Source organism: Pan paniscus, chromosome 14 (genome assembly GCF_029289425.2).
Source record: "Pan paniscus chromosome 14, NHGRI_mPanPan1-v2.0_pri, whole genome shotgun sequence".
NCBI classification, from domain to species: Eukaryota; Metazoa; Chordata; class Mammalia; order Primates; family Hominidae; genus Pan; species Pan paniscus.
Window position 1 is genome coordinate 80,360,844 of NC_073263.2, and position 72,089 is coordinate 80,432,932.

At 36.6% G+C, this 72,089-nt stretch overlaps 1 long non-coding RNA gene and 1 pseudogene across 1 annotated transcript; one reads left to right on the plus strand and one right to left on the minus strand.

Annotated features, from left to right (window-relative positions):
• Nucleotides 1-3,466: 3,466 nt before the first annotated feature.
• Nucleotides 3,467-55,454, minus strand: LOC130540722 (uncharacterized). Its single transcript, XR_008954714.2, has 5 exons — nt 54,138-55,454; nt 38,948-39,060; nt 9,706-9,847; nt 7,073-7,140; nt 3,467-5,043 (listed from the first exon to the last, which is right to left on the minus strand). It is a non-coding gene; the product is annotated as an uncharacterized LOC130540722 (long non-coding RNA).
• A 7,901-nt stretch (nt 55,455-63,355) lies between these two features.
• Nucleotides 63,356-65,056, plus strand: LOC100993412 (60 kDa heat shock protein, mitochondrial-like; annotated as a pseudogene).
• The last annotated feature ends 7,033 nt before the right edge of the window (nt 65,057-72,089 follow it).

A 72,089-nucleotide genomic window follows, 5' to 3' on the forward strand; every position in this document is an offset into this window, starting at 1 on the left:
GATAGAAAGGTAATTTAAATATTTATCTGGAGCAGGTAAGTAGCTGATGTGTGATCATTTCTCACTCTTTTGTGCATGCCCAGACACAGTGTTAACACCTAGAGTTCCAAGGAAATCAAAATACATTTGGAAAACAATAATTCTGAACATTATTTTCATTTTCTAGTTTGTTATAATCAAATTACTATCTTCTGTTAATATCTATACTTGATAAATAACATAGAATTAAACTCAAAATAAATTTTACCAATTTTACATCAAAACTCTTCAAATGTGAAAAACTTATTATTTATTGATTATATTAGGAAAATATGTGCTATAGGCTTTTTTTTTTTTTAAATCCTTCCCTAAATCTTCTGAGTCTTTCCGAGTTTCGATGATTTCACCTATGTTTCTTGATTTTCATCTCTTCTTGGGCAGGACGTTTATTCACTCATTCACTGAACAAACTTTTATTGAGCCAGGTGGGGAGTGGGGAAAGTGGGGGCTTGGTTTGGAATGACATGAGAAGCTGAGTACCCCCAAGGACTTTAATGGGGGCTACACAGTCTTGATAAAACCTGAAGTAGGCAGTGTTTTTATAAACTTATGAGTTCTAATTTGGGGGGAAAGTATAAATGAAGCCACTTACAACCATCTTACCATATCTCAATTTGTTTAATCCAGTTCATAGTCACACAACTTTATGCAATTTTTCCAAACAAATGTAAGGAAACATGACATGAATGGAAAGGAATAGTCTGTTGTGGTGTTCTAGGATACACATGTATTTTCATAGAAATGAAATTAGGAAGAAAATCTCAAGCACAGGCAAGATATGTTACTGTGGAAACCCAATCCATGAGTTTTCAAAATGATCAACATTATAATCAGTGATATAATTTTATCTTGTCAAGAGTTTTAGATTGCTTATTTTGGTAGTGTAGATAATGGTATCAAATTCCTCCTTGTCTCTGTCTTCTTGAGTTCTTGTCACATAACATCAAAAAACAAGAAAAACAATGCAATTTAGAATCTTATATATTGTTATATTTGCTACATGGTATCTGATTGCCCTGTAGTTATCTGAAAAATAAATTTTTTAAAGTAAGAATTATTTTGGGTGGAGAAGCAGAGTGAGGAAGTATGTATAAGACTTGGGGATGTATAGCAAAAACACATATTACCATTGATTAACATGCCCTGTCCTGAAATAGCTTGTTAAAACCTGACTATCAACCAGTGTAGCTTGGTTTTCATTTTATGAAATTAACTTTACCTCTATTTTAATTAGCAAGTTTGAATAACAACAACACTACCAAAATGTAAAATTAAAAAGAAAACACATGCACATAAAAATCTGGAAATTGGAATCAATAAAGAAATATTTTAAATTTAAAAAATTTGTTATAAAAAGTATTTCTATGGTAGTAGCAATATTTTTTCCCCCAACACATGTGTTTCTATCTGTGACATGTATTCCATATGCATTTTCCTTGCTTTTAAAATTGGCATTACTACTTCCTTTGTACTTTTTCTTGTTTATACTTTTTTTCAGTGTGTGTGTTTTCACAAAGCAGTGCTTCCTCATTAGCCTGCTTTAGGAACTTATAATGGACAAGTTTTCATACTTACCTGATTGTTAAGCACCTGATGTGAAAATCATCAGTCTGTTTGAAGGCAAGAAGCCCTGCTGAAATGCTTTCCCAAGATTTCTAACAAGGCACAGCTATATTATAGACCTGTAACTGTATACGGTGGTAGTTGGTATGAAGTAACAAAGCATGGCTCAGGGTAAAAAGACACGTGCAATTTAAGCAACCATTTCTAATAGCTTTATAATAAAATCTCTTCATATTGAGAGATTTTATTAGGTTTGAAATATAATTTTCACAAAGTTGCCACAGAATCAGAGTAAAGTACATTCTAAACCCTTTACATTCTGTTCCCCGTGCTTCTCAGTATTGTTTCAGAATAGAAGGTGAAACCGTATTCCTTGGTGTGCAGTTTAAAGTCAAAAGCAGCAATATTTAGCACATGCTTGGGCAACCTTGTTTGAAATCCATGCCGCCCCTCTCTGGTGTTCTGATGTGCCTTTAGGGGATGCTTGCCTGTTTGTAGTTTGTTTTCTTTTGTTTAAGGTTTCAGCTACTGCATTGACTAATGATTATATAGCAGTAAACTCTCATCCCTGCTAAATTCAGTAGTGATGCCTCAAAAGCATTTTTCCCTTGTGAGACATAAAACAATAAAAGAACTAGACAAGCCCCTTTTGAGGAAGAATAATCCTTTGTTTAAAGAAAAGAAAGAAAAGGCATTTCCTTGACGCCAGAGGGTGGAGAATTCAAATCAAAGGCTTAGCTAATTGATAAAAAATAAAACAAGTGTTAATCTGACAATTTTTTTGTACTCAGTTACTATTTGTGGAAAACTGTTAATATAATAATTTATCTATCCACACCTCTTTAATGATACCAACTACACAATATATATTTAATACATAATTACTTGATTGACACCTGCACTTGGATATAATATCTAAATAATACATCTGTTTCTTCAGAATGCTGTTACCAGCATAATTTATCAGCAGAATTTTGGTCAGACAGTTATATTTTACATTGATGATAAGTATATCATTTTCCCCTGCATTTGTTCTTTAATACAAATTAAAATAGTTTATTTTAAAATATAACATACATTACAAATTTGACTTAAAAAAGCAACCAATAGATTTACATAATGCATATGCTTAGCCTTTAGATTTACCAATGCCAAGTCCAAAGAATTTGAACATGCCATTTAATTGTTCTCCCTGCAATTTTCTTAATGAGACTTGTGGCCATGATTCCAAGTGATAAATTCTTCTTGATTTGCCTCCAGTTGTCACTGGCCAAACCTTAGGGAATGAAAGATTAGTTACGGTTTCAAAAGACTTATTATTTTAAACTGGAGAATTTTTAATGTTCTTAACCCAATTAAACAGAAAGTGAAGAATCTATCAATATTGTTGTCAGTTTATTAGAGGAAAAAAATCACCCAAATTTTAATTTAGCTGTAAACAATGTTCAATTTCTGCCTTTAAATTAGAATAGAATAAGATTGTATTAAATTTGAGTTGACTCTGGTGCCTAAATGTCGCATCCCTAACAGGAAAATTGCCTTGTGATTTAAACAAAGATTTCAATCGATGAGCAGGGTTTCAGGGCTCATCCAATTTTTAATGGCATTTGTCTTTTATCACTCAAGTCCTTGAATAATGTAAGTAAGCTGTACAACACTTTGCATATGCTTGGTCCTGTAATGAGACTAATATGTGTATCCGTAACTTAATTTTTTTAACCTCCAATTTTAAAACTCCAAGGGGAAAAAAAAGTTTTCTTGTTAAGTTTAAGTAATGAATCTAAGAGACCACTTTCAGGCCACAAAATAGTCCAAGTTGGCCCCAGACACAGGTGCTCCCAGTTTGAACATTGTGCCTGGCTTTTCTGCAGAGAAACTAAATGAAAGAGCAACTTCAAACACAGGTGCAAAATCCCGCATCTGTGAGGGACAGCCCGAAACCATGGCTTTCCCCTGACCGTTTTCGGCTTGTAAACCTCATCCTCCATGGAGCACCTGTGTCAGAACCAATCAGGGCTGTGTATAAATGTTATCAACACCTACACATCATTACTTATTCATCAACATCAGCACCAAATATTGATGCAAACATGGAAGGGTGTTTTTTTGGTTTTGTTTTTTCCTATGGAGCTGCTCTTGTCTGGAGCTTCAGTCCTTTTGCCTGATGGCTGACGGGAAGAAGTAAAATACACAGATAAGAACATTCAGAATATTTCAGGCTCTAAGTCTGACGATCGTTTGTGTTTGTATCACTTTTTAATCTTTGCATCTAGTTCCTTCGGTGGGAAAAAATGGAGAGCACACAAAAGGTTCAGACACATTGATTGCCGAAAGGCCTAATTGCAGTAATTCCATACTTTGTGGCGTACTTTCGTGCAGCCACCTCCTCCGTGGTCATCTGTTGCCTTCTTGCTGTTTGATTAGCACTCAAAGAACCTACATTTGAAGCTGTATAAGATTTTATTTTTCAACAGCAGTAACAAGCAGCAGAAGCAGCAGGATCTGGCTTTCTGGCAAACTCCACAGGCATTTGGGTTGGTGGCTTTGTATTTGCCTCTGGGCCTTTCCTGCACAGGGCTGAGGAGGGGCTACCAGGCTGTTAGAAGCTTTGGAAACCATTTCTTCTTTGACAATTTAAATTTATGTGGTTTTTAATTGTCTGTAAACAAAGCCTTTTACATCTAGCACTAAATCTCCATCCGAGGTCAGCTGGCATCCAAAGGGATGGTTGCTGATTTAGGTTGTCTTGTCTGCTTTTCTGTCCTAAAAAAAAAAAAAAACCCTCTCAATCAGTTTATTGTTCTCCAATAGAGATACACAAAACACACAAATCACTTGGCCCCTCCCCCCCACTTTGAATGAACAGATAAAAATCCATCTGTTTTTTTATCTGCATGTTTCAAGGGCCAAATCTGTGTCCTTTGTAAAAAATGACCTCAGCAATACAATGTCCTAGCAAGCAGCTAGGAAAATTGACCAATACTTGGGTCAGCGATGGTTGTAGTTGGGAAACTTCCAGTATAGTTTTGGTTCTAAATGGTCATTAGATCTAGATTATTTAGGCTGTGAATAATTAAGAGATAAAAATGTGTACAATACATATGTATTGGTTATTCTGGTTCACAGTTAAACTATTAATTACATGAGTTTCTAAATAAAAATATTTAAAAATTGGGAAAAAGAGTAGAGTCATGCAAATGTTTGGTTTCCTATAGATTGTCACACAACTGACTACAGTCTTTCAAAAACATAATGTAAGACACATACAGATAAACGTCTGGCTGTCGGTCCCTGGCTCCTGTGAGCTCCAGAAAACCTTGGACACACTTCCTGTTTGCGCATGTTGAGCTCTGGCTGGGGCGCTCCTCTCCTGCCTGCCTCCTACGTGCAGAGTCAGTGCGGTAGTTCTCCCATTTCTCTAAGAGCCTGCTCTCTCTGTCTCTGGCATAAGTGAGAGGAAAAAAAAAAATGGACCATTACAAATGAGGAGAGACATAGAGCTCTTAGGAAAAAGGGAATATAGAACCCACAGAGTTTAAATAAAAGCTGTCACTGCTGAGTGAACTGAAGGCTCCAACTCTGGCACGGGATCGCTTTTTAAAGAAGCCCTGGCTCAGTGAGGGAGAAATAAGAGCTTTCGAATACTTATTTGTTTCCTACAAGCCCTCTATTTCTGCTTTGAAAAAGAACCAGAAAGCCAAAAAGAAATACTTTGGGTTTCTTTTTCTAAATATCTGTCTATATGAGTTATCGCATATGGAAGATTGATTTTATTTTTTCCAAGTCTATTTCCAATTCACAGTGATGCTAGGTAAAACAGAACCTGCCTATGTTTTTAGAAGACAGTGAATTGGTTCCCTACTTTGCCAGTTATAAAGCCTTGGACAAATTATTTAATGTTTAGGTCCCTTTTTCTCATTTGCAAAATGGGAATAATCATGTCTACCATGAGGGGATGAAATATAAACTAATTTGAAAAACATTTTTTTACATTCCCTAACACATAGTTACACCAAAAATATTGTTGGCCAAGGAACAATTCAAAAACAAAACAGTAGGAAGGAAAAAAAAGGAAAAAGAAATTAAAACGCTCAAGTAAATAAGAATATTCTGAGAGGGAGCCTCAAAAATATAAAATTATGGGAATCAAGTTAAGATTAGAAAAAGTCAGGGACTAAAATAAAAACTGCATGTCATGCCATTGCAGGTTTAGATAAAGTGAATGAAATCTGGTGTTTTAAAAATAGTTTCTGGTCAGAGGCAGTGGCTCACACCTGTAACCCCAGCATTTTGAGAGGCCAAAGTGAAAAGATTGCTTGAGGCCAGGAGTTTGAGAACAGCCTGGGCAACAAAGGGACACCCCTGTCTCTACAAAAATTGAGAAAGTGAAAAAAAATATTAGCCAAACATGGTGGTGCATGGCATGCACCTGTAGTCCCAGCTACTCAGGAGGCTAAGGCAGGAGGATCACATGAGCCTAGGAATTTGAAGCTGCTGTGAGCTATGATTGTGCTATTGCACTCCAGCCTGGGTGACAGAGTGAGACACCCCATCTCTAAATGAATAAATAAAGCTCATTATGGAGAACAGATGCTTGAAACGAAATAGAGAAATTGCCCTCCTGATGAAGGGATGAAGAAGTTTGAAGCATGAAAATTGTAGTAAACACAAGCTAAAAGGTTGAGCAGCTCTGGTCATCCTGAAGACAGGGGGCTGCAGTTTCTACCAGTGTGGCTGTCACAGTGTCTTTGGGGAGGGCCTATGTCTCCTCCACAGATTCTTGCCATCTGTCAGTCATCCTTGTTGGTTCTTGAAAAGCTCCATTTTGTGAGTTTAGATCCAAATCAAGCAAGTCAGGGGCTCAGCTAACTTTGAGTTCATGGACTTTAGTTGAACTGATCAGCAGCAAATTCATTCTAGCTAAAATTTCAAGTTCATTCAGAATGAAAATACTGGGAAACAGTTTCCTACCTCTTTATCTTAGGATCTCAGTACAAGTTTGTTTATTAATTCATTTGTTTATTCAGTCAATTATTATTGGGTGTCGACTGAGTGACAGACTCTGTGCTAGATTCTGGGAATGAAACAACTAACTACAGAAGAATGTTCCCTGTCTTCTAAAGGGTACAGTTATTTTAGGTAGTCTCACCCAACCCTCCCAGCATCCCTACACAGTTGTTTTGGGGGCCCTTCCCTACTGATCAACATGCTCCCAGCTGCCTTTGCACAAGGCTGCAGCATACTAAAGTCACCCAGGGATTTTCTTAGAATGCTTACTAAGTTTAAATATATACACTATGTCAAGATCCTCTGAGCAACTATTAATAGCTGTATCAGGTCCAATGGGGTTAATCTGAGATCTAACATCAAATGGGGGAATAACATATCAAAACTAAGGTTCAAACTATAGATAATAAAGATGAAATAAGTTAGTGGATGGATTGAATGGCAAGTGGAACATGAAACATACATTTTGGATTCTTGATCACTCTCTTCTTTGATTATGACTCTTCCTTTCTGGCTTCACCTCATTCTAGTCTGTTAGGGATAATAAACAGCTAATATTTAATGGTGGTTTTTTATGTGCCAGACACTATGCTAAATTTATCTCATATAATTCTCACCTCAAAGAGATGGATATTATCACTATTTTTTTCCGATAAGAAAACTGAGGCACAGAGAGGTTAAGCAAATCCTCTAAGAGCATTTAACAGTGGAAAAATTGTGGGGCTACAATTCATATGCATGAGTTTTTTCAGAGCTGACATTCTCAACTCTATATTTTGTCTCCTTCAACCATCCTGCCTCTCTTTCTTTGACTAGATTTAATAGGCAAATTGATTTTTATCTTTTGTGTTCTCTATCTGGGATTCTTTCTGTCTTTTGGTTTTTCTTCAGAAAATTCCAAGCAAACAAAAGTAAAAGAATGGTATAACAAACCCTGTATATGCATCAATCTTAAATTCTCTTTACTTTCACCTGATCAATCATAGTTACCTTACAGATGAACCCTACATTTCTATCTGCCTGCTGATCTGATTATTTGATTGTGGCATTCTTGATATTTTTAATGTACTCCAACAACCACTGTGGTTCAGAAGGACTGATCTAAGGATTTTTCTATGATGCTTTACCTCTAAGCCCTAAATTATCAATCATATAATTCTAGGGCTTCCCATCTGCTTAAATCTGTAGTGCAATATACAGACAGATCAGCATGTTAATTGCAAAAGGCAGACTCTTAATGAATGCTTTTTAATGAATTAATTAAACAGTGTGAAGTACTTAAAAATTGTGACATAGAATAAAGGAGACATAGGCATGCTCTTAATTTTTGTAGTGAGGATAAAAGAGTTTGCACTTTTTCTTTCATGCACCAGGGGATTTTCTAAAGAATTTTTCTCATCTTAGGGAAAGATAAAGTTGTCCATAACCTGTTCCTATAGAATAAGACTCCCAAGAAGAGGATTTTTCATGGCAGCATTTGTTAAAGTGTTGATAAGGAAGGATTGGGAAGGGTTCTACTAGACTTAGATTTAGGAGGGATAAAATACTGATGGGAAATAGCATGAGTAAAATTATACAGCAGGCATGAACTTGCAAAAGCATTTCCTTTGAAGCAGCCATCTCTTTCATGTTGTGTTGGTTGCTGTCTGAAGTTTGATCCATCCTTCCTTCCTTCCTTCCTTCCTTCCTTCCTTCCTTCCTTCCTTCCTTCCTCTGAAGAGAATTTTCAGTTCTCTTCAGACTCTATACATTAACCTTGGAAATCCCACTCACTCTGATGGACTAAATTAACCAATATATGAGACGATTCTTAAATGTCTAATTCCAGCCCTACCTTTTTCTTATCTCCAGACACATTAATTCAGCTGCCTTTTGGAAATTGCCACTTAGATGTCCTCACAGTTTCCTCAAACCTAGGATGTCTGAAATAGAATTCATCATCTTCCCATTAACCACTCCTCCTTCCATTTTTCCTACCATACAAGATGACATGCCCCAATTGCCTAAGCCAAAAACCTGGACTCCTCATTGTCTTTTCCTCTCCGTTTGCCATTAATCACCGTGTCCTATTGAATCAGCTTTCTAAATATATCTCCAATCTGTCACCTCTCTTTATCCTCACTACCACATACCAGGCCTCTGTCATCACTGGACTAGAGTACTGTCAGAATTTTCTAATGACATCTTTCTCTAGTCTTGCTTCCCTCCACTTCTTCTTCCTCCTTCCCACCAAAGTGTTACTCTAAAATGCAAAACTGCCTGTATATGGCCAGCTTAAAACTCTTCAAAGAGTCCACATTAACAAACTCTAAACTTTTCAGCTTAGCAAACCACTCTAAGACCTTCTTCCTGTATGTTTCCTTGCATCCTGGATTTCAGACATATTGATCTGTTTGTAGCTCCCAGCACACATAGATGGTTCCTCAGCTTTGTGCTTTTGCTCTTAATCTTCCTTCTAAAATGAAGCCTTTAGCTTTTCTCCTTCTTCATACCCCTATCAATGACAGCCTACTTACCCTTCAAGATGTTCCAGGCTCAGCTCAAGGGGTCCTTCCTCTGTAAAGCCTTTCCTGAACCACTCTAGTAATTTCTACCGTGAAATTTGGTCATTTCAAGGGTAGAATTGAACATGTGCTCTACTGTGTTCATTAGAACCTAAAACACATATAACTTTTATTTTGCTGACATTTTAATATATCCATAGCTATTTATGAAGAGTGTTTTGTTTCTTCCACACCCAGCACCATTTCTGGCATAGAGTATACTAAAAATATTTTGGTTGCTTGCTTGATTGACAGATTGAATAAATGTGTACTCCTGAATAATTTTCTGTTATTATCATGAATATGTTCTTACATTTTGTTTCCTTTTCATTATTAGAAGTCTTTCCTATGTCTTTACTGCTAAATGCTGTTATGGAATTAACAATTTATATAGAATAATTATCTTGTTTTAGGTTGCTTCCTATTCTTTCTAATCACTGCTCCCCCACCCAAGATTTATTTACTTCAATTTGTTTACATAGATAACACCTTAAAAAGTTAGAATTTAAGTCTTTAAAACAATTTCTACAATACCTTTTAAAGTAATACTTACAGTTTTTGTTATTATCATCTTTAAAATATCTTCTTTCATCTTATTTAGACACCATTACCTCTTGCTAATTACAATAAATTTCTGGAGAGAGTCAACCTCTTATCACTTCTAATTTGGTAATTTCACTTGGTTCCTTTGGGCACTGTTATTAGAAACTGATATGAGATGAGATTTGGTAGATTTGATTGCTTACTTCAAGATGGAATCTTCTTTACTCTTTACGTTGGAAATTTTATTCAGAATGTATTGAGAGCTGAAGGTTTTCTGGGCTCTTAGTAGGCAGGAGTACGAGATGAGTAAGCAGAGCTGCTTACCTGAAGGAGTTTATAATACTGAAGGAAGAGAAGACAGTTATACAGAGAGCTGTAACACTGAGATGGGATAAATGCTAGGAGAAAAAGATGAAGTGCTGTGGGAGGAGAGAACAGAGACTTATTTCCAGTAAGGAGATTGAAGGAAAGCTTCATAGAAGAAGGGAGCTTTGAAAATTGACTAGGATTTCAACAGGTGATGATTGGGAGAGGACATTACACACTGGAAAATAAGGGTGTTTGGTTGAGGTGGAGAAAATATATAAGGTATGGAGAACAAGGGTACAGAGCACCCAGAGGGTGGGGTGGCAGTCCTACAGGATGGTGAAAACTGGAATGATGGCCATATTAAGGAAGCCCTTGAATGCCTCACCATCAACCGAGGCCCACTGGGGGCTTTTGAATAGGGCAGTGAAACTTCTTTCCTTTTGCTATTATCTACCTACAGCAGCTTATCGTGTTCCCCTTATCTTTCATGCTCTGCATTTGCAAAGAAATTGCCAGGCTATCGCTTCTCTTTAAAGACCTTCTTCTCTAACCACACTAAGTTATGCTATTTTTTTTCCTTACTCAATCTTTTGACACAATGTTTTGCTATTCAAACTTCAGCCACACTTCGTTGTTGTTGTTGCTTTTGGGACACTGTTACTAGGAACTAGCTGATTTGGAGTAAAGATTGTTCTGCAAGTATATTCACTGTAAGAAAGGATTCTTATCAAAACTTTCTAGCTTGCTACATGTCATTTAATTTAAATATTATAATCTCTACTTAATATCTGTTGTGTCATATGAATGATGCACACCAAGAAATGTTCTCTTAGGAATGTCATCTTGCTTCTTTTATCTTACTCTTCTTAAATTCAAAGATTTAGATTTCATTCACTTTTGGGGTGGTGCAGTACAAGTCCTGTCAGACATATATATCACAACTCTTTCCTCCCAGTTTTTGTCTTGCTGTTTCACTTATCTTGAAGGAGGTATTTTCTAAGCTGCTTTATTCAGATATGATCTATATACCATAACTTCATCCATTTCGATTGTCCAATTTAGTAGACTTTAGTATACTTTCAGAGTTGTATAACTATCATAATATAATTTTGGAATATTTACATTTCTCTAAAAAAGACATCTTGTACCTAATTACAGTTATTTCCTGTTTTTTCCTCCCAGTCCTAGGCAACCACTAATCTACTTAGTTTCTCTTATTATTTGCTTTTTTGGACACTTTATATAAGGAATTATACAATATGTGTTCTTCTGTGTGTGTGTTTCAGTTAGTATAATGTTTTTGAGGGTTATCCAGCTGTAATATCTGTCAGTACTTTCCTTTTTTATTGCTGATAAAATTCATTATATGGATATAACACATTTTGTTTATCTATTTGTCAGCTGATGGACATTTGGGTCATTTCCATTTTTTGGCTATTGTGAATAATACGGCTATCAATACTTGCGTACGAGGTTTTGTGTGGACATATTTTCATTTATTTTGAGTAGATTCCTAAGAGTGAGATTGTTAGGTGGTATGATAAATTTATATTTGACCCTTTAAGAATGTGCCAAAATGTTCTCCAAAGTAGCTGCACCATCTTAGATTCCTGAGATAAGTATTTGAGGGCTCTAGTTTCTCTGCATTCTTGTCAATACTTGTTATTGTCTGTCCTTTTGATTATAGCCATTTTAATTAGTGTGATGCTATCTTATTGTGATTTTGATTTGTATTTCCCTAATGATTAATGATGTGGAGAATTTTTTCATATGCTTTTGGTCATTTGTATATTCTCTGAATAAATGCTAATTCGGATGCTTTGGCCATTTTTAATTGACTTATGTGTCCTTTTGAGATGGAAGAGTTTTATGTACATTCTAGATACGAATCCTTTATCAGATATGTGCTTTGCAAACATTCTCCCACATTCTGTGGGTTATTTTTTCACTCTCTTGATAGTGTCTTTTGAAATACAAATTTTAAAAATTTTGACAAAAGTTAACCTGTTCATTTTTTTCTTTTATTGCCGTACTTTCAGAGTTCACCCACTTTTTCTGAGGTGTGGGTCAGATTAACTTACGAAAACTCTATTTCCTATGTTTATGATTATATAACAAATGGAGGCCTCTATCACCTTAATTGCAAGGTGATTGGGCCTGCTTACCCTGAAGCATCAGTTGATCTACTGTGGATATCCTGAAATCACAACAGTGAATTAGAAATTACTTTCAGCTTTGGGGATTCACCGCCTTCACAAACTTCTACTTCTTCCTCTTGCTATCCTGCTCTTATCCTTGAAGTAGTAAGCACTCTGTCCTGAGAGATTCAGAACATAACATCTGCTTGCCTCCTGAGGGATCTAGGCCAGATAATCATTTGTTAAAACGTGTCCTGTGCTTTGTAGGATGTTTGGCAACATCTCTGGTCTCTACCAATGCATGTATTAGTGTTCTCCTGGCTGTAACAACCTAAAATATATCAGTCAGTGCAAATATTCAGGGAAGTGGGGCTGCAGGCGGAGAGAAAGCAGGGAGGGAGGAAATCACCCCCTACTGAGAACTACTGCTTTTGTCATACACAGTATGTTCAAAGATAATCCATGAGCCTGGTATTGTTGCAAACAGACTATTCCAAACCTGCTCTCCTTGACTTTGTCCAGGTCTCCAGAACTCAAAGCAGCAGAATTAAGTTACAAAAGAGTTTGGACTGGGAGCCAGAAGACCTGGATTCTACTCTTGAATCTGCATCTTACTTGCTTGCTTTGACCAAATTACTTAATCTTACTGTAATTTAACTTTCTCATTGAGAAAATGAAGTTTTGGATGTCAACTATTTCTCCTTTAAAGCAATGGTTCTCAGTAGGGGATGATTTCCTCCCTCCCCACTTTCTCTCCCCCTCCACCCGCACTTCCCTGAACATTTGCACTATCTGATATATTTTAGGTTGTTATAGCAAAGAGAACACCAATACATGTAGTGGTAGAGACCAGCGATGTTACTAAATATCCTACAAAACACAGGACAGGTTTTAACAACAAATGATTATCTGGCCCCAGTTGTTAAAAGTGTTGAGCTTGAGAAATCCTATTTTAGAGTATAATTTTTATTACCGTTTTGTTAGAAAATTTTCCTATCTTGTTTTATCCAAGTACTTCCTTTCTTTCAAAGTTCAGCTGTACAGTGGGGCCTTCTTTGTCCTTCCTAATTCATAATAGTTATTTTTTAAATTTTCTGAATTCCTATGGCACTTATTATTATCCTATTAATAAGTATAGTGTAATATATATTACACTATGTAATGCAGTATAGTAAAAAAACTATAAAAATGTTTTAAACCATAAAAAGTATATATTTATAGGCTAATCAATTAAATATCATAATTTATAAGATTTTCACTTGTGTCATCAAAGTAATTGTGGGCATTATGAACTTTCTTTATCTCAGTTGGTCTCTTGAGGTACCTGCATCCCTGCTACTCATAGCTAACAATAAGGTAGAGGCTAAAGATTTTGCCAACTTACATGTAAGGATTATCTGAGGATCTTTCCCTGGCCCAGTCCACTCCATGCTCTTCACTAGAGGGTCAATCCCTCAAGAAAAGTCTGATGGTTCCACTCAGGAGAATAGAAAACCTGCCCAGGCTCTCCTAGAAACAAGTCAGCTAAACAAATGAGGGCAAGGCCTGGGTAAAGATTTTGTGCAGGACCACTGCATTGTATGTGCAGGGAATCTGTTTTCTAAAATAAATTTCCTTACACTTTCCCTCTGTATAGCAATCTGTTTAAGCATCTCTGTTTCTCCACCATATCATGTGGGTTATGAATTATTATTTTTTACCAGAATATGAGCCAGCTTTAGAAACACAATCTAAAGGCCATCATTGGAGTCATTTGTGAAAACATTAAACAGCACCAGGTGCAGGGCTGACCCCTTGAGGACCACTACTCAATATGCCCCCAAGGCTGAAATTTAACCATTGATGACTTCTCAGTAGGGCCCTCTGACCAATATTACATCAATCAATAGTGTTCTTCCAACCCTACATCCCCAGAATCCCACTTGCTCTCTTTGGATCTGACTCCACTTATTAGTTATTTTACTCAGATAGGATAGCTAAAATGTTAAGGTATCTGCACAAATGATTTATAAGAATGAGTACATACTTATGTATGACTTTGTGTCAATGACTTACAAAGAGTACAGATTCAATTGCATGAAAGGCATCAGTTGGCTAGTGATATGGTTTGGATGTTTTTCCCCACCCAAATCCCCAGTGTTGGAGGTGGGGCCTGGTGGGGGTGTTTGGGTCATGGGGATGGAACCCTCATGAATGGCTTTGTGCCATCCTCATGGTAATGAGGCAGTTCTCGCTGTATGGGCTCAGACTGCCTTTGTTTTTTTCTTTGTTTGGTTTTTGTTTTTTGACACAGGGTCTGGCTCTTGCTCAGGCTGGAGTGCAGTCGCACAATCTCAGCTGGTTCACTGTAACCTCTGCATGCCTGGCCCAAGCCATCCTCCTACCTCAGCCTTCTGAGTAGTTGAGAAGTGTGCACCTTCAATGCCAGGCTAATTTTTGTATTTATTTATTTTTCTTGGTAGAGACATGGTTTCCCTATGTTGCTCAGGCTGGTTTCAAACTCCTGGGCTCCAGTGATCCACTCCTCTCAGCCTTCCAAAGTGCTAGGATTACATAACAATATACATTTAAGATTCCTTCTTCTCTTTGTGGTGCAAAATAATATTCCATCTATGGTGCATAGATACCACAGTTTGCTTATTCATTCAGGTGTTGAAGGATGTCTTAGTTGCTGCCAGTTTGGGACAATTATGAATAAAGCTAATATAAGCATTCTTGTGCAAATTTTTGTGTGGATATAGGTTTTCAGTTCACTTGGGTAAAGATCTAGGGGTGCGATTGTCAGATTATGTGGTAAGAATATATTTAGCTTTGTAAGAAGGTGCCAAACTGTCTTTCAAAGAGGCTGCACTATTTTGCATTCCCACCAGCAGTGGATAAGAGTTCTTGGTGCTCCACATCCTTCTCAGGATTTGGTGGTGTTAGTGTTTTGGATATTAGTCACCGTAATAAGTGTGCAGAGATATTTCATTATTGTTTTAATTTGCAATTCCCTAAAGAAATATGATGTTAACCATCTGTATTAGTCCATTTTCACACTAATAAAGACATACCCGAGACTGGGTAATTTTTATCTTTTTAATTTTTATTTATTTATTTATTTATTTTTGAGATGGAGTCTCGCACTATCACCAAAGCTGGAGTGCAGTGGCGTGATCTCGGCTCACTGCAACCTCCAGCCTCAGTCTCTTGAGTAGCTGGGATTACAGATATGTACCACCACGCCCAGCTAATTTTTGTATGTTTTAGTAGAGACAGGGTTTTGCCATGTTGGCCAGGCTGGTCTCAAACTTCTGAACTCAGGTATCCAGAGACTGGGTAATTTATAAAGAAAAAGAGGTTTAATGGACTCACAGTTCCACATGGGTGGGGAGCCCTCACAATCATGGCAGAAGGCAATAGGCACCTCTTACATGGCAGCAGGCAAGAGGGAATGAGAGCCAAGCAAAAGGGGAAACCCCTTACAAAACCATCAGATCTTGTGAGATTTATTCACTACCATGAGCACAGTATGAGGGAAACCACCCCCATGATTCAATTATCTCCCACCATGTCCCTCCCACAGCACATGGGAATTATGGGAGTTACAATTCAAGATGAAGCTTGGGTGGAGACACAGCCAAATAATATCAGCATCTTTTCTTATCCTTATTTGTTATCTGAGTATTTTTTTTGGTGAGCTGTCTGTTCAGATTTTTTACCCCATTTTAAATTCAATTTGTTTTCTTCTATTTTTTTCAAATTTACTTATTTGTTTTAAATGGACAGATAAATTGTATGCATTTATTGTGTACAACATGATGTTTTGAAGGATATATACATTGTAAAATAATTGAATCTCACTAATTAAAATATGTATTACCTAACATAGTTACCATTTTTATGGTATACTATCTACTATATAGTAATATACTATTTTAGCAAATTTCAACAATACAATACATTGTTATTAACTATAATAACCATGTTGTACAATAGAGCTTTTGAACTTATTTCTCCTATCTAACTGTAATTTTGTATCTTTTGAGCCACATCTCCTCAAACTTCTCCACCCTAACCACCCTAGTGTCTGGCAACCACCATTCTGCTCTCTACTTTTATAAGATCAACTTTTTTAGATCCCACATAAGAGTAAGACCATTATTAGCTTAACATGATTCGTGATGTTAAGCAATTTTTCATATACCAGTTGGCCATTTGTATGTCTTTCTTTGAGAAATGTCAGTTCAGGATTTTTGTCCATTTTTAATTGGGTGACTTATTGAGCTTTTAAAATTCCTTATGTTTTAAATACAGGTATTAATATTTTATCAGATGTATAGCTTGCAATTTTTTTCTCTCATTCTGTAGGTTTTATCTTTAGTCTGTTGATTGTTTGCTTTGTTGTATAGAAACTTTTTAGTTTGATGAATTCCCATTTGGCTATTTTTACTTATGTTGCCTGAGGTAATATTCAATAAAAATATTTCCTGGATCACTGTCATGGAGCTTGTATTAGTCCATTTTCATACTGCTATAAAAAACTTCCCAAGACTAAGTTTACAAAGGAAAGAAGTTTAACTAACTCACAGTTCAGCATGGCTGGGGAGGCCTCAAGAAACTTACAATCGTGGCAGAAGGTAAAGGGGAAGCAAGGCGCCTTCTTCATAAGGCGGCAGGAAGGAGAAGTGCCAAGTGAAGGGAGAGGAGCCCCTTATAAAACCATCAGATCTCATGGGAACTCACTCACTATCATGAGAACACCATTGGGGAAACCATCCCCATGATCCAATTACCTCCATCTGATCTCTCCCTTGACGTGTGGAGATTATGGGAATTATAATTCAAGATGAGATTTGAGTGGAGACACAAAGCCTAATCATATCAGAGACTTTCACCTATGTTTTCTTTTAGTAGTTCATTACATTTACATCTTTAACCCATTTTGAGTTGAGTTTTGTATATGGCTTGAGATGAGGGTCTAATTTTATTCTTCTGCATGTGGATATCCAGTTTTCCCAACACCATTTATTGGGAAAGTGTCTTTTCCCTATTTTGTGTTCTTGGCACCTTGCCAAAAATTGCTTGACCATAAATGCATGAATTCATTCCTAAGCTTTCTATTCTGTTCCACTGGTCTATATATCTTTTTATGCCAGTACCATGCTGTATTGGTTACTGTAGTTTTGTTCTCTATTTTAAAATCAGGTAGTGTGAGTCCTCCAGTTTTGTTCTTTTACTCAAGATTGCTTTGGCCAACATGCTCCTCAGTGACCCAAGGATCAATGAAGAAATTATGAAGGAAATTAAAATATTTCTTGAAACAAATGAAAATGGAAACACAACATACTAGAACCTATGGGGTACAGCAAAAACAGTACTAAGTGGGAACTTTTTTTTTTTTTTTTTTTTTTTTTTTGAGACAGAGTCTCACTCTGTCACCCAGGCTGGAGTGCAGTGGTGCAATCTTGGCTCACTGCAACCTCTGCCTCCTGGGTTCAAGCGATTCTCCTTCCTCAGCCTCCCAAGTAGCTGGGACTACAGGCACATGCCACCACACCTGGCTAATTTTTGCATTTTTAGTAGAGACGGGATTTCACCGTATTAGCCAGGCTGGTCTTAAACTTCTGACCTTGTGATCCATCCACCTTGGCCTCCCAAAGTGCTGGGATTATAGGTAGGGCCAGGAGCACTGGCTCACAAGTGGGAATTTTATAGCAATAAACACCTACACCAACAAAATAGAAGGACTCCAAATAAATAACCTAATGATTCATCTCAAGGAATTAGAAAAGAAACAAAATCATTAGAATAAAAGAAATAATAAAGATTAGAGAATAAATCAAATTGTGACTAAACTGTTCAAAGGATCAACAAAATAAAAAGTTAGCTTTTTGAAAGAATAAAAAAAATTGACAAACTTAGCTATATTAAGAGAAAAGGTGAGAAGATTAAATAAGACCAAAAATGAAAAAGGAGGCATTACAATGGATAACACAGAAATAGAAAGGATCATTAGAGACTATTATGAACAACTATCCACCAACAAGTTGGAAAACCTAGAAGAAATGAATAAATTCCTGGATACATACAACCCACCAAGATTGTACCACAAGGAAATAGAAAACTTGAACAGACCAATTATGAGTAATAAGATTGAATCAGAAATAAAATCTCCCATCAAGGAAAGGTACTGGACCTGATGGAGTCACTGCTGAATTCTACCAAATACTTGAAGAACTAAAGCCATTCTACTCAGAGTATTTCAAGAAATGGAAGAAGAGAGAATGCCTCCAAACTAATTCTACAAGGCTGGCATTATCCTGATACCAAAACCAGACAAAGTCATAATAAAAAAAATTACCAGCCAATATATCTGATGAACATGGATGCACAAATTCTCTAAAAAGTACTATCAAACAGAATTCAACAACACATTAAAAAGATCATTTGTCATGATCAAGTGAGATTCATCTCACGGATGTAAGGATGGTTCAATTCATGCAAATCAATAAACATGATACATCACATCAAAGATATCAAGGACAAAACCATATGGTCATTTCAATAGATGCTGAAAAAACATTCAGTAAAAGTCAACATTGCTTCATGATAAAAAAAAAACCCTCAACAAACTGGGTATAGAAGGAATATAACTCAACATAATAAATACCATATATGACAAGCCCACAGCTAATATCATACTGAATGGGGAAAAGTTGAAAGCCTTTTAACTAAGATCTGGAACAAGTCAAAGATGCCCACTTTCACACTTGTATTCAACATAGTACTGGAAATCCTACCCAGACCAATTAGGCAAGAGAAAAAGGGCATCCAAATAGAAAATTAATAAGTCAAATTATTTTTGTTTGCAATTGACATGATCTTATATTTAGACAAAACGTAAAGACTCCACCAAAAATGATCTTAGAACTGATAAACAAATTTAGTAAAATTGTACTATACAAAATCAAAATACAAAAATTAGGAGCATCTCTGTCAGTTAAGTGCTTAATCTGAAAAGGAAATCAAGAAAGCAATTCCACTGCAATAGCGACATAAAACAACAACCTAGGAATCAATTTAACCAAAGAAGTAAAAGATCTATACAAGGAAAGCTATAAAATACTGAGGAAAAAAAATTGAAAAGGACACAAAAATGGAAATATATTTCACACTCGTGGATTAGAAAAATTAATATTGTTAAAATGTCATTGATTAGAAGAATTAATATTGCTAATATTGTTAAAATGTATTTGGGTATATTTCTGTATACCCAAAGAAATACACAGATTCAATGCAATTTCTATCAAAATATCAATGATATTTCTTACAGAATAGAAAAAACAATCATAACATTTGTATGGAACCACTGAAGACCTCATAAAGACAAAGCAATACTGAGCAAAAAGAACAATACTAGAGGCATCACACCACCTGATTTCAAATTATACTATAAAGGTATAGCAGCCCAAACAGCATGATGTTGGCGTAAAAAGAGACACATAGGCCAATGAAACAGAATAGAGGACTCAGAAATAAGTCCATGCATTTATAGCCAACTCATTTTCAATAAAGATGCCAAGAACATACATTGGGGAAAGAAGTCTCTTTAATAAATGCTTCTGGGAAAACTGGATATCCACATGAAGAAGAATGAAACTAGATTTTCATCTTTCACCATGTACAAAAATCAATCAAATGAACTCAAAATTGATTAAAGATGTAAATATAGGACCCAAAGCTATGAATCTAATAGAATAAAATATTGGAAAGTGTAGCAGGACATTGGTCCAGGCAAAGATTTTTGGGATAAGACCTCAAAAACATAGGCAACAAACGCAAAAATAGGCAAATGGAATTATATCAAGCTAACAAGCTTCTGCCCAACAAAGGCAACAATTAAAGTAAAGAGACAACCTACAGATGGAAGAAAATATTTGCAAATTCTTCATTCAGCAGGGAATTAATAACCAGAATATATAAGGAACTCAACCCAATGGCCAAAAAACAAATAATCTGATTTTTAAAATGAGCAAAAGACCTGAATAGACATTTCTCAAAAGAAGACATACAAATGGCCAAAAGGCATATGAAAATATCCTCAATATCACTAACCATAAGAGATGTGCAAATCACCATTACGATGAGATATCACCTCACCCCAGTTAGAATAGCTATTATCAAAAAATGAAAAAATAACAAAAGCTGATGAGGATGTGGAGAAAGAGGAATGCTCACAGACCGTTGGAGGAAATGTAAAGTGGTACATTATAGAAAACAGTATGGGGTTTTCTGAAAAAAACTAAATACAGAGGTATCATATTATCCAGCAATTCCACTACTGGTATATATCCAGAGAAAATTAAATCAGTGTGCTGAAGAGATATATGCATTCCTATGTTTATTGCAGCACTATTCACAGTAGCCAAGATATGGAATCAACTTAACTGTCCATCAAGGGATTACTGGATAAAGAAAGAAAAAGTGGTATATATACACAATGGATTAATATTCAGTGTTTAAAAAGAAGGAAAATAGATAAACCTGGAGGATATTATGTTAAGTGAAATAAACCAGGCACAGAAAGACAAATATCACATGTTCTCATTCATATATGGGAGCTAAACGCCATGGCCTCCTGGAGGTAGAGAGTAGAATAGCGGCTACCAGAGTCTGAGGAGAGAAGCGGAAAGGAGGGAATGAAGTGAAGTTGGTTAACGGGCATGAAAATACTGTCAGATAGAAGGAATCAATTTCAGGCCTCAACGGTATAGTAGGGAAATTATAGTTAATAATAATTTATTATATAGTTTAAAAGAGAAGAATTTTAACATTCCCAACACAGCAAAAGATAAATGTTGGAGGTGATGGCTATCCTAATTACCCTGATTTTATTATACATTGTACACATGTATAAAAATGTCACATGTACCCCCAAACTATGCATAACTATGATATATCAATTAAAAAATACAAAAGAAGACTGCTTTGGCTATTCAGGGTCTTTTGTGGTTCCATATGAATTTTAGGATTGTTATCTTTCTATAATGAATGTCTTTGATATTTTCATAGGGATTGCATTGAATCTGTAGATCTCTGTGGGTATATGGAAACTTAAACAATATTAATTCTTCAATCCATAAGCATGAGGTATCTTTTCATTTATTTGACTCTTTTTCTTTTTTCTTTTTTTTTTAGAGATAATTTTATTTATTGAGAAATATAACTTGGCATTGCTGGTTTTCAAGCAATACAATTAAGATATTTGAGTCTTTTTCCATTTCTTTTCTTAAGTCTTCTCTTTTATAGATTTTAGTATAGAAATGTTTCACCTCCTTGGCCAAATTTATTCTGAAGAGTTTTTATCTTTTTTACATATTGTAAATAGAATTAGTATTTTCTTGATTTCTTTTTCAGATAGTTTGAAGTTAGTGTATAGAACCTCTACTGATACTTTTATATTGACTTTGTATCCCCCAACTTGACTGAATTCATTTATTAGTTCTCATAGTTTTTTCATGGAGTGTTTAGGGTTTTCTATATATAAGATCCCTGAAAACTGGGACAATTTATTCCTTTACAATTTGGATGCCTTTTATTTTTTATCTTGCTTAATTGGTCTGGCTAGGACTTTCAGTACAATGTTGAATAGAAGTGGCAAGAGTAGGCATCCTTATCTTATTCCTGATCTTAGAGGACAAGCTTTCAATTTTCCCCATTAAATATTACATTAGCTGCGAGATTGCCAATATATCGTCTTTATTGTGTCAAGGCACATTTCTTCTATACCTAATTTGTTGAGAGCTTTTTTTCATGAGATGATGTTAAAGTTTGTCAAATGCTTTTCCTACATCTCTTGAAACAATCATGTTTTTTTTCTTCATTCTGTTAATGTGATGTATCATGTTTATTAATCGGCATAGGTTGGACCATTCATACATCCCTGAGATAAATCTCACTTGATCATGGCGAATGATTTTTCTAATGTGCTGTTGAATTTGGTTTACTAGTATTTTGTTGAGGATTTGTGAATCTATGTTCATTAGTGATATTTTTTCTGTAGTTTTCTTTTTATGTAATGTCCTTTCCTGGCTTTGATATCAAGGTAATGCTAATCTCATGAAGTTAAATTTAGAGTATTCCTTCTTAAATTTTTTGAGGAGAATTTTAGAAGAATTTGCGTTAGTTTTTCTTTAAATGGATTTATAATTTAGGTATGAATTGGCTAAATTTAGAAATTAGCTATCAAGCCATTTGGTCCTGTGCTTTAATGGGTGACATTTTATTACTGATTCAAACTCCTTGCTCATTTATTGGTCTGTTTGAATTTTCTATTTATAATTTAGTCTTGGTAGGTTGCATGTGTCAAATAATTTGTTCACTAATATGTTTGTATATAATTATTCATAACAGTCTCTTATGATCCTTTGTATTTCTGTGGTATCAGTTGTAATAACTCCCTTTTCATTTTTTGTTTTATTTGCTCTTCTCTCTTTTTTTCTTAGTCAATCTAGATAAAGGCTTGTTAATTTTGTTTATCTTTTCTAAAAAAACAACCATTTGTTTCATTGATCTTTTGGATTTTTTATTAGTCTGAATTTCATTTATCTGCTCTGATCCTTATTATTTCCTTTCTTCTACTAATTTTGGAGTTATTTTGCTCTTTCTAGTTTTTTGAGATGCAACAGTAGATTACTCATTTGCATTTTTCTTCTTTTTTGATGTAAGCATTTATTGCTAGAAACTTCCTTCTTGAACTGCTGTTGCTGCAGTTCTTATAAGTTTTGGTAAGTTGTGTTTTATTTTCCTTTGTCTCAAGATACTTTTAAAATTTTGATTTAATTTCTTGATTAGCCCATTGGTTGTTCAAGAGCAGGATGCTTAACTTTTATGTATTTCATAAATTTTCTGAAGTTCGTAGAAATTATTGATTTCTAGTTTTCTACCACTTTGGTCAGAAAGGATACTTGATATGATTTCAATATTCTTACATTTGTTAAGACTTGTTTTATGGCCTAACACATCATCTATCACAGAGAAAGCTCCATATGCACTTGAGAAGAATGTGTATTCTATAGCTATTGGACAGAATGTTCTGTAAATGTCTATTTGGTCCTTTTGGTCTAACATGTAGTTTAATTTTGAGGGTTTTTAAAAATTGACTTTCTGTCTGGATGACGTGTCCATTGCTGAACGTGTGGTGTTGAAGCCCCCTACTATTATTATATTTCAGTCTATTTTTCCCTTCAAATTTATTAATATTTGCTTTATATACTTTGGTGCTCTAATCTTAGGTGAATATATATTTATAATTTTTATATTATTTCAGTGGATTGACTTGTTGATTATTACAGAATGACCTTCTCTGTCTCTTTTTACAATTTTTGATTTAAAGTTTTTTTCACCTAATATAAGTATAGCTATTCCTGCTCTTTTTGTTTCAATTTGAATGGAATATCTTTTACTATCTCTTCACTCTCAAGACTATGTGTGTCCTTACAGGTTAGTGAGTTCCTTGTAGGCAGCATGTAGTTGGGTCTTTTTTTTTTTTTATTCATTCAGCCACTATATGTCTCTTGATTGGAGAATTTAATCCACTTACATTTGAGGTAATTGCTGATAGGTAAGGATTTACTACTGCCATTTTGCTAATTCTTTCTAGTTGTTTTGTATATTTTAGTTTCTTCCTCTTTTGCTGTCTTTCATTGTTGTTAAGTGATTTTCTCAGTGGTATGTTTCAATTCCTTGATTTTTACTTTTGGTGTATCTACTATTGGTTTTTACTTTGTGGTTACTATGAGGCTTAAAAGAACAACTTACTGTTATAGCAGTGTATTTTAGGCTGATAACAATTTCATTTTGATCACCATAAGAAGCACTCTACAGTTTACTTGACTCCTTCCATTTGGAATTTTTGATGTTACAATTTATATTTTTTATATTGCATATACCTGCAGTTATTAATTAAACAATTTTGTCTTTTAATGTTTATACTAAAGGTATAAGTGATTTACATATCACTATTACAGTACTAGAGTTTTCTGAATTTGACTGTCTACTTACTTTTACTAGTGAGTTTTATACTTTCACATATTTGTATGTTACTCATTAGCACGCCTTTCTTTTACCATGAAGAATTCTCTTAAGCATTTATTATAAGATAGGTCTATTGTAGATGAACTCCCTCAATTTTTGTTTGTCTAGGAAAGTGTTTATCTTGCCTTCATTTCTGAAGGAGAGTTTTGCTATGTTTTGTTTTTTCTTCTCACCACTTTGAATATATCATCCCACTATCTCTTGGTCTATAAGATTTCTGCTGAGAAGTCTGCTGCTAGGCATTTTGGAACTTCCTTACATATTATTGGCTTTTTCTGTATTGCCGATCCTTAATTTTCAACAGTTTGATTATGTCACAGGATAGGCTTATTTGGATTGAATTTGATGGAGACTTTTGGCTTGCCTGCACCTAGATATTTGTATCTGTCTTCAGGATTGGAAAGTTTTCTGCTATTATTTCTTTGAGTAAACTGTTTTTAAAAAAAATCTCAGTTGTATTTGTTATAACTCCCCAGTTTATTTTGAAAACAGTCTTTTCTGACATATTCATATAAATTTGAGATGAGTTATCTCAGCATACACAGACATCTTCTATATTTTCTATAATTTTTAAATGCTGATGAAAGAATGCATATTAACATATCAATATTTAAGCATGCCAACATAATAGAACTTTTCAAACTTTTTTAATTAAGTTTTTTAACTAAGCGTATTCATATTTGACACTTTGACATTTGGGTTACATGTGCTTGTAAAAAATAGGTGTATTCCTCAACTGACCATAATGAAAATCAGCATGTAAGTATCATTCTTTCTTAATTAAATTTTCAGGGACAAAGTGGTTTAAATGAGAGTAAATAAGCTGAACTCCTCATGAAATAAACTGGACAAACAAAAATCAAGAAGTGTTAGAGGTATTAAAGGTTAATTTAATAATCTTTTTCTCTTTCATATCCTTTATGTATTTATTTATTTATTATTTTTTTGAGAAAAAGTCTCACTCTGTCGTCCAGGCTGGAGTGTAGTGGCACAATCTTGGCTCACTGCAACCTCCGCCTCCCAGGTTCAAGTGATTCTCATGCCTCAGCCTCCCGAGTAGCTGGGACTACAGGTGTGCGCCACTATGCCCGGCTAATTTTTTGTATTTGTCATAGAGACAGGGTTTTTCCATGTTTGCCAGGCTGGTCTTGAACTCCTGAGCTCAGGCACCCCGCGCAGCCTTGACCTCCCAGAGTGCTAGGATTACAGGCATAAGCCACCATGCCCAGCCTCATATATTTTAAATATATAAGTGTTCACCATGGGTGTTTATGAATTAAAATATTTCTAATCTAGACTGTGAGCTCCTATTGATGGGGCTAGTGTTATGCAATAAAAGGCCCTGGGACAAAAAGAGAGAGATGGCTCAGTAGACTAGATTATTTAAGTCTCAGTGGGCTTAGATCTTGACCTGCACCTTAAAGTAATGTTTTACTTCATTATGTTTGTTTCGTTGTTCTATATGTTGTTTGTTTCACTATTTTTATAGATGAGGCAAAGTGGGAGGTTCAACTAGTCTAATATACCTTATCAACTCTCTGAGTAAGATTTTTATTTATTTTTCTGCCAAGCACACTGAATTCCATCTACAATTCTTTTAAGATAAGAATCACTAAGTCAACTGGAGAAACAGCTGGGTTCTTGAGCTATGGAACATTATTACACTTTAGCATGTTGTCTGAGAAATGAAGCTCCTTAGTGGTGCTTCTCCTGGTACTTCACTGAAATATACATACTCTCAGACCATGCTGCAAGATGGGGCCTTACTTAGGCATTTGAAACTTCAAAGCAAGTGAATGCCCTCTTGGCTAGCCCTTTCTTTCTTCTTACAATTTCTTTGGGGTTTCTACCCACTTCTGGTTCCTCTCTTACAAAAGCCTCCTAATGCTTCTTCTTTTTTCTCCCCACAGTGGGGCTTGATGGACACTAGTCCAGAGTCCAAGACCCTAGCAAGATTAAAAAATATTGACTCTGAGAGTTTAAAACAAGCCTTTAGCAACATAAGTACTTTGTAGGAGGAGAGAGACTATTTAACTTATGTATTGGTACATGGGTTATAACCTACATGGTACACATATTAGTACATTGGTTAGTGCATTATTACATTAGTTCTAATTAGTAATTAGTACTAATACATGTACTAATATACTAACATACATGTATTATTACATGGGCTAAATAGTCTTTCTGCCCTGGGAAAAATCAGTAAACATAAATACAATTGAATTTTGTGTTAAATACAAGTTGAACTTTTCATATCTTGCCTCTTTTCTGCTACACAGCTATTCAATCTGCATAGCTTGAGAAGGTCACCAGTTTTGATCTGCTCCCTTTTGCAGGATCAAGCAGAAATGCAAATGGTTCCATTTTCCTTCTGGATCATTCTTGCCTCATCATTGTTCAATATAAGTCTCTGCAATGATTAAGAGTTCTATATCTATGGTTATCAAACACTTGATATATAGCTAGTGTCACTGCAGAGCTGAATTTGTAACTTTTATAAGTCTAATAAATTTATTTATTTATTTTGAGACAGAGTCTGGCTCTGTTACCCAGGCTGGAGTGCAATAGTGCAATCTCCGCTCACTGCACCCTCCACCTCCCAGGCTCAAGCGATCCTCCCATGTCAGCCTCCCAAGTACCTGAGACTACAGGCATGTGCCACCATGCCCAGATAATTTTTGTATTTTTAGTAGAGATGAGGTTTTGCCATGTTGGCCAGGTTGGTCTCGAACTCCTGGGTTCAAGCGATCTGCCCAGCTTAGCCTCCCAAAGTGCTAGGATTACAGGTATGAGCCACCAAGCCTGGCTGAATCTAATAAATTTAAATTTACACTTAAATAGTCACATGTGGCTATCACGTTGGAAACTATCACATTGGAAAACATAGGCTTAGGTGTTCTGGAAAGCAACTTAATAGCATGTATCAAGAATCTGAAAATATTAATATTCTTTTAATTCAAGAACTATATTTCATGGTAAAATAGTAAAAGATTCCTATTCAAGAACGTGTATTTTAACACTTGCATTCTAAACAAAATTGGAAGAATCAGATAAGTTATGATATATTCCATGGCTGTTAAATATTGGTTTAAAATGAAATTTAAATACATAGGTTAATGCCTATGTTGTTAAGTAAATATACATGGATTCAAACTTTCCATAATGTTATCCCGAATTTATATATGTGTATGTGTGTGTGTGTGTGCGTGTATACATAATTAAAGATATATTAAAGAAAACAAACCAAAAAATTAATAGCTTTATTTTTAAAATAATGAGCAGTAAATGATTTTATTCTTTACATTTTTCTTGTAATTTTAAACTTTTATATACAGAATAGGAGTTGCTTTTTAAATGAAAATATCCCCAGTAAACATTATTCTTAAAACAGTTGTAAGTAATATAGAAGACATGAAAGTAAAAATTGAGACAAGAGCATTGTATTTTAGAACTAGAAGGTAAGCGATAGAAGTTGAGAGTGCAGATTTAGGTAGACAGTGTCAGAAGTTGAACAAAAGGGATTGCAAAGTGAGTAGGGAGGAAATATCAAAAGGCTCTGTTTCTTTGGAAGGTACAGCTCTGAAAGGAAGGAGGAAAATACATCATAATCATATCATATCAAACACTTGATGTTTTGAGTATCTACTAGGTATTGTACTTGACTTTTTACATGTAACTGACAAAACAATTAAGTATTGTAATATCCATTGTAATAAAACTCCTAGTTTTATTATTATAAAACATAATAATGAAACCTCCTAGTTTTCTTTATTATAATGGGCATTATATTAGTTACTCAAATTACTCAGAGAAACTGAGTAAATTGGTCTTGCAAAAACAAAGCATCTGCCACTAAAATTTGGTGACTTTGTACTATGCTCCACTGTCTCTTACAGGATGAGACTAGTAAGGTCAAGTGAGTGGTGGTTTTTGTTGTTGTTTGTTTGTTTGTTTGTTTGTTTTCCAGCTAGTGCATATCTATCTAAGCAAGGAGCAGCAAATCACCATGGCACGTGTATACCTATGTAACAAACCTGCACATTCTGCACATGTATCCCAGAACTTAAAGTATAAGAATAATCAAAAAGAATCACACGGCACTGTGCTCTCTTACAATACATATTTCATTTCCTCATCGGTAGGGTGGAATAGCTAATACATGAGGATGGACTCCCACCAGCCTGGATTCAAATCCCTCTGCTCCACCTTGTACCCTCTGCATGACTGTGGGTAGGTTACTTAGCCCTGCCAGCCTCAGTTCCCTCATTTATCTAGTGGAGATAATATTATCTACCTCAAGAGCTGTTACAAAGATTGGGAGGACAATATATATAAACACACAATGCCTGGCAGAAAAATTACCCTGATGCACAGTGGATGCAGTTATTGATACTGTTTTTGCTGTAATATTGCTGAGGAGTTGCCCTGGATATTTTGGAAGTTATAGAGCGCAAGTCTTGAATCTGTTATCATTTTTAAAATGTGTTATATTTTACTATGCAAATATAAAATTTTTGTCACTGGCTGATTCATTCTCTCAACAAACATCTCTGAATCCCAACTGTGTGCCCAATACAATACTAGGAAATGGAGATGGAAGAATGAATTAGACATTGGCCCTCTGCTAAGAAGCAAGTGGAGAGACATTTATGTACAGTGCTTAAAGTGGTGTAGTGGATGCTCTGCTACAGATAGGTGCTTACTGCTAGGGAAGCTTGAGGGAAGTAACACTCTGCCTGGGGTGGTGCAAAAGGCATCAAAGAGAAGGTGGCTTTTTAGAGTAATAATACCTAACACCATCTTCCACAGTCCATGAAGTGTACTGAGAGTTTCACATATTTTTTGAATTTTCTCTTCATTGTATAATTCTGCCTCCTATCACATGACTCTCTACAGGAAGTTGCAATATAAGCAAATCTCCTCATATGCTATTGAGAAAAAGTGAGGGTATGGGCTTCTCCAAGTGTATTCTTCTATGGGAAGCTACCCCTCATAGGCGCTACCTAAAAAGAATGCTGTAGTCAAATATATTTGAGAAATAAGTAATGCTTTTGCATCTTAGAGTACTGCAGTGTATGGTAACATTTGCAGGTTCTAAGAAGACTTGTTGAGATTTTTTAAACTCAAGACTTCTCCCAAATAGCAACTACAATTGGAAAAATAATAACAATAAATACTTCAAAGAACTAAGGTTTGTGGAACTCTGTGGAGGTGCTGATTTAGGATATATCTCTACCTTCTAAACAAACATCTGTATAAGTTGCAGAGTACTCTTTTTCACAGGGAGAGGCATGGAGGATGGTGACATCAGGCATATATTTTGGAATATTTCTAATGAAAGTGACACACGCTTGGCATGGTGGGAATGGTAGAAGCTGAGCAGTTAGTGAAATAGCATAAAGTACAGAACCAGAAAATGGCAAAGCTGTAGGAGATTGTATTGTTTAGAAAAGAGGGGAATATGCTGAAAGTATAAGTTAAGCCCTTGTGAAATTACAGAAGGATGATGACATTACAAAGTTTTTAGAAAAGATATACACAACTACTATTACACTAATACAAAAGAATATACTGTTTATATTTTTTGCTGGTTATACTCTATCTTAAACTATTTCTAATTAAAATTTCTCTTGTTTATTTCCTCATATCCTCCAATATTCCAACATTTGGTTTTATAATATTATCTGTTGATTAACAAGCCTTTTGAAATCATTAAAAAATATTTTAAGATTACAGTATTTCTTTGCATGAGTGGTTTTCAATGATACTGTGGTCGTGACCTGAATTTTCTTATCAAGTATAACAAATCTTCTCTGATGTCTGGTTAATTATTGCAATTTGATGAATACCTGTTTAATGAAGTTGAAGTGATTCTAACACTTAGGTTTTACCTTAATATTGTTATGTAAATGGTTCTAGAAGATGATAAAATGATAAAAAGGCATATTCCAGGGATGCCCCTTTATTCTGATTCTACCTCTTGCACCTTGGCTCTTTAAGTTTTCTAATTGTCATCAAATCAGCACTTCCAGGAGGTAGTAAATGCTCCATTGGATGATGCACACATCAAAACTTTGGTCACTAGCTTGAACACACAGGCCCTCAAAGGAAAACATAAAAGGCCAGAATGGGGGAGATGGATTTGACTACATAGCAGCAAAGCATATTCCAGGGCTAAGCACCAGGTGTGGTCTGGGATCCTTCGATGGTGTCAGTGCTGGAACAAGCTTTGCCAGACTCAGGGAGAGGATTCCTAGGCACTAATGAGTAATTTGCCTCCACTGGGAGGAAAGGGGGTTACAGACAGTCAGGGTCAGAAGTGTTCAGGGATCTGCTTTCTTTTTCTGTCCACTGTCAGCCCAGGTTTTATAATCCACATCTCCTGTTTTCCCATACTACAGTAACAACAACAACAAAAAAAAACTAAGGTTTACTTTTTAATTAAATGTAGTACCACTTAGGAAGATGTATGTTAATCTGAGGCCAAATCTGCCGCCCTCAGCTTTACAAGATGCTGGCCCCAGCAGAGCCTGTAAAGCTCTCGATAAGAGAGGCGAGGAGCAAGGTGCAGGTCCCTCAGCGATAAACTCCTGACTCCAGCATTATAGGTCTTTCTGCTGGAATTGAGTTCTACATCTTACTCGATGGGTTATTGTCACAGATGAGTAATGAACGCACCCTTCCTGAGTCCCGGGGTGCAGGAGGCAGTCGGTCAGGCCACAGGGAAGCCCAGCTGCAGGCCCGCGGCGGGCAGATAAAGGGAAGGCAGTTAAAGGCACAGGGACACCGGTGACTGTTCAGAGAGCAGCCACAGGACGGGCCTGTTGGCTGGGGCAGGGAGTGGGTGCATTAATCACAATGTTCCCTGGGTTAATGGGCAATGCCGAGAAAGCAGCCTGGACCCGCAGAACAAAGGCAGAACATGATGAAGAGGGCACATTTGCCAGCTGAGGGTTTCCAGGGTTGGTTTTTGGAAGGAGAAATAAAATAAATAATAGCTACCATGAGCACAAATTGCAGGTGGAAGGCATGATTAGGTAGCAGGTTGAGGTAGCATCCTTTGCAAAATGGGTCTGGATATACTTCATTTGGATGTTTGATTTCCTTGCAGCTTCCTAAGGAGCTCAGCTCAGGGGTGAAGGGCATCCTCTTTGAGGAACAACACTGCAGGCTCGATATGAGTTCTAGTAAGTGGCTGGTTGGCTGGTTGTAATTTAAAAAATAATGCTGGAGGTAACTCCTGAGATATAACAGGTGACATAATTAACTATAGTTTTAAAATCCTTATTTGCAATGCATTATATATTATTCTTAAAATTACAATTTCATTGATTTATCAAATAGATCTTCATTTTTTTAAAAAAGAGTAACCTAACTAGCGTGGCTCCCCTTGACTGTTCCTTCCTTCCTGAGACAGATAAGGAGAGAAAAAAAGAGAGAACATCCTTCCAGCCAAGAGCAGCAAAACTTTAAAAGCAGAAATGAAAATATATGACCCAACTATTTCCATGAGCTTAAAATACTCCACAGCTTTCAGGAATAATGATTTAGAGGGAGGTAAACCAATTGACATTTTCTTTTGTATTTTTATAGCAATTGTATTGGCCCAGTTGATGAGGTGATTTATTTAAATCATTTTTATTCAGAAAGATTTTTATAATCTCCTTCACAGTTTTCAAAATAATAGCTTTAATGGTTGTTAGAAAAAGTTTTAAGTCAGAAATTTTGGGAGAAAAAGGAAGAAAGGTGGAAGCAAGTACTAAGTAGAACAATTAATTCCAGCTGGGCCAAATAGGCAGAACACAGTTTCTATTCTGTCAAACCAGGAGCATCTCCTAAGTGTCAGGCTTGAGTGGCACCACGTGATGAGCTTCCTGTCTAACCAGTCACTTGGACCGTAGTAGGAACAGTATTTTCTTTGCAATGGTGAAATTGTATTAGAGATAGCTAGTGGCCTGAGAGAGCTATGTTTTCATTTTCATTCAGTTTTATTTTTAAAAAATTTACTTGCTTCTGACCGGACGTGGTGACTCACGCCTGTAATCCCAGCACTTTGGGAGGCCAAGGTGGGCAGATCACGAGGTCAGAAGATAGAGACCATCCTGGCTAACACAGTGAAATCCCATCTCTACTAAAAATACAAAAAATTAGCCGGGCCTGGTGGCACGCGCCTGTAGTCCCTGCTACGCTGGAGACTGAGGCAGGAGAATCGCTTGAACCCAGGAGGCGGAGGTTACAGTGAGCCGAGATCGCGCCTCTGCACTCCAGCCTGGGCGACACAGAGAGACTCTGTCTCAAAAAAAGAAAAAAAAATTTACTTGCTGCTTTTTCACTTTTAGTAACTTTAGTATAGTAATATTCCTTCCCATCCCTAAATTCTATGCTTATTAAAGTGGCAGCATATTAGAGACATCAAACTAATTTGTCAGCAAACTTAAGAATCTAGTTCTGCTTTGCCAATTGCTAATTGTTTGGGCTTTGCAAGCAGTTTCATTTGAGGGTAAAGGAGATCTCCTTTTCTAATTGTAAAATGTAGACTTAGCAATAGAGTTTCATTGATTTTTTGCTCCTTCCCCTCAAATGCAATTAAACTACAAAAATCTTCCTGTTGCTCTATTTGCCTTTGAACAAGGGATTCAGAAATCTACATAAAAAGTTATAATGAATTAAAGTATGCTACGTGTTCCATTAGTAAGAGTTATACTAAATTCATGTGTGTAGTATATGAGATGAAGTACCCTAGTGGCTCAAACAGGAAAATCTTAGATTTTTAGATAATAACAACAGAGCATTCCAGCAACTGTAAAATTAATGTATCAATTACAATAAATTGTGGTTCCTAATTTGCAGGAACTTTAATCATGAATAGGAAGAGTAGATACTTGGGAATTATTTATCTATGTAGATTTATAAATTCATAGATATATAAATCTACCATACATAATTATATATATATTTTATATATATAGAACCAAAATACTTCTCTTATAATGTTCAAATAGAGTGTATAAATTTATATATTATATATATCCTATTTGAATATTATAAAATAATATATAAATATAAATACATATTTATATATATATTTATGTATTTATATATAATATATAATATATTAATATAAAATATATTAAAATTTATTAAAAATATATAATGTAAAAATATATAATATATAAAAATATATAAAAATATATAATATATATAATATAATATATTATATATAATATATAATATATAATAAAAATATAATATATATATTATATATAATTATATATAAAAATATATATATATATCCTATTTGAACATTATTTATAAGAGAAGTATTTTGGACCTATACCCAAATTTGAAGAAAGTATTTGATTGGAACCATAACCATATTTCTCCTGTGATTTCTTCTTGAAGCCTATCTGGGAGATTCTTGCTTATTTCCTGACTGCAGGAGGACCCTCACTTATCATTGTGATACAGTGACCTGAGTCCAAAGCAGACCCACCTCCTTCACAACAGGAGGGCATGAGTTAGAATGTATCCTCTGTGAAGAAATACCCAGGCCTTTATGGGGCTGCAGAACTCTCCTAACTCCTGGGTCATCATCTGGATAAATATATTTAGTTTCCATGCATGGTCCTAGAAATAAAGGAAGTGAACCAGAGGGCTCATAGCTGCTCTCATTTCAGAACAGTTGACTGTCCATTATTTAGAGGAAATCAGGGAGTCCTATTTTGAGCCAGGAAAGAGGTGATTGAAGGAGTACATCATGATTTGAATAATCAATTCTGTTACAGGATTCAATTCTGTTAGTTAACCTTCAACCCTCAGCAGTACCCCAATAGGCATAGGTCAAATGAGTATTAATGAATGTTTTTCTGAATGTGCGATCTGAGTGGGTAGGATCATCATAGTATTATCAGTTTTATGCTAAAATTTTAGATTTTACAAATGGCTGAATTGGCTTAAGAAATGTACAAAATGCATAATCTCCAAAAGAAAAAAAATACCCCCCCTAAAAGTAGAAGAATAAGCCTAAAATCCTGGACAGAATCCTCAAAGTCTAATTTATTATAAATAAATAAAGAGATTGATCATGGATGAGAACCAAAAAATGTTATTTAGCTTCAAAACACGTCTAATATGTGTGTGTGTTTGTGTATGTGTGCATTTTTCCACATTAAAATTTGCTCCTATGGTGTTCATTTTGAATCCTGTAGAAGTATCAAGAAGCCAACTTCTTAATATATTAAAGACTGATAAAACAGATATAATGGTAGCAAACTTTATCATGTATTAAAGACAGATAGGATGGTTATAATCATGGAAGGCATGCATGATTGTTTATTTTTTGCTTTGTAAAGATTATATTGGTGAGAAAAAAAATATTCTGGACTGAAAATAATTCCGATGCTCTGTTTTCTAAAATGAGATTCTTTTTTAGAGTTTGCCGTGGTCTGTGCCATTACACATTTTGATGCATTTGAAGTGCTTCTAGAAAGAAACCGAGTTCTTGTTAGAATTTAAAACACAAGGATCCATTTCTGCCTAACAGTCTTGTAGTTGTACATTCCCTGAAGTGTATCCCATCTGCTTTTGGGAGCTCTCATTGCAATATGCAGTGATTGCAGGATAAGCACACCATTTTCCTGTCAATACTTTCCTATTAGCCTCCTGGATCCATACATCATCATCTTGCTGGCCTGCAGTTTGCTTATCTTTGTCTCAGAGGTTGCCTTTGATTTATCTAACACCCAAGCTAATGAGGCATGGAGCCCAGGGTGGCTCCAAGGATAATGCACTCCTGTATAAAAATGCTTAAGGAAGGATCAAGTGCTAATCCATTATAGACTAAAAGGCCTTAGTCCTTCAACAAATGTTGTATTTCTTAATCGCTAAACTAAGACTATAATAGCTCCCCCTTAAGCTACTACCATCAGTAAAACCACACAAACTACATGCAATTTACCAAAAGAACTAAAAATTGGATTTTAATCTGTGCTTCCAAAAAAAAGCCAAAAAATAGTTTCTATCTTAGCAACAGTTATCACCATTATTTGACAGCATTCTTATGCAAGAATAAGTTAGCTTTAATATTTAATTTACAGTAATAGTTTTATATTCCCTCGCTGGGACCTATGTTTTTCTAAACACAAAAGTAACAGAAGCTACAGTGTTACTGTGATATGGATAAATCAAGCCAACCATTTCAATAATGGTGGTAATTACGAAGTGTACATATCCGAAATGTACCGAGTGGTTAGGGGTTGTTTAATTAACAGAAAAATTTCAATATCATCAGCAAGTGTGTTGGTATCACAAAAGCATTGTTAAGAATGTATTTAAAAATGGTAATGATTTTCATTATTTTAGTTATACACAATTTAGCTATAGAAACACTTTTCACTAATACACCGTGGATTCTACTTCACTGCAACAACACAGCACAACATGAAGAAGTAAGTGATTGAATTTGGTCAATGTAAATAACCAACCTAGAAATATAGGTCCAAAATATTTATCTTAGAAATAATGTTTAAATAGGATATATATATCTATCTCATATATACATATATAAATCTACATATATAAGTAATTCCCAAATTTTTCAGTGTAAAGAACCTTGAATTCACTCTACAGAGATTTTCTTAAACTGTTTTGCTTTTTCTATTAATCATTCGCCATAAAATTAAGATGCAGAAGTTTCTTCCCTTTATAAATCTTCTGCCAGTACTAGGATCAAAACTATTTTAGAGAAACAGAAGAGAGAAAAAGGAGAGGAGGAGAAAAGAGAAAGGAAGGGAGGGAAGGAAGCAGAGAGGAGGAAAGAAAAAAGCTAGTCGGTAACTAAACTGTGGCAAAAGTTCAAAGAGAAGAAAGGCTCACTCAGAAACGTGCAACAATAAAATCCTTCGCCCACTGGTTCACTCTGTGCCCCTGAGGACCTGACCAAGGTACTAAGTCCCTTTATTGGTCTCTAACCAATGTTATTGAGAACCAGGGTGGAATTTAATAATGTGACATTATTAGGAATTGTTATTGAAATGTAAATGATCTTCAGTTCATTTATTTAAGTCACATAAAGAACATAGTTTAGAATGAAAATTACTTATTGATTATTAGAGCAATTAACAGAATAAATTTTAGTGCTGGTATTAACATTTTCCTAAAGTCCAAACTGTTGCTGCTTAAACTCAGCAGGACACTTAATTAGTCTGGGACTCAAAGATTATCTTTTTTGAGAGAGTTACCTTTAAAGGATTTTTTTAAAAACAAGAAATTGATTGCCAAAATTACTCTAAAATATCCGAACTTTCAAAATTTTGGCTTTTAGTAGGGGGAGAAACATCCCAGAATAAGATGGAGCTGCATAGACATAATTGCATAAGTAAAGGAATAGAATATTCTAATTTTGCTTTATTAAAAGAAACTTTGAAGTCTATTAAAGTGGAATCTGTAATGTCAATTTCCTTTTTTTCCGTTTTTGCTAGTTTCTGTCAGTCAGCATCATTTGACATTTTAGGGGTTGACTTTTCTTAGTTGTAATTCTTTCTTTCCATTAGTCTTTATTTTAAAGATAAGATCAGTTCTTAGAATACAGCTTTGTCAGAACTTGAACATCTTTTCGATGGCTTTCTAGATGTGATAATGATGTATACATTTACATATAAAAAGGTGTATAATAGGCTGGGCACGGCGGCTCACTCCTGTAATCTCAGCACTTTGGGAGGCCGAGGCAGGCGGATCAAGAGGTCAGAAGATCGAGACCATCCTGGCTAACACGGTGAAACCCCGTCTCTACTAAAGATACAAAAAAAAATTAGCCGGGCGCGGTGGCGGGCGCCTGTAGTCCCAGCTACTCGGGAGGCTGAGGCAGGAGAATGGCCTGAACCCGGGAGGCGGAGCTTGCAGTGAGCCGAGAAGGCGCCACTGCACTTCAGCCTGGGTGAAACAGCGAGACTCCGTCTCAAAAAAAAAAAAAAAAAGGGGTGTATAATAAAGATAATTCGGTGCATAATTCAACACCCAAATCTTTGAGATTTGCTTGAATTATTTTGATGTCACCGGCAAAGCTGCTGTTTTTTTAACCTATATTATTGCAATTAGCCTCATCCCAGTTCACCTACCATTGTGTTGTACTAGAGACTTTTCAAAGGGAATTTCTAATTTACTTAACCTGTTAACTGACATCACTATTATGTAGTCTTAAACGATATTGTAAAGTCCGAGTGAGAATTTTGACTAAATTATTGTGTTAGTTTCTTGATGTTGCCATAGTCAAGTGGCTTTAAAAAATAGAAATTTATTCTGTCACACTTCTGAGGGCTAGACGTCCTCAAGGCGTCAATAGGGCCGTGCTCCCTTGGAAGTCTCTAAGAAAGAATTCTTCCCTGCCTCTCCTAGCTTCTGGTGGCTCCTATAAATCCTTGACATTCATGAGCTTGTAGATGCATCACTTTAATCTGTTTGTCTTCACGTGGCCTTCTCTGTGTGTCTCCTCTGTGTGTCTCCTCTTATAAGGACACCAGTCTTTGGATTTACAGCCCAGTATACTGGATCTAACCCAGTATAAGCTCATTTAATGTGAATATATCTACAAAGATCCTGTATCCAAATAAATTTACATTCACAAGTATCAGGAATTAGAACATTATCATATCCCTTTGGGGGATACAGTTTAATCCACTTTAGTCATATAAATAATGATCCTTACCTTCCACCTGCTTCATTTATAATAGCTACTGTGTATTGAGTGCCTATCATGTGCCACTTTGAATGCTTTTTTAAACCTATATAAAAATATGCTATAATTCCAATTGCACACAAAGAAACTGAGTTTTAGATACCTTACCCAAGACCAAAAAGCTTGTGAATGGCAAAGCCAGTATTTGAATTGAGCCCTTTTCCAAAGCCCATACACTTTTTCCTGTGTGATCTTCATGAATTAAAGGGAACGTGAAGTGCTTATATTCGGTTTTGTGGTAGACTCACTCTAAATAAAGATGAGCTATATATGTAAAACTTCATATGTAATAAAAGAAAGCAATGTATAATCAAATCCATGAATGAACACCACACTGAATACAGACCCTAAATTTGGAGGTACCCTGAAAGACAATGGTATCACTTGAAGTTTCCATCCAATGTCCACTTTTATCGTTTCAATGTTACTGCATATTTTAAAGACATATATGTTAAAGGATATTTATAAAGCAGACCAGTGAAATTTGTGAGGTTGAAATAGCTGAACAGATATCATTTCGGAAAGATCTTACAGGGATAATTTTAGACATGGGCACTCTGTTTATATTAATATGTGTTGTATTTTCAAATTGCTATGGTGTAAAATTTCTAAATCAACATTATGCATGCTGATGCTTCAAGTACTTTATGAAAACAGTTTATTCTATCTCCAAGTGAAAAAGGTAGAATAAATTTTTTGTTTGTTTTATTTAACTTTTATTTTTGTTGTTGATATATTTTGTTAAAACACACCAATCAACCAACTGTTTGATTGGTGTTGACAGAAACCCGCAGACAAGTTATGAGAAGAGGGGTGCATGTGCAGGTTTGTTACATAGGTAGACTTGTGTCATGGGGTTTTGTTGTACAGATTATTTTATCAACCGGGTATTAAACCTAGTACCCATTAGTTATTTTTCCTGATCCTCTCCCTCCTTCCACCTCCACCCTCCAATAGGCCCCAGTGAGAGTTGTTCTCCTCTATGTGCTCACATGTCCTCATCTCATCATGTAGCTCCCACTTATAAGGGAGAACATGCGGTATTTGGTTTTCTGTTCTTGTGTTAGTTTGCTAAGGATAATGGCCTCCAGCTTCATCCATGTTCCTGCAAAGGACATAATCTCATGTAAAATGAGTTTTAAACATTATTTCCTTATTATACAATTATTATAAACAAAATATTCTTATGAGACTGTGCATTTGTTTGGTTATTATAGGTAAAAATGGGCATTTCAAAATTCTATTTCTTGGCCATTTACAATTATTTTTTGCCTGTTTATGTTCTAAGCTCTTTGTGTAATGTGTATGTTGAAGGGATGGCTGGTTTTTTCCCTGCATGTTTTGCATGAACTCTTTCTACATTAAGGATATTAACCATCTGTCTAGACCTGTTGCTTAATATTTTTCTATGCTAACCTATTTCCCTTTAACTTTGTTTATGGTGCTTTTATCTTAACTCTCCCTCCCCATTTTAATTCTTATGTAATCAAAGTTGTTGTTTTGTTTCTTTATGGTTCTCTTTTTAAGGTCTTATTTAAAAAGTCATTCCATACCTCAAGGTTATATAAGTATTTTTCTAGTATTTTTATGGTTTTAACCATTGTCATGATCTTCTTCATAATTATTATTTTACATTTCAATATTTGATCCATGTGCTGAATGATTTCATTCTCATTAAGTACCAGGAGGAAATACTGTTCTCCTTAAGTAAAGTAGCAACTATGATCTGCCAGACTAGAGAAAGATGCTCCTTGCCAAGACTCTGCTCCTGCTGCAGAGTCTCACTGAATCTCAGATTCTTCTGCCTGCATTTAGTAACACGAGATAAAACCCATATGCTGTCAAATTGCTTTCCTCATCCTGGTCTCAGTTTCTCTATTATTGAACTCTGAAGTATTGCACTTGTTTCTAATTCTTCAGAAGTTATTGTCCATCAAACAACTGCCCCTTGATTGTGCCATTTATTAGTTAAGAGTACTAGTTCATGTTTAATACAACAGATGAGGAGAAATTATGAGTGCTTAGCATAGCCTCTGAGCCTGTTTGCTAATGTATAAAGTGGAGATGACAATACTCCAGGTTGATATGAGGAATAAATAAAATGATTTATGCAAAGCAAATAAGAGTTGAAATTACTATTAATGTTATTAATATTTTTCAAGTCTGATAAAAGATTTGGCTTTGGGGAGTTTTTAATATCCACTAAGTTAGGGCTTATTTTTTGGATTTCAATTATCTGTACTAACTCTGTTCCTATTGGAGGGTTAATATAGATCATGTGGGGACATTGGTATTTAACTCAAGGAAACTGGATGTGTTTACAGTAGCTAAATAAAGTAGGGTTTGATGAAAAAAATGAACTTTAAAAAATTCATCTTGGGGCACAGCCACCAAATACTATTATCTAAAAATGGTTGGAACAGAGAAGAAGAACAATAATAACCTAAATACTTGAAAACATCACCTAGGGACACTTAGAGAATGCTTCAGTACATTTTATTTTGCAATATTTAGTGTTTTATAACAATTTTCTTTGCATTATGTGTTTCAAAAGATAGAATGCAGATGGCATTACAATTTATACCTTTTTCAATTTTATTTTTTAAGAACTGAATTGCAAGATTGAATCAGACAACTTAATCATCTTCTTAAAGACTAATAACAAAATAGATAAACCAGGTGGAGAATATAAACTACTTCATTCACTGGAGCATATACAAATTCTTAATTTTACTGGAAATTTCATTTGAGTCAGCAAAAACATACAAGGGCTTTGTTCTCTGAACCAATCCAAGCACATTAAGTCAATAGCAAACAATTGAGCAACTGTCACTCTCCTGTAACTTCATCTATCAGAAATAAGCTTTAATTACAGTCTTCCACAGCGCTTATTCAGTATTCTAAAACTACAGTTATTATAAAAGGATATTGTCAGAGGTGAGTAGGATTTATTAACTTATTATTTTTATTAATCTTATTTACCAGCAGGCTTCATTGCCCTTCACAACCCTTCAGAATAAAAACTGTCTCAGATCATGCTGGAATCTTTTAAAGTTTATTCACTACACCAGGAAAATCTTAATTTCATAACTCATGTGTGTGTGTTTGTGTGTGTGTATGTGTGTGTGTGTTTCTGTTTTAACTATTGAAGATATTTGCTTCAATATTTGCTTCCTCTATTCCCTAAAATCAAGTGTGTTTTCAGATGGTTATATTTTTCAGTCTACATAATATTCTGTATTATATAAAAATTTCCCCATGTTAATCATGGGCATTATTAATTAAAAACCACATGCTTAGTAATTAGCCTGTAGGGTTTGTCCTCCTGCCAGGACAAGGAAGACTCCCTGGATGGAAGACTTCACACTGACTAAGCTGATGCTGTGCTTGCTGTTAGCCAAAAGGCCAAGCAGTAAGGCAGCCAATTGGCTGGAATTTAGCAGTCCGTCAAATGGTTTAGTCCCTGCTGGATGTAAAGTCATGGAGTAGATGCCATGGGGGCTCTGTGATGAAGCAGAAGACATAAAAAGAGGTTCAAAATCTAATGAAGAGAAAGGACTATTGAAAATGGAAATAAACAATTATACAACTAACAGAAATGATGAATAAATGATTGGTTTTAGTGATTAAATATTCCAAACTATGTAATTGTTGAGTATTATAGACACAGTCAAATTTGCGTTTTAAAAATTCTTCTTTGGGCAGTTTTTTGCTTCAGGACTTAGAGCTAGACTACCTTTAGCCATCTTCAACTAATACTGCTGATTGCCTGCCCAGTGGCTGCTCCTCTCTTCCTCCCTCCAACCAGAATTCCAGGGCTGTTCAGGCATCTATTTCTCCCCTGACAGCCCGTGGAACTCAGGGGAAGCTGAATCCATCTTTAGCTTGAAGGGACTCCAACTGCCATTGGTCCAGCTGTGGTGGGCATGTGACCAAGTTGGACCAATCAAATGAAAAGAAAGGCTTTCTTTCCACGCTGGGGAAAGACAGACTTTCTCTTTCAGCTGGACATGAATAAGAAGGGTTGGGTCCCAGCTGCTGCTGGCAGCCCTCCTGCAAGCAAGAAGAAAGCCAGCTTGAAAACAAAGCTGACATATACTGAAGGCATAGGACAAAGAGAAATGCCAAAAGTTGGAGCTGCAGCCCTGCCTGTGGAAGGTCTTAGGTATGAGGTTATCATACCTAAGGCTCTATTACGTGAGATAATATATTTATAGCTTTTAAAAGTCAGTTGTAGTTGGAATTTCTGAAAGGATCCTAACTTCTGTATCACCTTATAAGGAGGCATTTATCATTGAAGGCAATTATGTACTGCATTTTACATAGCATTTTAATTCATTGTATGATTCTTGGTGTGTCTTTTTTAGGTACACATTTATGGGGTACATGTGCAATTTTGTTACATGCGTAAATTGTGTAGTGGTCAAGTCAGGGCTTTTAGGGAATTCGTCACCCAAATAATGTACATTGTACCCATTAATTACTTATTATCCACCCCTCACTCTTCCAAGTCTCCATGTCTTTGAAAGCTGCCTGACTTGGCAAGCCTGCTGTCTACTAAAGAATGCTAAAACATCTGGACAGGTAATAATAGATGTGCAGGTAAATAACAGGCAATCTCTATAAAGTATTTAGGTTTTTTAAAAAGCAAAGATAAATGCGACATAATGTCATGTAATTACGCATTATTTTTACTTGTTGGGTCTCCAGACTCAACACATAATAAGAATATGTCCTTTATACCATGCACTTGACTTAATAGAGAGCATCGGGATTTCAGTTTCTGTTAAATATAATCCTCAAAATCTAAAAGGAAAAGTCTTCAACCACTCTAGTTCTTTCTTTTCAATCAAAGTTTTACATAGATCATGTTGATGCAGGTAAAAGGTGAGACTCATAGTTATGCACCAGGCTAGAAAAATTGCTCTAGCCCAAAAGATTGAAAAGGCTTCACATGGCTGATACACACACCAGAACAGAAGCATGCCTGGTTGAGAGCTCATTTGCATGAACTCTTGCTCCCCAGGTAGCGATCCTAGCTACTAGAAGAGTAGGCTTTCTTTCTCCGTGGGTTCTGGGGCTCCTCTGAAGACTGACCTTTTCCAGTTGCAAATCCAGTATCCATATTCTGTAATTTGTGCAGAATGGTAAACTGGAGGTCGTTCACTTGAGTGAGATCTTGGAGTAGACTGGGCTTTCTGGGCACTTTCTAGTACTCTTTGACCTTGAGTTAAGACTCATCAGATACACACTATTCATGTTGGAAGATGTGGTTCAGTGACTTGCTTATATAAGGGATATATCTCTGAAATTAGGCAAAATATAAGAAAAACTAAATTTAGAACATCTCATTCAGAAGGGAAGTGGACTATTGTTTTCTATATCAATTGTTAGGGTACTTCTGGCGATATGTGTATATTTCATTGGGTAACTCGGGAAAGTGAATATGTTATTGATCCATATCTTTGGAAATAAACCTTCAGACTATTTTCATTCATTAACTCTACCGTTACAGATTTATTGAGCATTAACTTCACATCCTGTATTGAGCCAGAAGCTGAAGATTTGTAAAATAATCGTCATGGTCCCCACACTCATGGTGATTATGGTCTGATGAGGAAAGCAGACAGAAATCAGATGATCATACAGGCAAAGATAATATTAGCTCTGTTTAAGTTCTGTAATAGAAAGTTATATGGTGCTAAAGAGCAGAGAGAGAGTGTGCTAGAGAAAATTATTAATAGACTGATCACAGAAGTCTTCTGGGGAAGTTCACAAGGAAAAGGAAGGAAAAAAATATACAGGGAAATGAAACATCCTGTGCAAAGGCCCGGTGGTTTGTGGTTGAGGGAATTCATCTTTACATTGTTACCATTTAGTTGATTATTTGGCATGTAGTAAACACTCAGTAAATGTTTCATAAGTGAATGAGCAGAATGGCTTAGTATATATTTTATCTTTTAACCATTGCCTTCTGAAATGAAGTATCCAACAGCAATTTTTCATTAATTTATTCACATGGTGGGTGTTCAATACATATTTATGGAATGACTAAACAATTTTTTAAAGCTTCTTTATACCATCCAGCCCACAATGATTTATAACTCATTTGAATTCCTGTATAGAAATATTTAGAAATAAATATAGTTAAAACAAATTTATTTACATTAAATATAATTTATTCCTAAATGTAATTTAAATATAATGTTCTATAAATTAAATTATATTTAATATTATTTACTATAAATTATTACATTATATTTAATATAACTTATAAATTTTATTCATTTAGGAATAAACATTTATTTGTTTTACCCATTTATTATCAAGAGCTCTTACACAGGATGAGTCAGAACTCTTCTCCACCCTGAGGCTCTGAGGCTCTGAGACTCTGAAACCCAAAAAACTGTTGGTTGAATCTGAATATAAGAGTGAAGGAATGAGTGAATGAACAAATAAATGCAAATAAAGTGAAAAGGCTATGCTGAGAAGGTTTCAGCAAGCTTTTCTCTTCCCCCAGTTTATCCATGGAGCGTTTCTTCTCTGTACGCTCTGAATTCAGGTCAAATCTTGCTTCTGGTCAGTTCAATATGGATTCATAACTTTCCTCCCCCCAAAAGAAATTGAAAATAAAAGGACAAAGGCAGATAGAGGAAACACTCTTTCAAATGTAATTCACAGAGAATATGCCTCAGAATCACTGTGGAACTGTGGATAGAGTAGGTCGTGCTGTGAAGCGGCTTTTTAAAAATTCAGATTCTGGGTTCTGGCTCAGATATTCCATGTCAGAATGTCGGGGTTGAGGGGAATATCACAACAAAGTGAATCTGCAGTCTTAACAAGCTTTCTTAGAAATTCTCACACTAAAATCTGAAACTGGTACATTCTCTGACTAAAAGGTGAGAATTGACCTTCCCTTTAATGAGGATACTTAGTCTAGGGCACTGTCCATGGTTCCAGAGATGGTTCTATGGCTCCAGTGCAGAAAAATCCAGAAATTGACCACAGGGAATCCATTTCCACTGGGAGGTTTCTGCTTCTGAACTAAATTGCACACACAGTCTATTATTAACATGTAGGGAGTTAGAGGTAGGAATTCTGGATTTCTAGATGAAGCAAGCTTTAAGGAATAAAAATATGACTGCTCTGAATTTAGAGTTGTTTATAGCATACAAGGATTTTAGGACTAGAAAATCGAGCTAAAACATTTGCACTAGCAATGAAGCGAGGGTCCTGGCTGTGGTCTGATAGGATTTACATGGGAGATGATAAACCTGCAACTATAGCCACCATTCTCTATCCATGGGAAGAACAGACAGAGGAAAGAACTACGGCAACATGAATTTGAGTTCAGTATAATGTGTACTTTCCAGATCCTGACACTTAAAAATGCTGAATTGAGTTTTCCAGAGAGGGAAGTTTTAGAGTCTCTATCATTCAATGTCTTTTTCTTTGTTTGTTTCTGAGACAGGGTCTCCCTCTGTCACCCAAGCTTGAGTTCAGTGGTGCAATCATGACTCATTGCAGCCTCAACCTCCCAGGCTCAAGTAATCCTCCAGCATACCTGGGACTACAGGCGCATGCCACCACACTTGTGTAATTTTTAAATATTTCTGTAGAGATGAGGCCTTACTATTTTGCCAGGCTGGTCTTGAACACCTGGACTGAAGTGATCCTCCTGCCTTGGCCTCTCAAAGGGCTGGGATTACAGGTATAAACAACTGCGCCCAGCCCAGTCAATGTCTTTAAAATGGGACAGATAGAAACATGTCTGGGGTGTTTGAGGCGAGGCATTGTTGTAAGGTAGAGGCATGGGGTCGATTATATTTCAGATCCTCTGTGGTCTCTAACTTTATAATTTGAAGTATTTTCATACTAATATTTTACAGATAATATGATGACAAACAAGGTCTATACAGACAAATGGGTAGAAATTCAATGAATACAGAAACTTTCCAGTAGGATCCATTTGGGAATTAGCATTCTGTAAGTTGCAGGGACAAAAATTAATTTTAGCTTCCATGTCTCTGCTTCATTAACTTGATCATGGGCAAAATGAGATTTCTGATTTTCACCTACAAAATGGCATAGAAGCTAGTGGTTAATTGTATGTCCTATTATCAAATTAACAAGCAGGTGTATTCAATAAGCAAATGGATGACTTTTTTTCTAAGTTTGCTTCTGACAGTCTGGAAGAAGAGTCATTTTATGGATTTCTTTTTGTTTTCTGGAATTTTTTATATGACATAGAGTTTAAAATAGTGCCATACTAAAACCTAAAGTGTAGTAGATAGAGAAATTGATCTGCAAAAATAGAAGCAACAGTAGCAGACAGGTTGATTTTAAAATTTCTGTCTTAGAAAAATATTTATAAATTTTAAATAGTGAATTTCTCCAAGTCATTGTGAAATGTGCATTTTTACTTTAATATCATTTAATGTGTTCAGTTTTCAGCTGGGGAGCCATTTAAACATATACGCATTATTTAATTTCAAAACCATTTATTTGCATATGTGGTGTATAACAGTCAATCAAATGTTATCTATTTTGTAAACATTCCTTATGCCTCATTTGGAAAACTATTCAGATATATGTCTAGGTGAGATGTGTAGTCATTGGATTTTATAAATCATGTTTCTAACTCCAAGTTGTGGCAGAAGCACATGCACGTCTTCAAGGCCTGTGGCTGATCGTTGTTGAATGAGACCCTGACTGATGAGACCCATCTTTAAGAGAATTCCAGGGACCTCCAACCAAACTCTGAAGGCATGTGGTTTTTATGCAGCCACCAGCCTCTTTAGAACTTGGCTTCCAGCTGGGTTCCTGTGTAAGATAAAAATCCTGGCGCAGCATCTCCCCTCTTAAGTTTCTGGCAGGTGTGTGCTAGATCCAGCCTACTAAATACTGCGTAATTAGAACGCCTTGGGCAATCACTGTCATCCTACATCTGTAAGGCAGTGAGGGCAGTGTTAGCATGACTGTGCTCATTTCTTTAACATCCCATGCTTATAGACCCAAACACAGCTGCCTGAAGGGCCTGTGTTTGATGCATGAACTATAGGAGGACCTCAGAAATGAGTCTAATTATATCAGTATCTGAATGCTTTGCGGAGGCAAGATGCATTATTCGTAAGACTGCACCTCTGTATAAGGAAAAAATAGTCCATCATATGTACTGCCACTTTTTAAATAGCACTTGTCAATTTTTATGTTTATTATGTTTATTATCTGCCTTCCGAACACTGGACTGTCAGTTGCTAGAAGGCAAAGAAATTTTTTCTGTTTCAGTTAGTGATGGAGCCATAACTACTAGAACAAAGCCTGGCACGAAGTTGGGAATCAAGGAATAAATAAATGAATATTAGCTTTTAATATTTGTCATGAAATTAGGTTGGTTATAGGCAAACCATGTGTGTCTAAACTATTCTATCCAATGTAATCAAGTGAGGGAAGCATCTTCCTCCTAAACTTTGTATTGAATATATTATTATCAGGTAGCCAAACGTCACCAAGAAAGTGAAGAGAAAAAGGCAATATACTGTTTGTGGAAACTGTTGATCTGAAGAGCTCCAAATTCCTGAAAAAGAGTTGAATTTGAAGATGCCCAGCCTGGAGTATGTGTATATTTTTAGTGATTACTGCATTAAAAGAATAATAATGAAATAAAATTATATCAATATGATGTCACTTCATAATCACTTAATTGCTAACTTCAGCCTGTAATTATTTTCATAGTTGACATTGCCATGTCATACCTACAGTGTTATCCATCTTTTTTAATATATGCATTAAATAGAATTTTGGTTTTTAACTTTGTTTTATGCCCCTTTGTAGAGAAAAAGCTTTATTACTGCAACTAAGAATAAGAACGTAAAATGTCCATAAATTTCTAGAAGAATGGTGTATGCATTACTATTTTAACATAATTTTGGATTAAACCTATTGTTATTAGCATTTCAGACTATTTGGTGTGTATGCAAATAGTCATTTTTCTGAATAAAATACCTATAAAAGTAAAAATCTCTCCTTTCTTACAAATATCTTCATAGTCCCATAACCATGAATAATATATATTTGTTCATTGTTTCACTTCAGATTTCTCTCTTGCTGTCAGACAATGAACAAATATATATTGCTTATCATATTATCCCTCAGTTTTATCTTTCATTTCCTCTGGTCCTCACCTCATTCACTTACTTCCTTATGAGTATGATTAAAAACACACACACCATCTTTAAAGGCTCAGAAGACATAGGAATTATCTGAAATACCAAAGAGACCTTAAAGTCCAGCCAGGCCAGCTATTTTAATTTAAAGAAGCTAAAGGCCAGAGAAATGAGGGGCCAAAGGTTGTGCAGTTACTTCATGATAAGATGGGCCTGAGGTGTCGTGGTTTTTTGGCAAAGGCTAATTTCCTTTGCTTTTCCTTGGTGACCCCTTGGCATTTAGCTGAGAATATGAGGGGAGCTGAATTAATACTGGCTGGTTTACATTGAGCTGAGTTAGAATACATTCCTTTGCATTTTATATGGAATTTAAAATAGTCAACCTGTTTCTTATTAGCAGTCTGAAAAACATCTTTAAAGACCATGCATGGATGTGGTATTAAGCATAGATACAGCATGATTAAGGAATGTGAATATTTATTGCTAGACAAACTGCTGAAGTATAGATATCAGGGCATTTTCCCAGTTAATTATTGATGGTCAGGAGCAATCACAGGAGACAGAGAATGAACATCAGAGGGGGATAAAAGGATTGGAAAAATTACAAATGGTCACCATAGAACTCTCAAGCAAGCAGAACTTTATACAAAAAGAGATTAACAATTTGAATGAAGTTGGTGGGAACCGTTTTGGCATTTACTCTTCACAATTTATATAAGTGGGTTGACATGTTTGCTTCTTAACTCTATTCCTTTAGACATCCTTCCAGTCTGTTTCAGCAATGCTGTAGTTTTACAATTTTATTTTTTGGGACTCTCAAGCTAGAAGTCTACATTTTAAACTCTTTTTAAATTGAGTAATTATTTTCATTATATATTGAGATATATATATATATAATTTCAAGTTTTATAAAGCAATGAAGGATTTGGAGGTTGGTCTGGTGCTGTTTATACTTCTTTATAAAAATATATAGGTGATGAAAAGCTTTACTATTTAAGCTTTACACACAGGCAAATGCAGGTCAGAAATGCTTTGCATAAAGAGGTCTTTCCTAACTTCAGTCGCATCTGTGGTGAGGACTGATTGACTGAGGGAAAGAGAATAGCTCCCCCAGCTCATCGGAATCCCCAGAGACATCTCAGCTTGCATCTAGGAGGTCAAAACTCCTTGATGGTCCGATTGTGACTTGACACAGGAGGCTGATGAAGAAAGAGCAAGGTGATCCCCTGAGGGTCTGGGACACAGCTCAGGACATTTTTTCTAACTTATAAAAAAACAAGAAAATGTCACTTGATTTGCTTTGAATCTGACTCTGTGCCAAGAAATCAAGGTGAAATTTGACAAACTTTTTATGCATAAACATCTCAGAATTATTTTCTAGTAGCTTTATTTTCTAGTTTGAACAGAAGTTCTAACACGGCATTTGACAGCAGTTGCTTTGAAATAGAATTTAGGAAGTAGAAATTTTGGTAGAATTTATTCTTTTAACAGATCTTTTCTGGATTCATTTACTATAACAAGTAATAAAGAGAGAGAGAGATGAATGAGATAACACCCTTATAGAGATTTCACTGTAGTGCTGTATGTAGTGTTTTAGAACACAGTTGGTATTGTAAGATAAGAAAAATAGAACTGATTATTATTGGTACTAAAATGTCTTCAGTGACAATGAGATAAATTTTCATGTAACATTTTAAACTAAACCATGAAAGAGAACACAATACTTGGAATATTGTGTACACTTATTCCTCCCTTTCATTTCTTCGTGCCTTGCCTTTCTTCCCTGCTTGCTTGTAGCTCTAGCTTTTAAGCCACCTTTAATTCCTTCTATTTTGTACTCTTGGGAGGACCTGCACTTTGAAAATACTTGACATTCAGGAAAATACACTTTATATGTTAAAAATCAATGGTGACACAATATTTACAGCCCAAAGGCCAAACATTTGGAGTTTCTTTATAGAGAGTAAGTGCTCAGAGACCAGCTTTGTGCTACTAAGCTGTAGACATCAAAGAATAATAATACAGCAGTTTTCAACTTGATGGCCCGAATGGGCTTTAGCCCAGTGAAGTGAAGTATTGAGCTATTTCACAGATCTGTAATAGAGAGCCGGTGTGGGAATCCTTATTTTATCTTAATTACTAAGGAGCCCTTTATGTCTCAGAAGTCCCCATGTTTTGTTTCAAAACTTCTATCTGGAGAATGAGTTTATAGACTTGTGTCTACAAAAGAATGACAATACTTTGAATTAGGTTTTAAGAAGATTCAAAGTGCAGCCAGAAGGGGAATTCTTTTGCTAGTCCCTGCTACATTGCAGCGTTTCAAAGAAAGCTTATGGTAGGTCTATGATTTAGCAGAAAGAAAAGAAAATGTATTCGTTGGCAACTCCCATGCCACCTAGCAAGTTTAATTTTCTTGGGTTAAGCACACACACAGATGAGTACATGTGCACACACACACACCCCAAAGCATTTATTAGCTCATTAGAAGCTGTATTATGTGTCTGGGTGAGGAGTATTATTTGTTGTGTACATTTGACCCTTCATTGTTATTAGTTGCTCTTTAGCAGAAAGCCTCTCTTTCAGCAGAAAGAGTGAGGATGGCAATAACTATTACTAAGCTAATAATAATTACAAGGACCAAACATGATTATTGATGGCTCTTCCATCTTTCATATGTGTGTGCTCTGGGTAATACTGATATGCTACTTCTGTTATTGGGCATGAACTTTCTGTGACCTATCATTTATCATCAGATGAAGTTCAGCCCAGCCTAATAGTTACATTACGTAACAAGAGCTTTCTGGTGGTGAAAGAAATCCACTTAAACCACTGATGTGCTAGGGTTTCATACGGATTGTGGAGTGTTCATTCTCTTCACTTGTAAAAGAGACTTAGAGGGGGCTATCTGAGTATTCACCTTGGAGAAAACTGTTGATGAAGCCAGATAGCGCTGATAAAGGATGGCTTTGGGAATCACTCCAAACCTGCAAAACCTGGAGCATTTAGGAAAGAGGAACCCCTCAAAGTGTCAGGAATATAACGATCAGAGAAAGGATCTAGAGATTTTCTAGTACATTTGCCCCTCATTTTTTGGATGATGAGGCTGACAGTCTCAAGGTCACACATCTTTGTCATGCCTTTTTCACCAAACTACATTGTCTGTCAGGTAGGACAGGAAGGACATTACCTATGATCAATGTCTCTGGGACATCTAGGATACAAGTGCCTCTAAGATCACTGCCAAGCCAAGAAGTATGTTTTTTAGGTCCTTCCCTGGAATTATAGTAGAGAGTACATTAGTAAGGAAGCAGCTGGCTCTGGGTAAGGTGGGACTGACTGCTTCCTTGGCATTCAGATCATATAGTAATAGCATATGGGGGTCTTGGATTGGCCTCACAAAGAATCCATCAGCGGCTATGTCCCACTCTTCTATGGAGACGGATGGTACACCTAGTGTGCTAGTGTGTTTGGGTGAATGCACTGTCACCAGAAGACCAATGGAAACTATTGAAACTACACATATATGAAGATGGCTTTTTTGGGTGGCTGTAACCATCATGGACAAGTCTTTGTGTTGTTTCCCTGAATGCTGGTGTTAGGTTGTGTTCTGAACCTTAGGAAGTTCTTTTATTCCAGCAGGCTTTGAACGTCTAGGTCCCTGAAGTCCAGAGGCCAGAAGCACTTGCCAATGGGTAATTATGCCCCCTTGCTGTGCACAAGCAAGAAAGTAGCAAGCAATTCAGAGGCTGCAGTGCAGAAGGCAAGGCATCTGCATCCCTGAGGTTCATCTTAAGGAGTCTCCTGAAGGCACTCCCGGGCAATCTGGAAGGTTGGGAGAGGGATGCTGAGGATCTAGCCACTGGTAGTAAGACTTCCTAGCTAGAAAACTATTTATTTGCTAGCGCTGGCATAACAAACTGAGTGGCTTAAACAACAGAAATAATCTATTTATTTTTAAATTACAGGTAATAATTGCATATATTTGTGGGGCACAATGTGATGTTTTGATATGTGTTTACATTGTGTATCACTACACCTGACTAACATCCGTCACCCCACATACTTTTTTTGTGTGTGTGGTGGAAATATTTAAAATCTACTTTTTTAGCAATTTTGAAATTTATAATACATTAGTTTTTTAAAACTTTTTAAAAATTATACTTTAAGTTCTGGGATACATGTGCAGAACGTGCAGGTTTGTTACATAGGTATACACGTGCCATGGTGGTTTGCTGCACCCATCAACCTGTCATCTACATTAGGTATTTCTCCTAATGCTATCCCTTCCCTTGTCCCCCACCCCCGACAGGTCCCAGTGTGTGATGTTCCCCTTCCTGTGTCCATGTGTTCTCATTGTTCAACTCCCACTTATGAGTGAGAACATGCAGTATTTGGCTTTCTGTTCCTGTGTTAGTTGCTGAGAATGATGGCTTGCAGCTTTATCCACGTCCTTGTAAAGGACATGAACTCATCCTTTTTTTTTTAAATTATTATACTTTAAGTTCCAGGGTACATGTGCACAACGTGCAGTTTTGTTACATAGGTATATATGTGCCATGTTGGTTTGTTGCACCCATCAACTCGTCATTTACATTAGGTATTTCTCCTAATGCTCTCCCTCCTCCAGCCCCCCACCCCACAACCGGCCCAGGTGTGTGATGTTTCCCTTCCTGTGTCCATGTGTTCTCATTGTTCAACTCCCACCTATGAGTGAGAACATGCGGTGTTTGGTTTTCTGTCCTTGTGATAGTTTGCTTAGAATGGAGCCCATCCTTTTTTTATGGCTGTGTAGCATTCCATGTTGTATATGTGCCACATTTTCTTTATCCAGTCTATCACTGATGGGCATTTGGGTTGGTTCCAAGTCGTTGCTATTGTGAACAGTGCAGCAATAAACATACATGTGCATGTGTCTTTATAGTAGAATGATTTATAATCCTTTGGGTATATCCCCAGTAATGGGGTTGCTGGGTCAAATGGTCAAATGGTATTTCTGGTTCTAGATCCTTGAGGAATATTGTGGGCACCATGATGTGTAATAGATCTTTAAAATTTATTCCTCCTAACTGAATCTTTGTATTCTTTGAACAACATCTTCCCATCCCCTTCCATCCCACAGCCTCTGGTAACCACAGTTCTATTTTCTACTTCTAAGAGTTTGACTTTTTTAGATCCTACATATAAGTAAGATCATGCAGTATTTCTATTTGTATGCCTGACTTATTTGTCTTAGCATAATATCCTTTGAGTTCATCCATAAAACAACAGAAACTTATCGTCTCACAGTTCTGCAGGCTAGAAGTCTGAGATTAAAGTATCAGGGGGGTTGGTTCCTTCTGTGAAGGAAGGATCTGTCCCAGGCCTCTCTCCTTGGTGTGAAGACAGCTGTCTCCTCCCGTGACTTTTCCTATTGCCTTCCCTCTATGCGTGCGCCAATATTTTCCCATTTTTCTAAGGACTAGCCATTTGAGATTAGGGTCTCCCACTTCCAATGGCCTAATTTTAACTTGGTTACTTCTCTGAAGACCCTATATCCAAATAAGTTTGCATTCTAAGTTACTGGGAGTTAGAATTTCAAAATATGTGGGGCGGAGGGATGCAATTCAATCCATAACAGGAACCTTGCCCTGGTATCTCTGAGGTTCATTTCTATGACTGATGGTCAGAGGCTGTGTTTGGATTCCAGAGATTTTCTTGAATGTGTGTGCATGTGTGTGTGTGACTGCATGTCTGTGCACATGTGTGCATGTGTGTGTGTGCACGTGGACATGCACTAGCTGACTTCTTCCTTAGGGTGGGGTTCCTGGTCAGTCTGTATTCTTCCACAGCTTTCACCCATCTGAAAGCAAATCAGTTTCCTTTTTCAAAATGGAAAAATATCTCTTTCTCTGTGTCCTTTTAAACCCCCCTCCCCACTCTCCTTTTCCTTCTTACTGTGTGCCTTAGGCCATTCAGGCTACTATAACAAAATACTACAAACTGTGTAACTCATACGCAACAGAAATGTATTTCTTACAGTTCTGGAGGCTAGAAAGGCCAAGATCAGGAAGCCAGCAGATTCCAAGTCTGGTGAGGGCCTCCTTCCTAGTTTATAGATGCTGCCTTCTTGCTGTGTCCACACATGGTAGAAGGGGCTAGCTCCCTGGGGTCCCTTTTATAAGGGCACTAATCCCATTTGTGACCTAATCACTTCCTCAAAGCCCCCCTCGCAATACCATTACTTTGGGGATTATGACTTCAACATAGGAATTTGGGGGGACACAAATGTTCAGACCACAGCATCATCTCTTTTCTCTGACTTCCCTCACTTGCTTTTATTTATTTATTTATTTATTGATACAGTCTCGCTCTATCACCCAGGCTGGAGTACAGTGGCACGATCTTAGCTTACTGCTACCTCCACCTCCCGGGTTCAAGCAATTCTCATGCTTCAGGGTACTGAGTAGCAGGGACTACAGGCGTGTGCCACCACGCCTGGCTAATTTTTGCAATATTAGTAGAGGCGGGGTTTCACCATGTTGGCCAGGCTGGTCTCAAACTCCTGACCTCTGATGATCTGCCCGTCTCAGCCTCCCAAAGTGCTGGGATTGCAGGCATAAGCCACCACACCCAGCCCCCTTACTTATTTTCTAATATATCCACATTGTGCTGTTTGTGTTTTGATTCTTTCACTGTCCCTCATATTCCTTCTTTCATCATCATAATTATTTTTTAAATGTTTTGTTTCTTCATTTACTAACATTACATTCCTATTGGCTCAGATAGTTTTCTTCTGATTTCACTCTCCTTTAAGTATTTTTTTTATTTTTATTTTTTTACTCCATGGGTCTCAGAAAGACTGAAGAAAGACCTGAAAAATGTGTATTCATTTATATTACTGGATTGTGAAAGTTTTATTCTTTCTACTGGAATGTTGTCTGTCCTAGATTTTAACTATCCAGAGAGTAACCTCCCACCATGTGTAGACTACCCGTTAACAAACGCATTTTGTTGTCAATGGTTTGAAGCCTTGAAGATTTTGAAAAGAGGCTTAAAACAAGTTTAGAAAGAGGATGTTTTGTCCTGAAACTTCACTTGAGTTCACCCATCACTAGAGTTGAAAACATAGATACCACAGACTTGCTTGGCTTCCAGAGGAAGGCTACCTTCATGTCATGATATTATTAGAAAAAAGCAGAACTAATTGTTGGATTTTTCTCATCCATTATTTTTCCTCCTGTCTCTCCTTTTTAGCTCCCAAAGCTAGTGTTCCATGATACATTGCTGGTAAATATTTAATTACCATTCTCAGAAATGTGTTTTGCATTTTCACGTTACCCTCCTCATGGTGATGAAAGACAAGATGGGTAATATATGTGTGCCTGTGTCAGTGAGTGTGTACTCTAGATATTGTCTTTATCATAAAAGATAATATATACATTAGATTTCCTGTAATAGAGAACTTCCTCGCCTGCTTCTTAATGAGAGGTGCTGATGCGAAATGACCCTAGCTTTCCTAAACACACAGCAATCTAATTTGAACCTGTATGCCAATTACAGGCCTCTGTGGAGCACTTTATGGTGCAACAATCACGTCACAATAGGATTAGAACACTATGCCCCAGGACCGCAAGGGAAGCCAGCCCGGGCATAACTGCAGGTTTATTCCTCTAAATTGTCTGTAAACAGCATTGATAGCCACCTTGGTGCCACCTTGGTATTGTTTCTATAAATCCTCCATAGAAACAATCTAAAATGAATAGACAACGAGTCAGTAATGGCCTGTTAGTTCCCAGCACAGGGTTGCACCACTGAACTGCCTCATGAATACCACTCATAGGGACTGATCTTGGGTAAACATTCACAAACGGCAGAGCAGACAGGCTCTATGACAACAATCAGGTTAGATAGTCTGAGAAATCATTGTGAATGGTGCCTTCCCCCTGATCTTTCCATGCAAAAATTAGCTTCAGAACTGAACCATTTTAGTTTTCTTAGTAAGTTTATACAGTCATATACTTTGCACAGTCTCTTCAATTTCAATAAGAATTTTTTTGCAGTTACCTGACAATGCTAACTGCTTTTGACTAATGTAAAGAAAGCTAAAATTGTTATGTCTTGATCATGAGGGCAGGTTTGAAGAAGATGATGAGACATGCAGAAGTCAAGCCACCAAACTGGAAATTAATCACCAGGTTGTGCTGGTAGAGTGGAATTAACTACAGGATGTACAGCAGATGATCATTGTAATGTGGCAATATTAAAGGGCCAATTATATACTCTTGTAAATTAAATCCAAGTAGAGTAAAATTGTGCCATTAAACTCTAAATAAGTATTAGTTATTTTTCCCAATATAGTATAAAATCCCTGATATCAAACCTCACTTTTTCTTTCATACATAGAAATAAAAGTAAAATATTTCATTTGCCCTGCTGTATTGCTTAATATTTTTCTTCATTTAGGCTATTTACAGACATCCAATGTTTTGTTTTGTTTTTTGTCTGAACAGGCTAAAATAGTTTAGTAAAATAGAGCTACTATTCCATATGTGTTAATGAGCTGCCTAAAACGATTTCTGTGTTCTTTGTTTAGTGATGCTGGTTGACTACAAGAAGTATTTTTAATTAGAAGAGAATTTAAGAAAGAATATAATATATTTGGGGGAAAATGACATTCCATATTCCCTAGGCTGTTGTCATTTGGGTCTCTGATGATGGTTAGAGGTTTTTAAGAGCACTCCTACTTAAGTTTGGGTTTAGTGGCTTCTCTACCACCCAGGCAGGGAAATGAATAATGCTCATTCACTCAGAAGAAAAACTAGTGCCTTCTGTGTGTTAGTTACCACGGTAGACAGAAGGCCAGTTCTACCTCAAGGATGGTACAGACTTTTGGTCATTCAAGAGTTGAGAGCATTTAGTTAATTCAGATTAAAAACAAAAGTAAAAACACAAATGAAAAGCTTATTTCATGCTTGAGAGTGAAAGTACAGTTCGGGTTGGAGTGATAACTCAGCTCCTTACTGTCCTGTATGGAAACATGCATGTTTTAACTCAGGCTGCCATAACAAAATACCACAGACAAGGCAGCTTAAACAACAGAAATTTACTTTCTCACAGCTTTGGAGTCTGGAAGTCTGAGTTCAGGGTGCCAACACGGTGGGATTCCAGTAGGGGATCTCTTCCTGGTTTTTTGACTGCCACCTTTCAACTGTGTCCTCCCATGGCCTGTCCTTGGTGTGTGCGCAAGGGGGGAGAAAGTGATCTCACTCTGTTCCTCTTCTAATAAGGCCACAAATGCTATAGGATTAGGAGTCCACCTTTTGGACCTCATTTAAACTTATCTATCTCTTAAAAACCCCATCTCCAAATACAGTCATATTAGGGGTTAGGGCTTCAACATATGAATTTTGGAGAGACCCAACTTAATCCATAGCAGTGTATTATTTATTTCAAACTGTAAGTGAAGTTTATTTCAATGGAAGATTTCCAATAGAAGCCAATCATTCATGTATTAAAAATAAGAGGGCTATTGTGTCCCCAAAATAGCACTTAGTTGGAAGTCGAAGATCTGAATTTGAGGACTGGTTGGGACATTTGTTGGCTGTGTAAAGTTGGGCATTCTAGACCCAACATAGTCAAAGTAGACACCTTAGTCTTACCTTACACATGTACATTTCTTTCACTTAATAATGAACACAATATTCTCCAGCTAAGGTGGAAAACCTGTTTTCATTCATTATTTTCCTTCTGTGAGCCCTAAATTCACTCAGTTGCAATGTCCTGTTGGTTCTATATGCGGCAGATCTTCTCCATCTACCACCCTTGTGTCCCCGCCACCCCCTGCCACCCACGGCCTCTATTGAATGCTAGTGTGACCTCAGACCAGACAATAATGGTTTCCTCACATCCTACCACCAGTCTTTTTCCACAGCTCAGGTGATGTCCTTCCCTACTGAAAAATGTTCAACCAGTTCCCCATTATACAAAGACAAAGTCCAGACTTGACATCCCAGGTCTTCTAATAGTTGTCTCCAGTTCAGATTCCTCACTTAGGCTCTCACAACTCTTCTTCATACTGCTATCGCCCCAGCAAACTCAGCTCATCACCACTTGATACACTGTCTTTGCCCCTCCTTGGAGCTTCCATGATTTACCATTGTTGTACTCGTTCCCACTGTAATCAGTCAACATTCAACAAATATATGTTAGTGCTGTTTCAGTTCCTGTCTTAGCTGCTGAGGTTGTACAAAGGGATTGGACCTGGTCCTTTCAGAGTTCATTGTCTCATAAAACAGAGATAGACATGTAAACCAATAGTTACAATTTAATATGGTAGATAAGAGCTCAAAGCTGTAATGCTTGTCATAGCCATCCTCTCAGGTCTGTATCTTACTCATCCAGTCCTAGTCCACATGCTACTTAATCTCTTATTCCCTTCTCTTATTTCCGTGGTGCTTATCTGTGCTTTTCTTGTAATCTTAATCACTTTTGTCATATTTTAAATGATTGTGTTCTCAAGTCTTGTTTTTCTCAATTAGACTTTAAGCTTCTCGCAAGCAATATCCATATTCCAGATTAACCTTTGTGTTTCCATAGTGCCTAGTACAGACTTTTATCTAGTGCTCATGAATGTGCTGACAAAAATAATTCCTGAATTTGTGAAACCACACAATAAGACAGTGGACCCTTTAAATAAAACCACTTCCTTTGAATAATATGAAAATCTTTGTTGTTTTATCAGGTTTTAGCTTACTAATTTAGTTAAATAAAAGCCTGATTAGAGGTGTAGAAACATGCATTTCAAAATTAATTCCAAGGGTCGAACATTGCATACAAAACAGTACATGAAACACTAATTATTACTAATATGTTCTAGGCATTAAAAATACATTTGATTATGATATTCTTTGAAGTGCTTCTGGAGAGTATATAAGAAAAATAAAAGACTCTGGAGGCAAAGCCATATGCATTAAATATATAAAAAAAGGAAATATAACTTTTAACAAATATTTCCCACATTAAAGGAGTGTCAGCCCTTAGAAGTTTTTGTGGTTTTACTTGCAAGTGTTATTCACTTTGTATTTTAAATTAGAATTTTCCCTTGTAAAATCCTTTTCAAAAAAGGAAAAGGTTAATCTATGCTCTCAGAAATATAAAATTATTATTTATTACTTGTTTGATACTGTAATAATTGTGAATAAGAACACAGTGAACCGGCACTATTTTTTTGGTAGAGAGACTTAGCATATATTCAAAACATTCTTATTTCATTCAGATAACTGACATAGACTTTCATAGCAACTCAGCTAAACAGTAACATATAATTACATGGTTTTAAAAAAAATTTGGCTTTAATACATTAATTAATTAACTAATTTGAGACAGGGTCTCATTCTGTTGTCCACACTAGAGTGCAGTGGTGCAATCTCAGCTCACTGCAGCCTTGACCTCCTGGGCTCAAGTGATTTTCCTGCCCCAGCCTCTGAATAGCTGGAACTACACATGTGTGCCACCATGCCCAGCTAACTCTTTATTTTTTGAGGAGACAGGGTCTCACTATATTTCCCAGGCTGGTCTTGAACTCCTGGACTCAAGTGATTTTCCCACCTCAGCCTCCCAAAGTGCTGGGATTACAGTCCTAGGCCACTGCAACCAACCTCTCTTTAGCAGACAAAAGAAAAGGGGGTATATATATAGTCAATTTTGCAACTCACAAAATTATTGTAATGCTTAGAAAGGCTAAATTTAGAAGTTTTGAAATTTTAGAAAAACATTTAAACATATGGAAAACATCACTCATAATCCCACTATATAGAAAGATTTAAAATGTTGGCATAAGTCCGCCCAGTCTTGTTTCTTTTTCTGTACATTAAAAAAATTGCATAATGAGTTTTATCTTCCTTCCTCTTTTCTGTTTTCTTCTTCAATATTTACTAGTGCTGCAAGGAATAGTAAGAGATGTGGATGTCAGGGACACAATATAAAGAAACTATACAAGGAACTTCACTGGTCTTTCTTTCCTGCCACCTCACACTTGATGTTCTCCAGGCTTCTGTGTTTGACAAACATCTGTGAAAAGTAATGTATGTGCTCAACTCTATGCTGATCTCTAGGTCTAGAATGATAAAACAATGTCCCTGCACTCAAGAATCTTGAGGGACTGTCAAAAATCAAGTGCCATGTGGCCATTCTTGCTTAAGGTCATATGGCAGAGCAGCGCACAGAGGAAGAAGTAGTCAGTTCTTGTGATTTCAGATCATCTTGTGGTCTCACGTGAGCTAAATGATCTCATCTATTTTGTTAAACTCAAAGCTATTTTGTTAATATTTACTTCCCACTTGAGCCAACACTAATGTCCCAAAGTGAGGGAAAAAATTACAGATAATCTAGGTTAAAACATGCTTGGGACTGACTATTCTGAAGGTGACATGATCATAGGACATAACTGCCCTTATTCTTCTAGCTCATGCAGGCTCAAGCACAGGGCTGTTTGATGAACTCAGGTCCCAAGCACAGATAATGGAGAGACATAAATACTTCTTATAATGAAATGTACTCATTAGGAATTACAAATGATTTTTTTCAGTGACAATGTTTATCACATATTGTTTATCATTCCTTTTCCTTCTGCCACTTTTATAAGAAACTGATCACACTCTGCAGGAAGGTACTATGTCTTGTTTATCATGTGCTCCTTACCCCATACTAAATGCCCAATATGTGTTTGTTGACTTGAATGAAACCAACCTAAAGTATAACTGAGTTTTAAAAATGTGACCCATGTTGAAAACTTGGCAATATAAATCTAAGTGTGGAAGTGAAACCATTTCATTTTGAATATTGCAATGACTTTTTTCAATTCTTTGAGGACAGAGGCTATGTCCTCTTCATCTTTGCATTTTCAGTGGCTAAAATATTACTGAGTGCATAGAGGGTACTTATTTAATGCTCACTGAACTGAGTGAAATAGAATTGAATTTTTTTGCTAGTCTATAGCAAATCATTAGTACCTGGGCAGCCTTCTACTTCATGCAAACCATTTGCAAATCTTTACTGTCTACTCTCCTATTTTTAGAAGAAAGCAAACAAATTGACTATGAAGTAATTTCCTCAGCTTTCCCCCATCTAACCTATTAGATAACTTCTAGATGTGCCTCGTTCTCAGCATCAGCACAGATCTTATCTTGGTATCATTCTTGGATTTTGAGTTTTAAATTATTTACTTTAAGGGAGTAAAATATTTACAGTAATAAAATTATTTGTTGGAAATGAAGGAGGCTCTCACTTACAGAACAAGGAGGTAACCCCCCAGACACAAACATAAAAGTCTCACAGGCTGAACTTAGCTGAAAGCCCTGTTGATGAGCTTTAAGGGAATTTGAAACCTGGCATAATAAAATCACACCCCTGAGTTTTGCAGGAATGATTACTGCACTGTAATATGTATTGTACTCAGATACTTAGATTAAAGATATATTTTTATTTTTATTTTGTTATCAATTATGCATCCAGAAGAGAAATTTTATTACTAATGGAACCATTGAAATAGATACCTAGAGGAGTGGATGGATCACTTTATTTCTTGTCAGGTTCTATATTAGGCTTTCCAAAGCCCATTAGAGTATTTGTCTACTATTGTTATCATTGTGGAGTAGTGTACCTGGGGGAAATCTGTAAAGGGGAATGAATAGGCCTGAATTCTATATCTGATTCTGACTTTCCTTGCTGTATATTTTTGGACAAGTAACCTTACACCAGTACCTGCTCCATTCCACAACAGGGGAATACCTCATTTAGATTTTCATACCTAAAACATTACCTTATTTTCAAGTAAACACTATCAGTCTTTTTTAACAGAGGCATAATTTTATCTTCATGTTAGTTATTGGACTGGACATATAGTTGAGAAAATAGAGGTACTTTTTGCTCAAGGCTTAAAAGCTGTGAAATGGTGGAACTGGCATTAATAGTTGGCTTTGGAACATTTGTAGCCAAGGTACTTTTCTCTTGCTTTCTAATTGAGCAACTTGAGATTTATGAGTGAATGAAATGCCTAACTTCTGGAAGGACTCAAGATCTGATTTCAAAAGAAATGATTTCAAAACATTTCAGCTCTTGAAAAATCAAATGAAGAATTAGGCTAGTGGTTCTCAAAGTGTGGTCTCCAGACAAACAGCAGCAGCATTACCTGACAACTGGTAATTGGTAAGAAATTACCTGACAACTGGTAAGAACTGATGTTCTCTGTTCCCACACAAGACCCACTGCATCAGAAACTCTGGGGGTAAGGTCCAGCAAACTGATTTAACAAGTCTTCCTGTTCTCTAGGTGATTCTAATGCCTGCTCAAATTTCTGAAGCACTGCTAGGCATAGGGAAACACTTTAGACCCTGTAAAAGGGTGAATGTGCTTTAGAATTTCTTATTTCCAGCCGTGTGATGACCAACGTAGAGGTCAACTATGGGAGAAAGTACCACTTTCAGACCCAGATCAGGTCAAAAGCAGGATGGGGCCTTTAAGAACCAGTAGCCCCTGGGGACTCTAGGACCAGCACAGAGCACCCAGCTTTTCTGAGAAATTTCGGGACATTGGAGCTCTTCAGGTTGTACACTTAGCCTTTGCAATTTGAATGTGGAGGCGTTGCTATAATCAGAATCTGGTTTGGGTTGGAAGCTGTTTGGGATTTAATGTTTCTCATCTGAGGCCTAGAAACAGACTTGCTTCACTTGAAGTTCTCACTAAACAAGAACTCACATTGTTCTGGAGTTCTCACATAACAGTAAAGGCATTGAGCTCATTCAAGTCCAAGTATAACAGAGTCACTATGGGCAATTTTTTTTGCACTTCTTTGAGCTGTGACTTTCCCTAACTGAGAAGTGGGTATATTGATATGTATTTGAAGAAAAGCTTTGAGATTGAAGTTAGAAAATGTTTGTGAACTTACTTCTGAGTTGTAAAGAACTTTAAAAATGTAAGATATGAATGAGTAGAGATGTGGTATGAGTTACTACATCTCAAATAGGATCAGATAGCAACATTGTTGTGGCTTCAAAAGCAGCACCGTTTGTTTATTAACATTATTTTGCTTAATAAAGCAGTACTCTTAATTATGGCAAAATTTAGAAATAATTCTATGGGATGTGATGAAGCTATTTTCACTTTGAATTAAAAAAAAAATGGGCCCTACACTCTGTCCCTCACTCACCGCCAATGACCTGTCTCACTGTGCACACGCCCTGCTGCAGCCCTGCAGAAATGCTTCAATTACCCACAGTTTTTTTTTTTTTTTTTTTTTTGCCAAATAAGACTGGTGTCCAGGGTACTGAAGCCTCATCTTCCTCAGGCTGATGCCAAAGATGTAAAATTTGGTGCAGATGCCCAAACCTTAATGCTTCAAGGTGTAGGCCTTTTAGCCAATTCTCTAGCCATTACAATAGGGCCAAAGGGAAGAACAGTTATTTTTGAAGAGAGCTGAGGAAGTTCCAAAGTAAAAAAAGATGGTGTGACTGTTGCAAAGTCAATTGACTTAAAGGATAAATATAAAAATATTGGAGCTAAACTTGTTCAAAATGTTGCTAATAACACAAATAAAGAAGCTGGGGACGGTATCACCACTGCTACCATACTGGCATGCTCTACTGCAAAGAAGGCCTTGAGAAGGTTAGCAAAGGTGCTAATCCAGTGGAAATCGGAAGTGTGTGAGGTTAGATGTTGATACTGTAATTGCTGAACTTAGGAAGCAGTCTAAACCTGTGACAACCCCTGAAGAAACTGCTGAGGTTGCTACAACTTCTGCAAAGGGAGACAAAAAAAAATCGGTAGCATCATTTCTGGTGCAATGAAAAAGGTTGGGAGAAAGGTTGTGCTCACAGTGAAAGATGGAAAAACATTGAATGATGAGTTAGAAATTATTGAAGTCATGAAGTTTGATTGAGGCTACATTTTTCCATGCTTATTAATACATCAAAAGGTCAGAAATGTGAATTCCAGGATGCCTATGTTCTACTGAGTGAAAAGAACATTTCTGGTGTCCAGTCCATTGTACCTGCTCTTGAAATTGCCAGTGCTTACCTTAAGCCTTTGGTCACAATTGCTGAAGATATTGATGAAGAAACGTTAAGTACGCTCATCTTGAATAGGCTAAAAGTTTGTCTTCAGGTTGTAGCAGCCAAAGTTTCAGGTTTTGGTGACAACAGAGCCAGCTTAAGGATATGGCTATTGCTACTGGTAGTGCAGTGTTTGGAGAAGAGGGGTTAACCCTAAATCTTGAAGATGCTCAGCCTCATGACTCAGGAAAATTTGGAGAGGTCATTGTGGCCAAAGATGATGTTATGCTATTAAAAGGAAAAGATGACAAGGCTTAAATTGAAAAATGTATTCAAGAAATCATTGAGTAGTTAGATATCACAACTAGTGGATATGAAAAGAAAAAACTGAATGAATATCTGGCAAAACTTTCAGATGGAGTAGCTGTGTTGATGGTTGGTGAGACAAGTGATGTTCAGGTGAAAGACAAGAAAGACAGATTTACTGATGTCCTTAATGCTACAAGAGCTGCTATTGAAGATGGCATTGTTCTGCTTCAGTGCATTCCAGCCTTGGACTCATTAACTCCAGCTAATGACGATTTTTTTAAGTGGCATAGAAATTATTAAAAGAACATTCAAAATTCCTTCAATGACCAATGCTAAGAATGCAAGTGTTGAAGGATCTTTGATAGCTGAAAAAATTATGCAAGATTCCTCTGAAGTTGGTTATGATGCTATGATTGGAGATTCTGTGAATATGGTAGAAAAAGGAATCATTGACCCAACAAACACTGTGAGAACTGCTTTACTGCATGCTGCTGAGGTAGCCTCTCTGTTACCTACCGCAGAAGTTATAGTCATAGAAATTCCTAAAAAAGAGAACCCTGGAATGAGTGCAATAGGTGGAATGGGAGATGGTTTGTTCTAATTCCTAGAATAGTGCTTTACCTTTGTTGTTGAACTGTGACAGGAAGCTCAAAACAGTGTTCCTCAACAATAACTTTGAAGTCAGGTGAAGAAAATGACTGAAGAGAAGCCTGGCTGAAATTTAAGAAAATCACCATAACCATCAGTTACTGGTTTCAGTTGACAATATATAATAATTTACTGCTGTCATTGCCCATGCCTACAGATAATTTATTTTGTATTTTTGAACGAAAAAACATTTGTACATTCTTGATATTGGGTGCAAAGCCATGAACCAATATAGTGCTTTCAACCTAAATCACTGAGACGTTTTTACAGCCATTCTATTAAAATCAGGATTTTAGTGCTTGCCATCACCAGATGAGAAGAAGCAGCCTTTCTGTGGAGAGTAAGAAAAATTGTGTACAAAGTAGAGAAATATCCAATTTTGTGACAGCCTTTGTGTAATAAAAATTAGTTTAAAATTTTAAATAATGCAGCCTGAAGATATTTTTAAATTCCCCAAATTGGCTCTCATGCAAAAAAGGCTTATTCAGTACTTTTAAGGACCATTTGAATTATGAGTAAAGGATTATGTTAGATGCTGAGTGAGTATTTAAGACATAGTAGTTGACATTTGCTCACTGCCCACCATAACCGGCTGACAATTAGGTAAGAGGGGCAACTCTTCTGGAGCACTTGAGTCTAGAAGAAAAGAGTGGCCGGAAAAAGATGTCCTAGAAAAATGGATATTAAGCAAACACCTGAAGAGAGAATCCTTTGTTTGTATTCCTGAGATGGTAATCTGTGAGTCTGCTGTGAATATAAGCTGGGTACACTGCCAAAGAACAGGGTGAAAGGAGTAGTAGCCTTATTTCTGTTCTAGCTCACTAGAAATTAAGAAGATGTCTCAGGTCAAAAAATAAAAATAAATGAACCAGTAAATAAGCTGTAAAGTTCAAGAGTATGAAGAGCAGTTTAAAGTCAGTAACACTAGGTGGCAAATATGAGAGGGAAAAAGGCTGATTGTTAATTGGAGTTCGGAGTTCTAAAAACTTCTATTACAAAATAGGTTCAGGGAGTGAGAACATCAGCAAGATGGAGAAATAGAACTCTCCAGTGCTTGTTCCCTGAAGAAACATTAATGCAAACAACTATCCACACACGGAAATATCTTTCCAAGTGCTAAAGAAACCTGGTGAAGGACAATAGTGTCTGGATGTAGCACAGAAAGAAAAGATGCATTGAGGAGAGTAGGATGGACATTAGCCACATTGCCCATTCTTCAACCCTGGACAGCACAGCATGGAGACAGATACTGCCTAGGAGAGGAAGAAGGAAGTGAGCACAGGACTGTGCCTCAGACTCTAAAACCAGACCCTCCTCAGTAAAATCTAGCACTGATCTGACTCCATGGCGTCAGACTTTAGGCCCCTACCCAAGGACTGGGCCTCCAGACCAGCACTAGAACCAGGCAAGATCCCCCACCAGGCTCTAGGCCTTCCCAGCGGACTTGGTCTCCAGGCTGCCCCACTGCCAACCTGATTTCAACAACTCCAGGGTCCAAACCACCCCTAACAGTGAAGTGGCCCCCATGGCCCCAGGCTTCAGGCCGACCTCAGCACCAGACCAACCCTTGCAGTCCTAGTCATCAGACTGGCACCCCCAGACCCAGCTTCCAGGCCAGCTCCTGTAGGTCCTCACTCCAGCAGACCCAGGGTTCAGGCTGACCCAATAGATTCCAGCATCTGACCAACCCCCATGGACCAAGGCTCCAGGACAGCCCCTGTATACCCAGGTAAGTGGCTATTCCCAAGGCCCCAAGACCTATGGCAGCCCTCATGGGCCTATCCTCTAGGCCAACACCTGCATACCCAGGCTCCAGGCAAACACTAGTGGACATAGGCTCCAGGCCAGTACCAGAGTCTAATGCACTAAACCAACACCTGCAATCCTAGGCTCCAGACTGTGTCCTGTGGACCCAGGCTTCATACCAACTACAGCACTGAGAAAACTCCAAGTGCCAGGCTGGTCCCTGTGGTCCCAGGCTTCAGATGACCCAGAGTCTAGGGCTGTACCACAGATCCAGGGCCCAAGCTCACCCCAGTAGACCCCAGTACCAGGCTAGACCACATGGACTGAGGCTGCAAGATTACCCATGAAGACCAAAGTTCTAGGCCAGCAACTGTGGGTCCATAGCCCAAACCCACCCCACAGACTCGAGCTCCAGGCCCACTCCAACACTGAGCCAGCCTCCATGGACTCAGGCTCCAGGTCTATTCCAGTGCAAGATCAGCCCCCATGGATCCAGGCTTTATGCCCAACCTGCAGACCCAGGCACCCGGTTGCCTACCTGCTGACCCAGGCACCACACCAGCCTATCTCAGGACTCCAACAGCAAGCTTACCTTCAGATTATGCCAAATGGCCTGCCCAGAATCTCTAGGCAGGCTGCCTGGAGCAGCTTTTCCACACAAAGCCAGTCTGCAAAGACTGGAATAGGTCCTCACTTTCTGAATGTGCAGTCATCCAAGTAAGGTAACGAAAACACAAAAAACCAAGAAGATATAACAAAACCAAAGAACACACCAAACAATAATCTCTTAGTGGCTGACCCACAAGAAATAAAGATATATGGACTGCCTGACAAAATATGCAAAACAACTTTTTTAAGGAACATAGGACAACTTCAATAAATACTTAAAAATCTTCAATAAGATCAGGAAAACAATAAAGTACCAATACTAAAAATTAACAGAGAAATTTAAGTTATTTAAAAAAATAGTAATTCTGGAGCTGGAAAATACAATGAATAAAATGAATAATGCAATAGTGAGCATTAATAGCAAAATTGATCAAGCAGAAGAAAGAACCTATGATTCTGAAGACCGGTTATTGGAAAATATAAAGTCAGAGAAGAAAAAAGAATGAAAAGGAATGAAGTGAGATTATAAGATTGATGAGCAAATGTTTGGGTTATAGGAGTTTGTGAAGGAGAAGAGAAAGATTAAGAATTAAAATGTTTATTTAAAGAAATATTAGCAGGAAACTTTCCAAGTTTGGAGAAAGATATAAATATTTAGGTACAGAAATGTCAAAATTCTCTAATCAGATTCAATCCAAATAAGATTACACCAAGACATATTAAAATAAAGCTGTCAAAACTCAAGGAAAGAAAGAGGATCCTGAAAGTATCAAGATAAAAGAAGCAAATAACATATAAGGAAGTTCTAGTACACATAGGAGTTAATTTCTCAGCAGAGGTGTTACAGGCCAGGAGAGAGTGGGATGATACATTAAAAGTGCTGGAAAGAAAAAAAAACTGCCAAGTAAGAATACTGTATCTGAAAAAGGTGTGGTTCAGAAATAAAGGAGAGAGAAAGAGTTTCCCAGGGAACAAAGGCTGAGGGAGTTCAGTCACTCCAGAACTGTTTACAAGAAATGCTAAAAGAAGCACATCAGCCTGAAAAAAAAAGGATACTAAAGAGTAACACAAAAACAGCTGAAAGTATAAAACTCACTGAAAAAAGTATATACACAAATTCAGAATACTTTAATACTGTAAAGGTGATGTTTAAATCATTTATATCTTAACTATAAAGATGAAAACACAAAACTATTAAAAATAATAGCTATAGTGATTTATTGTGGTATATACAACATAAGAACATGTAAATTACAACATCAAAATTTTATTTTATTTTTTTACTTAACATTTTTCTTTTTTTTATTATACTTTAAGTTTTAGGGTACATGTGCACAACATGCAGGTTTGTTACATATATATACATGTGCCGTGTTGGTGTGCTGCACCCATTAACACGTCATTTAACATTAGGTATATCTCCTAATGCTATCCCTCCTCTCTCCCCCCACCCCACAACAGTCCCCGGTGTGTGATGTTCCCTTTCCTGTGTCCATGTGTTCTCATTGTTCAATTCCCATCTATGAATGAGAACATGCGGTGTTTGGTTTTTTGTCCTTGTGATAGTTTGCTGAGAATGATGGTTTCCAGCTTCATCCATGTCCCTACAAAGGACATGAATTCATCCTTTTTTATGGCCACATAGTATTCCATGGTGTATATGTGCCACATTTTCTTAATCCAGTCTATCATTGTTGGACATTTGGGTTGGTTCCAAGTCTTTGCTATTGTGAATAGTGCCACAATAAACATACGTGTGCATGTGTCTTTATAGCAGCATGATTTATAATCCTTCAGTTATATACCCAGTAATGGGATGGCTGGGTCAAATGGTATTTCTAGTTCTAGATCCTTGAGGAATCACCACACTGTCTTCCACAATGGTTGAGCTAGTTTACAGTCCCATCAACAGTGTAAAAGTGTTCCTATTGCTCCACATCCTCTCCAGCACCTGTTGTTTCCTGACTTTTTAATGATCGCCATTCTAACTGGTGTGAGATGGTATCTCATTGAGGTTTTGATTTGCATTTCTCTGATGGCCAGTGATGATGAGCATTTTTTCATGTGTCTGTTGGCTGCATAAATGTCTTCTTTTGAGAAGTGTGTGTTCATATCCTTCACCCACTTGTTAATAGGGTTGTTTCTTTTTTTTCTTGTAAATTTGTTTGAGTTCATTGTAGATTCTGGATATTAGCCCCTTGTCAGATGAGTAGATTGCAAAAATTTTCTCCCATTCTGCAGGTTGCCTGTTCACTCTGATGGTAGTTTCTTTTACTCTGCAGAAGCTCTTTAGTTTAAGTGGATCCCATTTGTCAATTTTGACTTCTGTTGCCATTACTTTTGGTGTTTTAGACATGAAGTCCTTGCCCATGCCTATGTCCTGAATGGTATTGCCTAGGTTTTCTTCTATGGTTTTTATGGTTTTAGGTCTAACATATAAGTCTTTAATCCATCTTGAATTAATTTTTGTATAAAGTGTAAGAAAGGGATCGAGTTTCAGCTTTCTACATATGGCTAGCCAGTTTTCCCAGCACCATTTATTAAATAGGGAATCCTATCCCCATTTCTTGTTTTTGTCAGGTTTGTCAAAGATCAGATACTTGTGGATATGTGGCATTATTTCTAAGGGCTCTGTTGTGTTCCATTGGTCTATATCTCTGTTTTGGTACCAGTACCATGCTGCTTTGGTTACTGTAGCCTTGTAGTATAATTTGAAGTCAGGTAGCGTGATGCCTCCAGCTTTGTTCTTTTGGCTTAGGATTGACTTGGCAATGAAGGCTCTTTTTTGGTTACATATGAACTTTAAGGTAGATTTTTCCAATTCTGTGAAGAAAGTCATTGGTAGCTTGATGGGGATGGCATTGAATCTATAAATTACCTTGGGCAGTATGGCCATTTTCATGATATTGATTCTTCCTATCCATGAGCATGGAATGTTCTTCCATTTGTTTGTATCCTCTTTTATTTCCTTGAGCAGTGGATTGTAGTTCTCCTTGAAGAGGTCCTTCACATCCCTTGTAAGTTGGATTCCTAGGTATTTTATTCTCTTTGAAGCAATTGTGAATGGGAGTTCACTCATGATTTGGCTCTCTGCCTGTTATTGGTGTAGAGGAATGCTTGTGATTTTTGCACATTGATTTTGTATCCTGAGACTTTGCTGAAGTTGCTTATCAGCTTAAGGAGAGTTTGGGCTGAGACGATGGGGTTTTCTAGATATATAATTATGTCATCGGCAAACAGGGACAATTTGACTTCCTCTTTTCCTAATTGAATACCTTTATTTCTTTCTCCTGCCTGATTGCCCTGGCCAGAACTTCCAACACTATGTTGAATAGGAGTGGTGAGAGAGGGCATCCCTGTCTTGTGCCAGTTTTCAGAGGGAATGCTTCCAGTTTTTGCCCATTCAGTAAGATATTGGCTGTGGATTTGTCATAAATAACTCTTACTATTTTGAGATACGTCCCATCAATACCTAATTTATTGAGAGTTTTTAGCATGAAGGGCTGTGGAACTTTGTCAAAGACCTTTTCTGCGTCTATTGAGATAATCGTGTGGTTTTTGTCATTGGTTCTGTTTATATGATGGATTACATTTATTGATTTGCGTATGTTGAACCAGCCTTGCATCCCAGGGATGAAGCCAACTTAATCATGGTGGATAAGCTTTTTGATGTGCTGCTGGATTTGGTTTGCCAGTATTTTATTGAGGATTTTTGCATCGATGTTCATCAGGGATATTGGTCTAAAATTATCTTTTTTTGTTGTGTCTGTGCCAGGTTTTGGTTTCAGGATGATGCTGGCCTCATAAAATGAATTAGGGAGGATTTCCTCTTTTTCTATTGATTGGAATAGTTTCAGAAGGAATGGTACCAGCTCCTCCTTGTACCTCTGGTAGAATTCAGCTGTGAATCCATCTGGTCCTGGACTTTCTTTGGTTGGTAAGCTGTTAATTATTGCCTCAATTTCAGAGCCTGTTATTGGTCTATTCAGAGATTCAACTTCTTCCTGGTTTAGTCTTGGGTGGGTGTATGTGTTGAGGAATTTATCCATTTCTTCTAGATTTTCTAGTTTATTTGCATAGAGGTGTTTATAGTATTCTCTGATGGTAGTTTGTATTTCTGTGGGATCGGTGATGATATCCCCTTTATCATTTTTTATTGGGTCTATTTGATTCTTCTCTCTTTTCTTCTTTATTAGTCTTGCTAGTGGTCTATCAATTTTGTTGATCTTTTTCAAAAAACCAGCTCCTGGATTCATTGATTTTTTGAAGAGTTATTTGTGTCTCTATTTCCTTCAGTTCTACTCTGATCTTAGATATTTCTTGCCCTCTGCTAGCTTTTGAATGTGTTTGCTCTTGCTTCTCTAGTTCTTTTAATTGTGATGTTAGGGTGTCAATTTTAGATCTTTCCTGCTTTCTCTTGTGGGCATTTAGTGCTATAAATTTCCCTCTACACACTGCTTTGAATGTGTCCCAGAGATTCTGGTATGTTGTATCTCTGTTCTCATTGATTTCAAAGAACATCTTTATTTCTGCCTTCATTTTGTTATGTACCCAGTAGTCATTCAGGAACAGGTTGTTCAGTTTCCACGTAGTTGAGGGGTTTTGAGTGAGTTTCTTAATCCTGAGTTCTA